The sequence below is a fragment of the Eucalyptus grandis genome, chromosome 6, assembly GCF_016545825.1.
Source record: "Eucalyptus grandis isolate ANBG69807.140 chromosome 6, ASM1654582v1, whole genome shotgun sequence".
Taxonomy (NCBI): Eukaryota; Viridiplantae; Streptophyta; class Magnoliopsida; order Myrtales; family Myrtaceae; genus Eucalyptus; species Eucalyptus grandis.
The window spans coordinates 28335619-28406880 of NC_052617.1; the positions used below are offsets into that span (position 1 = coordinate 28335619).

Below are 71262 nucleotides of genomic sequence, written 5' to 3' on the forward strand. Positions count from 1 at the left end.
GACGTTCCGGACATGAAGGAGAAATCTTGAAGGAGGAGACTTTGCACATGGAGAGTCCGAACGTCCCATCGCATAAGAAGTCTTCAAAATCAAATTGTGGAGTTCACGCCCACACTCCATCCCACTCTTATCTCCTTTTTCTCTTGAGGAAATTCACGAATAAGTCCTCGGTTGCAACGATTCTGCTGCTATTGCTTCAACGACGAATTACCATCGGAGATTTTCCACCGTCAGGGCATCTCCGCAGCAACCTTGCAGGTTCAAATCGGGTCGTTGTCGCAACTAAGACGCTGTCATCCGTGCCGGATCCATCACCACGATTTGATCTAGAGCCAAGATCCATCTTTGCACCGTGGATTGTTGACGATCATCGTTGTTGCTCCTCCGTGACTGAGTCGCTATCCCATGGCGTCCCCGTTGTCCTGAGCCACGAAGTCCGACGTTGCCGTGTTGCCCGTGGAGCCCTGACGTAAGCATCTCCTATGAGGTGCTAAGACCACCACAGCCGCTGCCTTTGAGCCGTGCCGTGCCAAGCCTCCATCATCGGTCCATTCTACCGATTGGATTTTTGGAAAAAATCCAAATTTAGGTAGAAATTTGTTTTATTTTATTTGATAGGTTTATTTTTAAGCAGATTTAATTTATTTAGGAAAATTTACTTCATCTTATTTTAGTTTTGATGTTTTATTTCTTTGTTTGAATTAGTTCCCAATGCTTGATTGAAATTCCCGATCTATAGTATCCAATTTGCAACTGTACGGATTTTTATTCAATCTATAAGGCTTTAGATGGAATAATTATTCCGGAGTAAAATTGATATCTTGATATTTAAGGCTTAAGATCAATTTATTGATTTTATTAGCGAGATAATCAAGTTTGAATTTCAAATTGAGTGATGGATAACGTATTGAATGATCATGGATGGTTTGATGTTTTTCTCTTAATTGTTTTATTTATCCCGAAAACACAAAAAAAATTGCATTTGCATCATGTAGATTAGGATTAATTGCATGATAGGTTTCTTTTTTTTAAAATGCATGTTTAGAAGGCATTTAGAATATAGATAGCATTTCAGTTTAGTTATATTTTTATTTTTAGTGATTTTCATAAAAAAAATACAAAAAATCATACCTATGTCATATAGGATTAGGTTCATGAAATGCCCATCATCTATTAATTATTGCTAGATTCATTTAGTTAGAAATTACTCGTCATTAGAATTAGGTCATTTGGTTAATTTAAATTGCATATTTAAGTGTTTCATTTCTTTAATTTCAAATCTCTGGTTTGTAGGAGTAAGTTACTTTACTTGGGTTTCTAATTGACCCACCAAAAATAGATTAGTGGCGATTCCTAACTGAAATATCATTTGCATGTTAAAAACTTAAACCTAAGTCGCGAATTGGTATGACTTATGAAAGCCCGAGTTAAGTCTAGCTTAACAATCCATTAACCAAACTCTATGTGATTTACACCTGAAAAATTGGTCGCGACATTAAGCAAGAACTGATGTAGCATTTATATAGTGGTCTACATCAGCATTTTCATTTCCATATTAAATAGAAAGACTTCCTTGAATAAAAAAGGTATACAATCTAGGAATCACATCATTAGAAAAAATTGGGTATAAGGACCAAATTGAACAAAAATATAGCTATGGATAAATCTATATCCTTTACTAATATAATTTTATCATTGTTACTAATACAAGCATGAAATTGAAAAAAGTATGTCCTCTTTCTAAAATTTATTAATATTTTATAATTTAAAGGTGCATTTCTTGAGTTTTTTTTTTTTTCGTGTCAGTCCTACTCTATTTCTACATTATACTCACTCTCAAACTTTTACCCTGCCTCTTGGTGTGGGAGTCGAAACCCATTCCTAAAACTTACGCGTCCCCATCCCATTGCCTGAGAAGGTTGAACTCCTCACCTCCCTCTTCCATATTGGAAGAAACTTACACGTTCCCATCCCATTACCTGAGAATGTTGAACCCCTCACCTCTCTATTTCATATTGGAAGAGTGGTCACTCAGCGAATCCCAATTGTTCATTTCTTGAGGTTAAATGCACAGGTGATGACATGACAGGCACAGCCCTCTCTCTAGGGTACTCCTCCGAGCAGGAAGCGTCACTGTCGTCACGCTAGACAATATCAGTCCAGCCGCACGCCCGCCACGTGGCAAAGACCCAGAAGGGACCCACCAAAATTCACATATTCGCCCCTTCTCGCGAATATCTCCTTCGGACACTCTCCCTCGGTTGCTTAGGCGTGTTCAGATCGAACGACAGGTCAAACAACCAACCGATATTCACATGAAATCGGCCATGAAACCCAACCCCTTCAAGCTTCGTATCCATTAGAAATCAGCTCCGCGGAACTTCCGACGCACGCCATGTCCGGCTCGCTTGAGCGAGGTAAGTCCCACCTTCTTCCGGCGACTTCACATTCACCTGAGTTGTCCGAGCTCGTTCGGTCTGTTCACGAACTGTTTGTTTGGGCAACTTTTTAGAATGTGTTCGGACGTTTATGTCAGAAAATAGGGTATTCTTAAGGTGGAATTTTTTTTTTTTTTTGTTAAATGCCGTGTGCACATTGTAAAATGGGTAATTTCTTGCATATATTTGAGCTTCTGGACTGCACCAATTCTGGTTTTGTTTGTATGCAATCGTTCTTCGTAAATGAAGTCTCCGGTGGCTTCTGCTTTCTATGGTTTTTGCTAAAGCTCCAGACCTCTAAATTGGTTTCAGAGACAGTTATGCTTGGAAAATTAATGAGGGCAAATGTCACTTTTAGTCTGAGGTTGAACTTGAAGTTGCAGTTGCTGGTCGTGACCAGTATAATGCAGGGAGGATTTGTGACTCGTTCCATAGAATAGGCAAAATTTAAAGGGATACCGTGCGTCAAAAGTTGACTGGGGACATGTTTACTTAAATTGTAATTTGTTGCACATAGATAGTGAAAGAACTGAAACTGGGCAAAGTGCAAGTTGAATTCATGTATCACTGGTGAAGAAATTGTTTCAATATTCATAACTATTGGACAGAGGAGTGCGAGTAATGGGTGTTTTGATTTAACTTCAAATATATTTTAAGGTTATGAGGAGATCTCCGATGCCCATGAGGAAAAGAAAGAACTAAAATGGGAACTCGAAAGTTCTGGAGAGGAGCGGCAAACAAGTATGGGGAGTCTGAAAAAGAAAGCGATCAATGCATCTGACAAGTTCAGACGGTCTCTCTCTGTCCGGGATGTTGAGGAGCAAAAGATCGTAGATGAATTTCGGCAGGCACTGATTTCAGATGGGTTTCTACCTCCAAGACATGATGATTATCATATGCTTTTGAGGTGGTCTTCTCCATCTACTTTCTCATTCCCCTCTCTCTGAGTCTACATTCAACCAACGCATGATAATTGTGGGCTGCATATCATCTCTTTCTCTTCTTCTTTATGTTGCAATTGGAATATTGGGAAGTGTTTGACCCAACCTAAGAATGGGCTGCCGACAAAATATTTTGTCTTGTTTTTACATGTACTTGTCTTCAGTAGTCCCCTCAAGCAATTATGTGGAAGAAGCTGAAGTTTAGATATTAGCTGCTGTGGATTTGTCTTCTGAAGTGGAATGTCTGGCTAAATGGTGTTCATTATGTAGTGCTAAATCATGTGAAATTCCTTAATATGCTTAAGAGAGCCCTCTGTTTTCTTCCAAGTTTTGTTGCGAATGGCTGGCAATGATTCAGCTTGAGTTCCCTCAGCAGTGGGTTCTCAATTGTTATTTGTTCTGTTTCGATGTCATCCTTCGAAATCTTTTGGTTCTAATAAATAAGTCTTTTCAGGTTGAGCTTCTTCTTAACTTTCTGGGCATCAATACTCATTTCATCTTTTTCTTTAGATTTCTGAAAGCAAGGAAATTTGCCATTGAGAAAGCAAGACATATGTGGACTGAAATGATTCAGTGGAGGAAGGACTTTGGCACTGAAACAATTATGGAGGTACTTAAATATTTCTCTTGCGTATTCAGAGTTTGAATCCTGGGCTAAGCAGTGATACTGCTTATGTCTAGAGACTCTTTGGAACTGGCTGCTTTGTGACTGTTTTCAGGAGTTGATTGATTAAAAATCTGTTTCTTACTTGCATGTAATGCATATCACTTTGTTGCTGATTCTGCATCGAATTGCTTGCTTGCCACTGTTGTAGTCTTGTATGATGCTGGACCCTCTTCTTTTTTCTTTCTTCAGGATTTTCAGTTCAGAGAGAAAAATGAAGTTCTTCAGTACTACCCTCAGACATATCATGGGGTAGATAAAGATGGAAGGCCTATTTATATCGAGAGACTCGGGAAAGTTGATCCTGACAAGCTTATGGAAGTGACTACTATTGATCGCTATGTTAGATTCCATGTTCAGGAGTTTGAGAAAACTGTTGCCTTTAAGTTCCCAGCTTGCTCTGTTGCTGCAAAGAAGCGCATAGATTCTAGTACAACCATTTTGGATGTTCAGGGCGTGGTATGTTGGTTGATACTTTATCAGAAGTTCCTTTGATCTCTATCTAGAGCTATTGTGGCCTTAAAATAATCATCTTTGGTTATTGTACATATCATCAGGGTCTTAAGAACTTTACAAAGCAAGCACGTGAACTTATCATGCGGCTACAGAAGATTGACAGTGATTACTACCCTGAAGTATGTAAATCAATCTGTTCTCCTGATACTCTTGTCGTCTAACTGTTGCTGGCTTGATCAGTTATGGTTTTAATTTTTGGCTTAATGGAGTTATCAGATCCAAAGTATTGTAACAAGTAAAAGACATCTATGCAGAGGCTTTCCAGAATGTTCATCATTAACGCTGCTCCTGGTTTCAAGTTTCTCTGGGACACAGTGAAGTATTTTCTTGATCCCACGATGGTTTCAAAGATTCATGTAAAGTTCGATGTCCAGTTGAGCATTTAACGGCAAATTCAGCTCTGCCTTATGTAAATTAACTGAATTTCTCTGTAGGTTCTTGGTAACAAATATCAAAGTAAATTACTTGAAGTAATTGATGCAAGGTGAGACATTGCATTCATTGTGATTGTAATAATCATTCCCAGCTGGCTGTGTACTTCCAAAGCATTAAAACATTCTAGGTTTGCAGTGAGTTGCCAGAATTTCTTGGTGGTAGCTGTACTTGTGCTGACCAGGGTGACTGCATGAGATCGGAGAAGGGTCCATGGAAAGACCCCAACATACTGGAGGTGAGACACGGTAGTCCTTATTCTTAACTTCGACGGAAAAGAGAAGGCATATCTTAATATTACTATCTAAAGATTTTTATCATTGCATGCGTGAGCTATTGAAGATAGTGCTTGATGGCCAAGCACTAATCAACAGACATACGATGATGGGCAGGAACATCAACGAGGAAGTTGCTTCTTGTGATACCCTCGTCGGTCCCCTGGTATGCTCTTGCTAAAGTGAGGTATTATCTAGGCAATTGGACGCTGACAATCATTCACAAATTTTCATTCATGCTCTCTAAGAGTTCTATATAAGTTTACCAATGACAAAGTTTTCTCAATGTTAAACAAAGGTTTTATCCTGTCTTAAGTTTACAATTTTGTTTATTGTTTTCAATGTTGAGTTAGATCTACGATGGCACGTCAACTGCGGCAGCATCAGGATCTGAGGTGGATGATATTGCTTCTCCCTGAGGAGAAAGGAGCGATATTGTCCCAGATGTGACTCCTTTCTCTAAAGAAGTAAGTTAATTTGACATGGCTACAAGTGGTATTCATGGGATTACTTTTGCTAGGCAAAGATGACGAGTGACGGAATTTTTGTAGGTAACTTATCTGGATATGATTGACATAGTACTATGATTGACGATTCTGTAGACTGGGGTTCGGGGAATACAGACAGCCTTTCCGGAGGTCAGCAATTTCGATAAATTCACTGAATGATTATCTATGTTCTTATTTCCTTGGTTGTTGGGGCATTCAAGAAAGTTGAGCTTGGACCTTGTTGCCTTTAATAACATACTCATCCAAGCAAATGAAAATTCTTCTAATACCTACAATACAGGATCAAGTAGTCTATAGACAAGGTGGATACGAAGTGGAATAAACTATGACCCTTATCATTCATTGTCAATTATGTCACGTATCACTATTCATTCACTGTTGTTACACATGGAGGGATCACTTCATATAGATCATATTATAAGAGCATATGTGATACGACGACATGATGGTAGTTGGACGCCGAGCCTCTTGCCCCCTTGTTGTAAAGAGATTGGTTGACTAGGGTCCAATTTTGCGGGCATGTAATAATGTCTCGAGATCATATGCCTTTGGCACCAGCCAGATGGCGCAATTAATTTGAGGTAAGCTGGGATCATGTAATATGTGTCTCAGGGATGTTTCCTGTGCCTGACACCACCTATACTCTTGTCCATGCTGCGCTAGTGGCTGCCTCATGCTCGTCCTGGATTTTGTTCAGTCTCATACCATTTGATTGAGAAGGTCAACGGCTCTATGTTCAATTCCACTCGTCGTAATCCTGAGTCTGTCATGGATCCCGTGGAGGAATCCCATCTGCCTTCAACTTTTGGGATGGGGGTTTTGTTTTGTTGTGTGTGCGTGTGTTTTTTTTTTATACTAATATGCTATTCATACCAAACAAAGAACATAATAGGATGTGAAAATATTAGCTTTATTACTGTGATTTATTAAACCGATATGATATAACAAAATCCCTAGATTCCAAATAGTATCCCATCCAATCTTATCTTATCTACAGATCCAAGTGACCAAACATAGCCCTAGAGTGATAGGTTAGGAATCTAGTTGCCGTGAGCTTTGTTTAGCATGATATCTCTGGACATCTCGCTCTTCACTTGGGTAAGTTCTAGTCATCTGATTTCTCAAGCACAGTGCAAGGCAATTTTAGTTTCGAAAACGGAAGAAAGATTTTCCCAAAATCATCGTGCGATGAATCTATCTATGAACAACACCTATTAAGATACTGTCCTTATTACATTTATGTGTGAATATGTGATTTTTGAAAAGCATAAAATGTAAGTTATTATGACCAGAGTGGAAGCGTGAACAGACAAAACAATTTGAGTAGGAAATAAATTATTAAAATAAAACTTGCATACCAATAGATTGATGTGCAATTTGTTAAGAAGACGTTGGATGCATTTGTTCAAAAGTTTGGACATATCCATTTGGGAACACATTGCCGAGAGAAGTTTAAAGATTTTGAGTAAACTTATTTGTTGTGTGCTATTGTTAAAGAACTAAATGTATGCAGATGCTTTGACTTAAGCAAATAGCAAAAAGCGCAGTTTAGTACATCTATCTGAAAAATCTTAGAAATTGTAGAGTTGTTTTTACTTGGATTTTCGAAAGTTGTTACTCCTTCGAGTTTGAGCGCTAAATTTGTGCTCAATTGTCAAATCGATAAGATAGTTCTATTATAATCAGCAATAATGACATTAAAATCACTTAATCATACCCACTCATAACTGTCTCCCATACCTAGATTAAACCCAAACTTGCGAGAGTCAACCACCACTCACAAGAAATGAATTTTCTTACTCTCTCAATTTTTTTGGTGATGGTTCTTGATACTCTTTCTATCTCTCAAAAGTTTTTAGACGTATTAGGCACCTTCACCTTGCAAATGAGACTGAACTCCACAGAAAAATATTTATAAACAAAAAATTATGAACCCTTCTCCAACGTTTTTTTCACCTAATTTTGCACCTCTAATAAAATCATTAAGTTTGATTTATGGTTGACTGAGAGTTGACCAAAGGTTAACCGGCAAGATACAATGCTCAAAACACATTTTAAACATAAAAAATCAAAACGAGTTTGATACTCATATTACCACTTGAATTCGACAGTCAATTTTTTTACTATTTAGGATTGATCGCGCGCTATTTGCGGTATCACGAAGTTTGCGATATCCCCGTTTTCATTGAATTTCCCGAAACTACAGATCGCAAACCCCCCAATGCAACAAAAATCAGGTGGAACAGAAGTCAGACAAGGAGCAATCACTGGTCAAACCTTTCGATATTCAAAAGAAATGTCTTCATAGCCCAAAATTGTACTCTCTTTTTTTTCCTTTGATCGAACAAAACTGTACTTAGAGGAATCAAAATCAAATGAAACTCTCCAACGCCCTAGGTATAGTAAATAATAATTGATGAAAATGATAAGTTACCAAAATGACTCTTGATTCACAATTCCAAATTTTGTATGATTTGAAATCTCAGACAAAAAGTTTCCAAAAAAATCCTAAACCTAATGCAATTTTTCCAATTTAGTTTGAAATCTTTTTTTTTTTTATGCCAATTCAATCCTAAATGTATCAATTCAGTCCATCTAGTCAAATTTGGTAAGCCTGCGTCAACGAACATTTTTTTAATAATGTATTTTTTTTTTTTTTTTAAATTTCCCCTCTCTTTCTCTCTTTTTGCTATGACGACTAGCTAGAGGGGAGGGTTGGTTGCCGGCCAGTGACGAGCTCATCGCTAGGTGAGGGCGAGCTCACCTAGCCACTGGCAAGGCAAGCCCCATCAGATCTGGCCAGGCGAGGGGAGGGCTGGTTGCTGGCCAGTGGCGAGCTCACCCAACCACTGGCAAGGCAAGCCCCATCATTTGTCCAGGCCTCGCCTTGTTAGTGGATGACAAGGTCGACCTCACCCATGTTCGACAGCACAAGCCCTCACTAGTGCATCAACGAACTCACCTCGTCATTGCTAGGTGAGGACGAGCTCGTCTAGCAAGAGATTTATGCTTAGAACTAGGAAAATTAGGTCATTTGTAGTAGATATGCTATCCTACAACAGGCAAATTTCGTGTTCAAGCCATTTAGGATTGTCTTTTAGTTGCAAACTACCCAGGGATTTAGTTTAGAGTATAAAGACACTCATGATTGCTGGGATGATAACATTTTTAACTAACCGAGTTGCATTTCTTAGAGGATCAGGTTGGAGAAGATGAAGCATTTAGATAGGCATGAGAGATTCTTCACAAGTATATATTTTACTTCAAGGGACTCTACCCCAAAACATTACATCTTGATTCGGCAAGGGCTTGCCTTGCCAATGGTTGGGCGACGCTTGCCTTGCCAAATCTAGGCAAGATTGGCCTCGCCAAATCTGACGGGGTCTCGCCTCATGAGTGGTTGGGTGAGCTTGCCCTCCCCTGGCAATGGCAAGGTGAGCTCACCACTAACTTGACAATCGGCCCTGCCCTTTGGTTGTTGCTGGAGAAGGGGAAGAAGGAGAGAGGGGAAAAAGAAACATAGAGAAAAAAAATGAAAAACAAAAGAGAAATTCAAAAAAAAAATATATATATATATATTATTAAAAAATTGTCCGTTGGCACTGGCTAGTGTCCATATTAGCATCGGCTGGCCAAATTTGATTGAATGGATTGAATTGACAAAAAAGAATAAAAGAATAAAAGTTTAGGATTAAATTGAAAATATTACAATAAGTTTAGTAATTTTTTGGTAATTTTTCCAAATCTCAAATTTTGTGATTTTGTGATTTTACATAATAATATAATGCTTACCTCGGGACGGCAACGTGCACTTGAGAGCCGATCATGTCTTACAAAAGTTTGAAACAGATTTGATAAATGATTTCTTCTTCATCTGCTATCCGATTCACTTGATTTTTGACGCATTAGAAACCTTCCGATTATTAATTTCGAGGTATACGCTCAAACTCAAAGGAGTCTCAAGCATGAATACCTCGCGTAATGTTCGAGTTTTCTCTCGCGTAATGATCGAGTTTTTCGCCATGTCTTCATTTCCCTTTTTCTTCCCTTGAACTCTGCCTTCCATTTGAAAGACGAGTGTTCATCGTCATCTTCTTCCTCACTGCTTCTCATCCTCTTTCCTTCTTTTGCATGTGCAATTCCGATCATTTCCTTCGGCCATCTGAGTCCTCTGGGTCCGATGTATACTCCAATACCCTCGATATCAAGATTTCCTACTTTGCATGTTGACGATCGGAAACATGCAACCCCGCAAATTACGTTTCGCTCATTGCTCACCCAAATTATACATAGTAGTGTGCTTTGGTTATTCTCACCATGGATGAACGGGACGACACCTCCGAATTGCTTCTCTTTGCGCCGCCGGGTCGTTTATGCTCGAACAGGAGTTGGAGGTTTGGGATGATCTCCCTGCATCGGCCAAACTGCAGGATTGTCGCCTAATATTGGTGGGTAACATTTTCACTAACCCTTCTGTGAATTTATCAGCATTTCATGTCGCGATGAAGAAAGCCTGGAGAGTGGATCATGTTGAGATCACTTCAGCAGATACAGGGTTGTACATAATCAAATTTCGCACCGAAAGTGAAAAAGACGCACTGGATGGTAGTCCTTGGTTGTTTTCGGGACGCTTGGTTAATCTACGACCATGGCAACCTAACACTCCTTTACAACATTATGACTTTGGACAAAGGTCTGTTTTGGGTGCATGTTATTGGCTTACCTCTAGAATGGACTTCTCCTCCTATCTTGCGCAGCAGCCGTATCCCGAGATAGGTACGGTTCAGATGTGAAAACCGATATTTCGCAAGGATTAGAATTGCATTACATTTAAAAGAACCCTTGAAAACAGGGAAACTCATTTGTATTGACGGCAAGACCCTTTGGCTCGATTTCCGTTATGAGAGATTGTCCCATTACTGCTACTCTTGTGGCAGGCTGGGTCATTATGCTACATTATGCCCGGAATATCCTTATGACGAAGCACAATTCGATGGTCGGGACATGATGACCTTTGGACCTTGGCTCAGAGCTGAACTGAAACAATTTAGCCCCTATTGGGATGCTTTTTACCACCCTAAAGTCCCAGTTGAGCAAATGGAAGAAACAGTACCTGACACTCCTCCTCCAATTCAGCCTGTCCTCCCTGCTCTCCCTCCAATTCCTATTACAACTTCCACTACTACCACAACGGATTTAGTACCTGCAGCAGTTAAGATGAAAAACCCTCAGATCCCTCCAATGGATAAGCATCACCAGCAGAGAACTAAGATTCCTCGGCCCATGCCTCTTGGAGGTTCTAGCAAAAACCGAAAAGATACTCTCCCTATGATGTTAAACTCACCTCATCGGCAGCTTTTGATGAGTCTCTCCTTCGGATGCCCCCTGTTTTGGAGGCAGCTCTCCCGATCTTCGGGCTTTGGCGGCTGGCCCTAAATGACCATCGGGTTACCAATGAAACTCGGAGTTGGAATTGTCGTGATTGGGCTCTCCCCTGACAATTCAAGCATTAAAGGCTATGGTAGCCTATGATAAGCCCGATATCGTGTTTCTAATGGAAACAAAGAATGATCAACTTTTTGTGAATCGATTACAGCACAAGTTTAGCTTTACTCACTCTTTTGTGAAGGAACCTGAGGGCCTCAAGGGTGGTCTACCTTGTTTTGGAATGACAGTTTTGATGTTACTCTTGTACATACGGATTCTCACTTTCCGGATTTCATTGCTCGTGATCAAAGGACATCGGCCTCCACTCATATTACTTGCTTGCACGCCCCTCCAACTTATCAACTCCGTCAAGACTTCTGGGATACCATACGAATCCTCTATGCTGCAACTCATTTACCTTGGCTATGTCTCGGTGATTTCAATGATTTCCTTTCTCCATGGGAGAAGATGGGCCAGAGACCTGCATCCACTTCTCGTATGACATCCTTTCGTAATATGATTAATGATTGTGAGTTAATAGAACTACAAAGTAAAATTTGTGAATTTACCTGGTCCAATAACCAAGCAGGGGATGCGCTGGTAAAGGAAAAGCTCGATCGGATGTTCTGCTCACTGGAATGGCTGACATCTCACCCTACTGCAGAAGTTTTTGCACTACCTCCTGTTGGCTCCGATCACCGTCCCCTGTTGTTGACATCTCGTTCAAGATTCGTAAAGCGAGTAAAAAAATTTTTCAATACGAAGCATTCGGAATCAAGATAAAGAGTGTCATCACATGGTAAAACAGGCATGGGAAAATAGTTGTCCCTCCTTGTTATCCAAATTTCAGGCGGTTGCCACCAGGTTAGCAAGTTGGAGCAGGGGCCGATTTAACAATGGTCATCACCGCATCTCACACTTACAATCTCAACTGCAGACCATTATCAATAGAACATCATATCAGGAAGGAGACAAGGAACAGGCTAATGCTCTTAGATGTGAAATTCAAAAAGTATGGCTTCAAGAGGAACAATTCTGGGCTATGCGGTCTCGTATACAATGGTTAAAATGGGGAGATCATAATTCCAAGTTATTTCATGCATACACTATGCAAAGAAGGCAACGCAATCGAATTACAATGCTCTTAGATACTAACCATCAGTGGATCCGAGAACCAGATCAGTTAAAAGATCTTGCGCAGGGCTTCTTCTCTCAGCTTTATAGATCTCAGGCCTACAGGAATTTCCGTCCTTTCTTAGAACAAAGTGCCCTCCAAAGAGTAACACTCGATATGAATGCATACTTGCAATGTAGAGTAACAGAGGAGGAGATTTACCTAGCCACTTGCCAGTTAGGAGCTTCGAAGTCTCCGGGCCCTGATGTTCTCCCTGGCATTTTCTACCGGCATCACTGGAATGTTATTAAAGATACAGTTATTCAAACAGTTCATGAATTTTTCGATACCGGTATTATGCCAACAAGACTAAACAGAACGATCATAGCCCTAATTCCTAAAGTTCAGCATCCAGAGAGTATTGAGCAGTTCCGTCCTATAAGTCTTTGTAACTTTGCTTACAAGATCATTTCAAAAATTCTAGCCAACAGACTCAAACCATGGCTATCAAATTTGATTTCCCCAGAGCAAGCAGCATTTATTAGCAACAGATAGATACAGGACAACATTATGGTGGTTCAAGAAGTCATGCATCAATTCAAAGTGCGAGCATGTAAGAAACGTTTCAACCTTATTTTAAAAACAGATATGCAGAAAGCCTATGATAGGGTTGAATGGGACTTTTTGGAAGCATACTTGAAGCATTTGGGTTTCCATGACATTTGGGTTACTCGTGTAATGGCTTGTGTTACAACAAAGTCTCCTTTAGTATTCGGTTTAATGGTGAACAACTTCCTTATTTTCAACCTACTAGAGGACTCGCGCCAAGGTGATCCCCTCTCTCCATATCTTTTCATTTTACTTGCCAATGCCTTATCGCCTACTCTTACTCAAGTGTGGACATAGGTCACATTAAGGGGATTCAATTTAATCGCGACTGTCCAAGGTTATCTCACCTATTTTTCGCTGATGATTCAGTATTTTTCCTTCGAGCCACTATTTCTGAATGCCAAAATCTTGCCAATCTACTCCATCAATATTGTTATGCCATAGGCCAGCTCATAAATAGAAATAAATCCGGTGTGTTCTTTAGCAAATCGTCCTCTTTCTTTACAACATACTCTAGCACAAAGCAACTAAGGGTTCCTATCCTCAGTAAATATGGAACATACCTGGGCATTCCATCCGATTGGGGTCGTTCCAAGAGGGAGATGTTTTCTTGGATCCTGGCAAGAGTCAATAACAAGTTAGCAAGTTGGCAGGATAAATTTCTCTGAAGAGTGGCAAGGAAATTTTATTGAAATCAGTAATACAGGCCTTACCGCAGTATGCCATGTCTCTCTTCAAGCTTCCGCTGTCTCTCTGCAGATTGATCGAAAAGAAAATCTCAGCATTCTGGTGGAGTAAACAAACTAGTCATTCAGGCATTCACTGGAAAAACTGGTCAGAATTAAAGCTTTCTAAAGATTCAGGGGGGATGGGGTTCAGAGATTTAACCAATTTCAATACAAAGAATACTTGGCAAGCAAGCATGGCGTCTCTTTCAGCATCCTCAAGCTATCTGGAGTCAGCTCTTTAAAGGTTTATACTTTCGATTTTCATCTTTTCAGACTACTACCCCAGGACATCGTCCTTCTTGGGGATGGCAGAGTTTATTAAAAGGCCGTGACGCAATTGCTCCTAAACTACGTTGGTTAGTAGGGGATGGATCGCAGATACACATTAGAGATGATAATTGGTTACCACAAGGTAGAATAGGAGGCTTACCAAGGGAGGGAGAACCACAACTAGTTGCTGATCTCATTGATTCCCAGCTTTCTGTATGGAAGTCCTCCTATGTTACTGAATTCTTCGATGTCCCAATTAGTTCAGCAATCCTCAATACCCCAATCAATCCGTCTCTCCATCAAGATCGGTTGGTTTGGACAGAGACTCCTTCTGGTACCTACACAGTAAAGAGTTGTCATCATTATCTATCTTTCCAATCTCAGAAACCGAGTTCTAAGCCCTCTCCCTCTTATACTAACCCACCACTGTTATGGAGGAAAATTTGGAAGATGCATACAGCGCCTAAGATTAAAGTTTTTCTCGGTCGCCTTGCCAAAACGCCCTTGCTACAAAACTCAATCTCTATCGACATATCATCCCTCATCCCAACCTGTTCTTTATGCATAATTCGAGCCGTAATCACTCGAGCATCTGTTTTTTTTCTGCCCTTGGACTACTGCTATTTGGAATCATGAAGACATTCGAGTAAGTATTTCACCAACCTCCGTTACTCGATTCGATGCCTGGGTAGTTGACAGAATCTCTCTCCCACAAGCGTCTCCAAATCTTGAAGTGATCGCCCATATCCTGTGGGAGATCTGGCGACACCGCAATCACGCTGTGTTTCGTCAGCTACCGATGGATCCTCTCCTCGTGGTCTCTGATGCTCTATCTCAAAGCACTATCTTCAAGGTTCTCCAACCCCTGCCAACGAAGATTCAAAACGCACAGGCAAGTTTAGAACAGAGATGGAACCCACCTGCCGCGGGTCTTATTAAGTGCAATATTGATGGGGCTTTTCGCCCGGATTCAAACAAAGGTTCAATAGCTTGCATTTACAGAGACAGCAAAGGTCGTTTGACGGATGTACTCACCAGATCCGTGTAATCCGTCCGACGGCATTCCAAGCCGAGATCTATGCCCTTATCTCTGCTCTTCAATGGCTACTCCAGAAAGGAATCCACCTTCAGAAATTTGAGATCGAATCTGATTGCTTGCAGTTGGTGGAGATCATCCGAACGAAACATCCGCCGCCGTGGAAGGAACGGCACCTATTAGCGATTCTCCGCGATCTCTTTCAGCAATGCCCTAACCTTTCGCTTCGACACATCCGGCGAGAAGCTAACCTAGCAAAATGACCGGGCCGCTAAAGCCCACAGGACCAAGGCCCACCCACAACCGGCTCCTCTTCCCTCCCCCGTTTTCCTTTCTATTATCTCTACGGACGCTTCGGCGACAGCTTGTATGACTCTTTAATATAATATCAGTTATCTTTCGACCAAAAAAAAAAAAAAGGAGTCTCAAGCTTCCTCGCCATGCTAGAGTCAGGCCACCTAATTTGGGGATAAAAAGATTGATGATCGGACTTATGGGTATATGTGGCTGTCGAAGAAAAGGTCTTGACAAGGGAAACAAACTTTGGACCACTCTAATCATCTATCAATGTTCACTTGACCGTTTGTCAATCGGTTGACTTTTTTAACATTTGTTAGATGTGTTACAATTGTAATGCACTATAAAGGATCTTAAATTGCAAATAGTACATAGTCTTACACTGATCTTACTGTAAGCATTTCATATTACTTAAAACAAACACGGAATCTCAAAAATCATAATTTATATTTATAGCATAGTTATATACTATACTTTATATTGAATTACAACTAAATGCACTATTTTACAACGGCCTACTTTCATGAGCAGCATGATTCCTCAAGCACTGCAGGTTGGGAAAATTATCCAAAAACTCCTAAATTTATTGTACCATAGCCAATTTAATCCTAAATCTTTTTAACAATTTGCTAATGCAGTCATTCCAGTCACTATTAGTGGGAATTCACTAACTTAGATAATTTGTGCAATTTTTTTGTATTATTTCTTTTCCTTTTTCCTTCCTTTGCTTTTTCTTCTTTTTTTTCTCTTTTCTAATTTCCCCCTTCTAGTCAATGGCCTCAGCAATGGTTGGCGGAGTTCACCTACCACGGGCAAGGGCGCCATGGCCTTGCCTAGATTTGCCGAAAGGCCATGATGCTCTTTTTTGGCCTAGATTCGAAAAGGGCATCGCGATCCTTGTCAGGTTTGGGTGAATTGGCAGGGATTGTGACTCCCTTGCTATGGACAATGAGGGATTGGGCGAGGGCCACAACACTCTCGCCGACACATCAAGGGCTCATGGGCCCTTGCCTAATGGTTGATAAGGGCATGCATACCTCACTTGTGCCCTGTAGCCTTTGTTGGCCATTGTCAATGCTGTGGACTAGTGAGTCAAAAGGGAAAAAAGAATTAAAAAAAAAGAAAAATGAAATAATTAAAAAAGAAAAGAAGGAAAAATTATCCATGTCAGCATTAACTATGTCATATAAAATGATCGGTGTTCACATTAGCGATTACCGAAAAAACTATATTGACAAATAGTTAAAAGGTTTAGAAATTAATTGGTCAAACTTAAAAGATGGAGTTGCTCAAAAAAAAAAAAAAACTTAAAAGATGGAGTCTTAAATACCACTCCTTCACATGTTACATGGGGGCTATGCATGTTCCAAACAGTCATAATTGCAATCATTAAGAGTCAAGCTCAGCCTAAATTATTAAAATATATCTCGAGTTTGAGCTCATAAATGAAATCCGATCTAAGATTAATTGTTATTTGTGGAAATCTAAATAGCCCGAAATTGGATCCCTGTGGACGTCCAATTTTTGCTTAGGAAATCAAGATTTTCTGTTCGGTGATAAGAGTCCACGTTGTCAAAGGATTACTGTTTCGTCATGTATCAAGATTTTCTGTTCGGAAACCAAGGTTTTGTGTTCGGTGATATAAAATTAGTGTGGGCAAGAGATACACGAAGTCAACTTCATTGACCAATCCAATTTGGGTTTCTTTCAAGTATTGTATAATTGTATGTTCACGGATATCCTTTCTTGATGAAGTCGGCCAAAGAAAAGACAAAATAGGAAAGTTCAAATCTTGGACTTGGTCGATCGAAACTCCACTGGGATTTTAATTCTTTCTCCAATGTGTGGTGGCTTGTTTTGCATATGTATTGAGAGCACGTCGGGGTTGAAGTCAGTGAAGAAAAGTCTTAAAGTGCCGGAAAGAGTGCTTGAGAAGCGTGGGCTATCTCCGTGTGTTGTCGTTCGTGCAATTACATTCGAGAGATAAGTGTTCAAGCCACTTGTTTGAATGGCTTGAGTTTGATTGTTATCATTGTGATATAATGAAATTCGTTACTATTTTCTCCGTAAAAATAAGTCATTATGACCGAACCACGTAAAACTAGTGTCTAATTTAATTTATTGTTCATTTTATTTTATTGTTTAGTAGCTTGCTTTTTATAACATAATTAATGATTTTTTTTCCATTAAAAATGAAGTTTTCGGTGCTATCTGAGCATTGACTAATCTCCCTGGACTACAAGAGAAAATACAAATGGGATAGGTGGTGAGTATGGTTCAATTTTATTCAAACGAATTAAATCAGATAATTGATCACGAAATCGAAATGGATTCTATTTGTTTCTTAACTAATCAAATCGAATTTGCTTTCACTCTCTTTTCTTATGAAGTGACTTTTAATCTATCTTAAAACGTCAAATCTAATCATTAAGAGAACAATGTTACAATCACATCAAACGGGAGCATCAAACTTCGCTGTTTGGATTGAAAGCAAAAATTAGTTAATCAATTTTAAATATATTTTACTGATGTTAGGTCAATTATAAATTTTCTAATATTGACAATTAAGTATTAAATCTTAGTGCTTCCAATGTAATCTTTTCAATCCATTTTCGCTGTAAGTTGTTGATATGACAATGTGTTACGTAAGATGATTAGAGATGACACACCGCCATATCAGCGATATCTAAAGGAAATTGACCAGAAAAACTATATTGAGATTATGTGCACAGTTTTAAGATTCATATGGCAAAATTAAAAAATTTATGATTAAATTAACATACCTAGAAACAGGTTTAGCATTGATTGAATACTATCTCCTGAAATGAAAAATTAGCCAAAATTCAAGAGGCTAGGAGGCCAAAACGGAAGAACACTTTTGCTCGGTCCCTTACGGGTATATGATTTAATTGCCCGCGAGTGTAATTGAGTAAATCCAATGGTCATTTCAATTTCGAATTTTTATCTAAAAATGCTTTGAAAAAAAAAAAAAAAACCCAGACGTCCACATATTATTACCATACAAAACTATAAATGAATGAAATTGTAATTTGTGATAATCAAGATTTAAACGATTAGTCACGAACATCTTTCAAATGTAGAGTATTCCCTAAATCAAACTCGGCTTTCCATTTTCCAAAATCCATATTATATAAAAATGTTATATCTGTATCTTCCATGATATTTCTTCTTGGAATAATGACACCAATAATTCTTATATTTTTAATTTCATTCAATATGATTCATGTACTTCTTTTTTCTCAATTTGGTTGTCCCTAAACTATACAATCTTTTGTTTAAGTTAGCTTGTTCCATTAGATATATAAACGCGCATGCTGATGTGACAATTTACATGTCTTTTAAATGTTTTTATCGAATCAAGCGAAACAAGAAAAAATATAAAAATGCAAAAAAAGAAGAGGAAAACATATGTCCATCACGGGTGCAACTTGCGTAGGTTGTGGGCCGTCCTGCTGTCGGTGGTCCTTGTGTAGCAAGGGCTTGATGTCGCGTTGCTCGGGTGGGGTTTCACAACCTCTGCAACTACTAATTGGGGTCCAACAACCCCCATGAGATTTATCTCCTTGAGGTCACACGACCCACCAAGTGCTCCTCCGTGGTGGCCATCGTTGGTGGCTCGGAGGAGCCTCTGCCGCTATCGCCACCGTGCTCTCTCTCTCTCTCATAAACATTTTGAGATTTTCCTTAAAACTATAAATTATTTTCGATAAGTAGCACTAAAAAGACCACGTCGCCTTTGTTTTATTGGGCGAGAATTAGTATGGTATTGGTATGGTGGTTTATGGTAGCATTTTCATTTCCATATTACATAGAAAGACCAACTTGAATAAAAAAAATGGATACAATTTAGGAATCACATCATCAAGAAAAATTGGTATAAGGACAAAATTGACTAAATTATAAGGGTATTATAACTAGGGATATATTTTATTCATTGTTACTTTCTCCAGAAGTACGTGTGCTTTTTCTAGTATATATTAACATTATATAATTTAAAAGTGCATTTCTTGAGGTTAAATGCACGGATGGGATGGTGACATGACAAGCACAGCCCGCTTCTCTAGGATCACTCCTCCGAGAAGGAAGCGTCACTGCCGCCACGCTAGATAACACCAATCCAGCCCCATGCCCGCCACGTGGCAAAGACCCAGAACGGACCCGCCGAAATTCACATATTCGCTCCTCCTCAAGAATCTCTCTCGGGCACTCTCCTTCGGTTGCTTTGGCGTGTGCAGATCGAACAACAGGCCTCCGCCACACAACCAACCGAAATTCACACAAAATCCGCCATGAAACCCAATCCCTTCAAGCTTCGTATCCATTAGGAATCAGCTCCGCGGGAACCTCCGACGCACGCCATGTCCGGCTCGCTCGAGCGTGGTAAGTCCCACCTTCTTACGGCGACCTCACGTTCCCCCGAGTTGTCCGAGCTCGTTCGGTCCGTTCATGAACTGTTTGTTTGGGCAAATTTTAGTATGTGTTCGGACGTTTATGTCAGAAAATAGGGTATTCTTAAGGTGGAATTTTTTTGTTAACTGCTGAGTGCACCGTTTTTGAATTTGTGTGTACCTTGTCGGACTGGCTTTATCTCGTCTTGTTCGTAGGCAATTCATCCTGTATTTAGATAATTCTGTTTGAATTGTAAAATGAGTAATTTCTTGCATAAATTTGAGCTTCTGGACTGCACCTTTTCTGGTTTCGGGCATGTGTGGTCTTTGTGAAACGTCAGACCATAGACAGGTATTGTATGCAATTGCGCTTTCGTAAATGATCTGCTTTCTATGGTTTTTGCTAAAGCTCCGGACCTCTGAATAGGTTTCAGAGACAGTTATGCTTGGAAAATTAATGAAGGCAAATGTCACTATTAGTCTAAGGTCGAACTTGTAGTTGCCGCTGCTGGTTGTGAACAATATAACCCAGGGAGGATTTGTGATTCATTCCATAGAAGAGGCAAAATTTAAAGGGATACTGTGCATCAAAAGTTAACTGGAGACATGTTTGCTTAAATTCTAATTTGTTGCAAATAGATAGTGAAATAACTGAAACAGGGCAAAGTGCAAGTTGAATTCATGTATGTGAAGAAATTGTTCCAATATTCATTACTATTGGAAAGAGGGGTGCAAGTAATGGGAGTTTTAATTTGACTTCAAACATATTTTAAGGTTATGAGGGGATATCCGATGCCCTTGAGGAAAAGAGAGAACTAAAATGGGAACTTGAAAGTTTTGAAGAGGACCGGCGAACAAGGATGGGAAGTCTGAAAAAGAAAGCAATCAATGTGTCTCACAAGTTCAGACGGTCTCTCTCTGTCAAGAGAAAGGGCCATAGGAAAAGCGACAGCCAAGTTATATACTCCTTAGTCGAGGATGTCCGGGATGTTGAGGAGCAAAAGATTGTTGATGAATTTCGGCAGGCACTGATTTCAGATGGGTTTCTACCTCCAAGACACGACAATTATCATATGCTTTTGAGGTGATCTTCTCTGTCTACTTTCTTTTTCCCCTCTCTCTAAGTCAGCATTCAATCAATGCATGATAACTTATCATGCAAATGTGAGGGGCTGCATATCATCTCTTTCTCTTCTTCTTCATGTTGCAATTGGAATAGTGGGAAGTGTTTGACCCAACCTAAGAATGGGCTGCCGACCAAAAAATTTACCACCTTTATACGTATATTTGTCTTAAGTAGTCCCAGACCCAGACATAGTCTTCAGGAAATTATGTGGTAGAAGCTGAAGTTTAGACATTACCTGCTGTGGATTTGTCTTCTGAAGTGGATGTCTGGCTAAATGGTGTTCCATTGTGTAGCTCTATCATCTGAAATTCCTTAATATGCTAAAGAGAGCCCTCTGATTTCTTCCAAGTTTTGTTGTGAATGGCTGGCATTTAAATTAACTTAGTGCATCTGGTGCATTTTGTCAAAACTTAAAATCATTCAGCTTGAGCTCCTTCAGCTGTGGCTCTTCAATTTTTATTTTTTTCTGTTTTAATGAAATCCTTCGAAATCTTTTGGTTCTACTAAACAAGCCTTTTCAGGTTGATCTTGTGCTTAACTTCTGTACATCAAGACTCATGTCATATTTTTCTTTAGATTTCTGAAAGCAAGGAAATTTGACATTCAGAAAGCAAGACATATGTGGGCTGAAATGATTCAATGGAGGAAGGACTTTGGCACTGACACGATTTTGGAGGTACTTCAATATTTCTCTCGCATATTGAGAGTTTGAATCCTGGGCTAAGGAGTGATACTGCTTATGTCTAGAAACTCTTTGGAACTGGCCTGCTTGTGTGCACTTCTCAGGAGTTGATTGCTTAAAAATATGTTTTTTTCTTTCATGTAATGCATATTACTTTGTAGCTGATTCTGCATTGAATTGCTTGCTTGCCACTGTTGTAGTCTTCTACGATGCTGGACCCCCTTTTTTTTTCTTTTTTTCAGGATTTTCAGTTCAGAGAGAGAAATGAAGTTCTTCAGTACTACCCTCAGGCATATCATGGGGTAGATAAAGATGGAAGACCTATTTATATCGAGAGACTCGGGAAAGTCAATCCTGACAAGCTTATGCAAGTGACTACTATTGATCGCTATGTTAGATACCATGTTCAAGAGTTTGAGAAAACTGTTGCCTTTAAGTTCCCAGCTTGCTCTGTTGCTGCAAAGAAGCACATAGATTCTAGTACAACCATTTTGGATGTTAAGGGTGTGGTATGTTGATTGATACTTTACTGGCAGTTCATCTCTATCTAGAGCTATTGTGGCCTTAAAATAATCATCTTTGGTCATTACACATATCATCAGGGTCTTAAGAACTTTACAAAACAAGCACGTGAACTCATCATGCAGCTACAGAAGATTGACAGTGATTACTACCCTGAAGTACGTAAATCAATCTGTTCTCCTGATACTCTTGTTCTCTGACTGTGGCTGGCTTGATCAGTTATGGTTTTGATTCTTGGCTTAATGTAGTTTTCAGATACAAAGTATTGTAACAAGTAAATGACATCTATACAGACGCTCTCCAGAATGTTCATCATTAATGCTGCTCCTGGTTTCAAGCTTCTCTGGAACACAGTGAAGTCTTTTCTTGATCCCACAACGATTTCAAAGATTCATGTAAAGTGCAATGTCCAGTTGAGCTTTTAATGGCAAATTCAGCTCTGCCTTATATAAATTAACTAAATTTCTGTGTAGGTTCTTGGTAACAAATATCGAAGTAAATTACTTGAAGTAATTGATGCAAGGTGAGACATTGCATTCATTGTGATTGTAAGGATCATTCCCGGCTGGCTGTGTACTTCCAAAGCATTAAGACATTCTAGGTTTGCAGTGAGTTGCCAGAATTTCTTGGTGGTAGCTGCACTTGTGCTGACCAGGGTGGCTGCATGAGATCGGAGAAGGGTCCATGGAAAGACCCCAACATACTAAAGGTGAGACACGGTAGTCCTTATTCTTAACTTCGACGGAAAAGAGAAAGCATATTTTAATATTACTATCTAATGATTGTTATCATTGCACGCGTGAGCTGTTTTAGATAGTGCTTGATGGCCAAGCACTACCGGACAGACATACAACGATGGGCAGGAACATCAATGAGGATGTTGCTTCTTGTGATACCATGGTCTGTCCCCTGGTATGTTCTTGCTAAAGTGAGGTCTTATCTAGACAATTGGACACAGTCAATCATTTCACAAATTTACTTTCATTCTCTCCAAGAGTTTTATATAAGTTTACCAATGATAAAGTTTTCTCATTGTTAAAGTGAGGTTTTATCTGCTTTAAGTTTATCATTTTGTTTATCATTTGTGTTCACTGTTGAGTTAGATCAATGATGGTACGGCAGCTGCAACAGCATCAGGAGCTGAGGTGGATGATATTGCTTCTCCGAGAGCAGAAAGGAGCTCTATTGTCCCAGATGTGACTGCTTTCTCTGAAGAAGTAAGTTAATTTGACATCGGAATGATAGTCTATGCAATGGCTACAAGTGGTATTCATGGAATTCCTTTTTCTAGGCAAAGATGACAAGCAACAGAACTTCTGTGGGTAACTTATCTGGATACGATGAAAGTAGTCCTATGATTGATGAGGCTGTAGACCAGGATTCAGGGAATACAGACAGCCTTTCTGGAGGTCGGCAATTTCAACAAATTCACTGAATGATCATCTATGCTCTTATTTCCTTGGTTGTTGGGGCATGCGAGAAAGTTGAGCTTGGACCTTGTCTCCTTTAATAACATACTCATCCAAGCAAATGAAATTAGTTCTAATGCCTACAATACAGGATTGAGTAGTCCATAGACAAGTTTGATATGAAGTAGAATAAACTATTATTATTCAATGTCAATTATGTCACATCACTATTCATTCAGTGTTGTTACACATGGAGGGATCACTTCATATAGATCATATTATAAGAGCACATGTGAGACAACGACATGATGGTAGTTGGACGCTGAACATCTTGCACCCTTAAAGAGATTGGTTGACTATGGTCCAATTCTGTGAGCACATAACAATGTCTCAAGAGCACATGTTTCTGGCACCAGCCAGATGGTACAATTAATTTGAGGTAGCTTGGATCATGTAATATGTGTTTCAGGGGCGTTTCCTGTGCCTGGCATTGATGAACGTGGAGGAGGAACCTATACTTGTGTCCATCCTGTGCTAGTGGCCTGCTTTATGCTTGTCCTGGCTTTTGTCCGTTCAGTTGCATACCATTTGATCGAGAAGGTCAGCGGCTCTATGTTCAATCCCACTCGTCATAATCCTCAATCTGTCATGGATCCTGTTGAGGAGTCCCATCTGCCTTCAACTGGTGCTAAGCATAAAGAGGGGGATCTTCCCTCATCTATTTGGAAAAGGCTGGATGAACTTGAAAAGAAGGTAGAAATGCAAAATGAAAGGCCTGCTGCAATTCCACGTGAGAAGGAAGAGTTGCTGAATACTGCTATTTGCCGCGTAGATGCATTAGAGGCAGAGCTAATCGCCACTAAAAAGGTGAAGACCAAAATTCATTCAGGATTTTTAAGTTGATTGGGCTTTTCGTTGCGTACTAATTCTGGCATTTGTCATTTTATTGTAATGATGTCCTTTCATTTGAACAGGCGCTATTTGAATCTTTGATGAGGCAAGAAGAAATTATTGCATACATCGATGCGGCCAAATATAAGGTCAGAGATGCATCTACGAATTTAGCATGCGTCTGTTTCTTTCCCTGACCTATTAGGGCATTCCTGGGTTGGGGTTGGGTTGTGGGCATAAATTTGTCTCCATTTTGATGCACAGGATTATTGTTGCCTGCAATCTGAAGATGGCAATTGTTTATTTCGTTCTTGTCTGTGCAGCAGAAGAAGTGCTGGTAAAGATATGGAATCTGCTGGTGGAAAGAATGCTGAGTGGTTTTGTTGCGCTATTTAACTGGCGTATGTGGGAGCACGTTCGTGAGCTGCTTGATTCCGTGGTAGTGAGACTCCTCGGTGATATCCATTTACGGCCCCACCAGGAGGGAGAGTCCTTTCATTAGTACTCAGTTCAATCTGCAACCTCCTTTCTTGCAACAACCACTGATGTTTGGAGAGCTACGGGCGGGTTAATCGAGGGAAAAAGCAAAAGAAATTGACCTGGATGGAGTGATCTACACAAGATCGTCGCCAATTTGGAATTGTTTGTTTTCATCCTAATCGAAGACTTTTGTTATTTCAATTTCTTTTTAACTCAGCCTTGCCTGCTTCGCTACGAACGAGCTCGGCCTTGGGTCGCAGACGGAGTGTTCTTTTCTCATGTTTGTTTTTTTTTTCTTTAATTTGTATATAGTATGATAACCAAGTTACGTAGGTATCTTATGATCAAAGGATACAAATTTATAATATCTTTTGAGGAAAGTTTAAAGTATAATCAGGAAATCTCAACACGCCTTTTATAAGTATCACTAGTACAGGAAAATTCTTTAGGTGATGTAAATTTAAATAAGTTCAATGCACCAAAGACCTTAAAGTTGGTGAGTTTCACACGGAATTTACGTGATTTAAAGATCGAGACACACTAGGCTACATGTCAGCGGTCGATCAAAGAATTTATCGTAATATGAAGTGAGATTGTTACTCTTGCAAGAGTTCGAGGCAAATCATTCACTCAAGACGAAAACATGACTCAGGCCCAGCCAAAAGAAGAAAAAAAGCTACCATTGGAAGGGGGATAAAAGGGATTCTTGACGTAATTTCCATTGCAAGTCACGGTTAAAACCCTAAAGAAATGAACCAAACACTCTCAAATGTGTTCTGGAAGAATAATCAGCGTTGGATAGATACACGGTAGTCTCCATGTTATATCATGTCCAATGTGGAAGCAAGACCCAGGTGACACGCAAGCAATAAACACAACGCTTGCCATGCTTTCCCCGACAAAACATTTGCTCCTATACTAATTGCCCCCCGAACGATGATGAAAATGGCACCTACTTACAGTATGGAACAGTAGTTGTAGAAGCCATCTTCTGCAACAACATACCAAATATCACATCTTTGACAAGTCTTGGGTGTCTGAGGAATCACCACATCCTTCTTTTCATCTTTCTTGTCTTCTTTTGGAGGGCCGATGCTCACAAAGTGTGCAGACTTCCTGAACTTCCTCACTTTCTTTATGATCTTTGCAGGATCAGCTTCACCAATCACTGTCACAGTGTTCTTGGACGGGTCAAGGACAATAGAAGTAATGCCTTCAATGGTGGCCACCAACTTCATAACCTTGAGCCTGCACTTTGAACACAGCAGCTCCACTGACACTATTGTTTTCTGCAACAGAGAAAGTGCGGTCAGAAGTTGCTCAGACTCTGAGCTCACAGAAACAGAGCATCTAAGAGCTGGAAAAAGTACTGCTGTGTCAGAGGGAGCAGAGAATCGCATAGGAAAATGAGCCATTCAGGAATCACACGCATAACAACTGAAAGCATTACTTATGGCAGCAAGATCACAAGATTAGAGAGAAAAGGAAGAACCTTTGACATGGTTATTGACAAATGGAGCAAGATACTAAAGCTAGAGAATCTGCTATATATATAACTAATATATCAGCGTAATTTACTAAGGAAACACGAATTTAATCTACTGGGTTGTAGCTGGAATCTCTCTCTCTCTCTCTCTCTCTCTCTCTCGTTGCTAATGGGGCCCATTGGTTGAAAACTAAATGGAGTGGCAGGGTGGGTTGGTAACTGGAAGTAAATGTGTGTCAGAACAGTATTAATTGCCAAGCAAGAACATCCTCTGAAAAATTCTTTGGCTAACTTGCGCCACATGGCCTGAACATCCTATAGGAAATAATAAGATAGCTATAAGCACATGGAGTTTGTTCATCAGACCTGGTCTTTCAAAAAATGAAGTTAAGAGGATGTTGCGCTCTTATGCTTATATTGGCTTGCAGATGGTTCTGCAACCATCTGCAGCAAATCCTAGACAAGTAGAGAATGAGATCCTTAGAGAGTGCTAATTAGACAATCATAGAAGGGATCAACTTCTCAGTACAACTCTGATAGTGGAAGAATGTCAGCTCAGGAGGTGCGTGTCTTGACCCACATCAGAAAGCTTTTTCTTATAAAAGGTACCAAAAGACACAGACGGTGGAGCCCCACGGATGTCAAAAGCACAGGATATACACCTTGCATTTCGTTCCATTGGGTTCTTTAGGACTCTTCACATCCCCAAATAAACAACTACAACTACTTGGACATCTTAACCACCCAGTTTGTCGGTTTGCTTAATGAGTTTATTAAGAAGTCAGGCAGTTCATTCATTTCCAACTACACAACATCCTCAGAACCTAGAAAACAGATTGCTATATTTCATCCAATATAGAAATTAATTTTAAAATGTTACATCACATATATTGTGCCAGAAACACAAAAAACTTGCTAGAGTACTGAGGGATGGATAGGGCAACCCTTCATCCAGTATATTTAGCATGCAGCTGAAGAACAAGAAGAAAATAAAAATACAAAAAATCAAGATCCAGCTGGATGAATTAATAAGCCATGTGGCATGTGATGGTATGACCCTTTGAATAGTTAATCCATCACTTTCTATTTCGCTCTGCAGCCATGCCCAATAACTCTGTCCCGTCGATATCAACTTTCTTTCTTTTTATTTATTTCCTATTGGCTACTCAGTTGTTCACATAACTAGTACACATCTGTATGAGGAAAGAATATCGAATTCATGCTTGCAGATAGATGCATATATGTATCTGGATGATACAAGAACTAATACACATCTGTACCAGGACTGGCCTTCAGATAAAGAATATCTGGTTAAGCATATAGCAGCAGCTGCTTCTGGAAGCGTAGGGACTCTCATAGCTCTGGTTCCTTTAAAGATGATAAAGATATTTCAATCCTTGTAGTGCAAAACTATTACACAACACAATCATAAATTACCTGTGAGCGTTGTAATTTAAAAGTCCTTGAAACCAGGAATCTGGAGCGAGAATTAGTTCATCTGGCAGCTTTAGCCATTTATAAATAAATGTAACAGCGAAGTAGAAGTAATAATCAAAGTATGATACTGCTTTCTCGTAGCTGCTAACATTTGCTAAAACGAGCTACCATCAATTTAGAGTGTTGGTATTTTCCATCTTGAAGGGACTGAAGATTAAGTTCACACCAGAATCTCTGCCCACAGGTCAAGTCTCTATCCAAACCTTTAGAGAGCTTTCACAGAAAACTCTCAAATGCTACTCCATCATTGTGTACTACATTTTGACAGTATGATTGTTCACTGTTCCTTGTCCATTTTGCAGGGCCTCAGTGTAGGCACTCACAATCTTCTGATCCAGTTTATAGTAGTACTCCATCTTCTCCAAAGGCTTCAAATCCAGGTCAATGAAATGCACCTATGTGATTGCATCTTAAATAAGTCATTACTTCTGGAAGAAACTTATGTGTAGCAAGGAAACTCAAAATTCACGCTGCAACTACAGCAATACTACCAGATGGTTTTTCCCCTTTTTGGGTGGTAGCTAGATGGATAATTATGAAGCAGCATCCACCAGAATACAGGAACTATTTGGCACCAAAATCATAATAGCAGATACTCTATCGTCTCTATGAAGGACCTTATTGCATGGAATACACTAGCAACATGATAAAACACTGGATAGCAAGAGAACATTTACATACTTTTAAGAAACATCTCACTATATTATTTAATTTTTTTTTTAAAACGAATTGATCAATGTGATTTCAATATAGTTCACTTCTAGGTGTGTTAAAGATAGACTATATCTCTCTTACAATGAGCAGAATACTCGACAAAAGACCAAAGCAAGAGATCATTGCTTTTAACTACAAAAGATATGTTTTACCTTATAATCAAACACTTGGTTAGTTGACTCTAGGTAAACCCTGTCATATGAAGAATCTGAACCACCATCTTCTCTTCGTCTGAAACAAAAAATTAAACTGCAATCTTTTGCAGTTGCAGCTATCAAAAATTTTTTCACGATCTCCAAGCTCTCATTGAGAGGAAGTGCATGCAAAAGGGTAGATATCGGTGACACTTTGTCTTCACCCAACTCTCTACATACTGAACAAGGTTGAGATATAAAATTATAGTATGCATGAATTGCTCCTTCTATATCATAATTATCGAGCTTCTGAACATCAAGAAGACGGTCCAATACTCCTGATTTATAAACTGTCTCAGTGAGAAGCTCAAGAAAACTTGTAGTCTGTAAACCATCATCTTCTTTGATGACATATTTAAGTACATCTTCAAGTGCTTCAGCAGTTGTGGAAGTAGAATTATCTACAGCACCACCGAACCCACCCAAAATGAGAGAATTATTCAAGAAAACACGGAAATTGTTCTGTGGGTTGTTGCACAAAGCTTTCAAAGCTACAAGTATTCTTTCCTTGGATCCAGAGAACAGATCCAATGGATCATATTCACTTAGATTTGGTATCTGGAGAAAAAATGCAAAATGCACTGGTCAGACTTAAATTACAAACCATGGCATGCACAATCAAAATAAAGCCTGCATGCTTGCTAATACCAAAAGAAAGGGAATGATAGCTTTAATCTATTAAGAGTGACTTCAAACTAAACTACTGAAGTAAACTGATGAAGAGAAATGGGACCTCTTTTTACAATTAGTGTGTTGCAGTTAAACAAGATAGAAAGGGACAAGTGCTTTGTCTCTGATGGAACATAGACTGGGAATGGATGACTCTTCCTACCAGGGAAAAAAAATGACTTAGATGACTCCTCTAGCCACTTTTTGGATGATTTTGGAATGAAAACCAGGAGCCCTTAAAGGTATGGAGTCTTTTTGGCAAAATGAGAAAAAAATTTCCACCTTTGCATTTTGGCATAATAGCGAAACACAACTTCATATATGAGATCCAATAGGGTGACAGATCCAGTTAGTTTTATTTCCTTTCTTGTATACAAGTGGCTACCTCTTTTAAGCCGTTTTGCAAGGTGGCAGTACTATTTGGCACCTGTATAAGGAAAGTAATATGTGTGATTAACCTTAAACTATTACCTGTTTTTCACGGAACTTCAGGACTTGGTGCATTTTAAAACGAGTAGTGCTCCTCTTGATTGCATTCTGCCTGGCAATGTATTTGGAGAATGGTAGAAATCCACATTTGGGCTAAACTCCAAAACAGGGAAAAATAGCATGAAAAGAAAAAATGAACAACTTGCACAAATAGACGATAAAAAAGATGTAACAAATGAATTATTGCAGAAAGAAGAAGTAGCTTAGACGAAGCACCTTTATCTCTACGGATATGCAGGCATTGCCTTTCAAGATACCTGAAACAAAATAGATATAATAGGCAAATACTCTATCTTGGAGATCAAAAATAATTTTATTTACAATCTTCACTAGAGCTTTTGTAACTGCAAGACCCGATTAATGAACAAGGCTATTAGCTTCTTAGGATAAGTCTGACATCTTAACATTGAGTTCACACAATGTCCCCTAGCCTAATGATGCAAATCAATGAAGCAGGAAAATGGCGAACTTTTGAATAATCTCTCTGTGAAGGATCCTAGTAATAGGGGAGGACATGTACATGGTCTTCGCAATCTCATCACGTGTCTTTCCTTTTACACCTAAAGCTTACAAAGGCCAGTCGAGGGGTCCAACAGAATGACATTTATTGGTGAAGATGTTTTATCTAGCTGATGGAATATATTCACTTAATAGAACGTCTTACTTCTAAATGTCTAACTGTGTAAATATTGAATAGGAGGAAGTTAGTCAACAACAAGTCCAGAAATGAGGGTAAGGAGTGGACAGAAGTACTCACCATGAGGAAAAAGGGAATGGTCAGAAATTAGAAGTGCATATTTGTTAAGTGTATCAACCTTGGCAGCATCAATGCGCCAGTCAGGACGATGACTCTTAATATTTATTTCAATTTCCTCAAGAAATTCCGTAGAGACAAGGACTCGAATCTGCAGTGTGAAAGAAATGATGGCAGAGAGAGAAAGAGATATATTATGATGTGTATCAACTTTCATATTTTGATCGGCAATATGAACAGAAAACCAAAGCATAAGGAACATGTCCTAGAGCAGCCAGAGATATGATTGTCATATGAAATTTTGTACTTTGACAATGCAATTGTAAACGTTCATCATCCAACCAGTAAACAAGTAGGAGCTTTGATGTATAGGAAAGCCTACAACACTGTACTGATTGAATGGTCCAAAGTAGCTTTCTAGGATCAAATTCACCAATGCAGGATTTTAAAAGGGGTTAAGCATGAATCTCAACATATTACCAAGCAAATACTCTGGCAGGCTCAAAGATAACAAGGCAACTTACAAAGCCACTGATTTAATGGCCTTAGACAAAGAGTCAATATTCAGTTATTTAAAAAATTAATCAATCTAAACTATTCAAAGGCTTAGGAGTAATATATTAATCATTCTCGAAAGATCAACATCGATGCAACAGTATAAATCCCGAGCATCAACTCCAGAAAAGAACAAAACAAGGAAAAGCACTGCACATACCCCAGCATCTACATGTTTTGAACCCAACAACGGGGTAATCACATGCTGTACATATTTTTGGGCCGCAATTTCTTTTGTTGGGGACTGTACGAGTTCCTCAAAATCCTTCCACAAGAGACGTTCATGATTGGAAAAGCTCAAAATACCATTGGAACTTTGCGTTCCATTTTCGGGAGCCTTTCGAATCCGCAAAACTTTTCCGACCTGGACAAACAGTAGAGCAGCAATCACACCATCGAATTAAGCATACGTCTTCATCATCCGAAAGAAAAGGATGCTCAAAAGAATTTAAGATCAAATTCCCGTGACCTCATCATTAGCTGAAAAGGCGAAGGTATATCCATTTATGCAAAGATTCAGCACAACACTTCACTCATTCCTCATGAGAAAAAGAAGACCCAAAGATTCTTTTTTTTTTTTCCTTTTTTCTTTGTTTGGATAATAAGCAAAAGCAAAGAAAGAATGTAATTCAATAACAGGATAACATCGACGTTAGTGGTCACAGGGGTATAGGAAAAAGGGGGTTTATTCCAATTAGCGCTATTCTTGAGGATTAAAATTTGTAGTAGTGGTCAGAAAAAGAAGATTCCCGGAACAACTTTCTCAGACTTGACTTTTTCAGGTATCATCTTTCTCCAAAAAAAAAAACTCCTAAGACAACACGCTCGGACTCTTCAAGCATTGTCTCCCCCTCGGTTCTGAAACTCGAAAGGAGTTGCAGCCGCAGCAGCAGCAATTATAACCACTCATTCGGACAAAAAAGTCTCACTCCATCTCTCCAGAATCGAATTCCGATTCGCAAAAGGCGCGCGATGTTATAATCGCGCCCCAAATTCGAAGCGCAAGCAAAGCTACTCACGAAAGTGGGAGCGGATCCAGTGTAAGTGAGGACGATGTTCGCAGCTCCTTCGCCTCTGTAAACCCAATCGGCCGCGTCCTTTTCCTCCAGAATCAGGTCCATTTCACTACGCCCTGCAGTCGGCCACTCCAAAATTCACGTCGCGCAACCCGAAGAGAGAGAGAGAGAGAGAAAATCCAGACATGCAGATTCAGAGTAAAAAAAAAGGAAACAAAATAAATAAATTAAATAAAAAGCCCGAGTGGGTGCGCTGCGATTGGGCTCGTGAACTTGAGAACGCATGCAGCAGGATCGCGCGACTAACCTGTTGACGGAAACCGAGGGGAGAAATCGAGAGGCGAGAGAGAGAGAGAGAGAGAGAGAGAGACTTCAAAAGGTGCGAAGTGGGAGATGCTGAGCGTGAGTCGTGGGGAGAAAATCAGTCAATAATGTGTACACTCTTCACTTGAGAGAGAGAGAGAGAGAGAGAGAGACCGGTATGTGCTCGAGTTGATCGATTTTGTCTGGCAATTTTATAGAATCCTTAATATTCCAAACAATATTTAACATTAAAGTTAACCTTTTTTTGTGGGGAAATTTTCAAAAAGCTCCCCAAAGTAGACCGTTTTTTTTTTTAAAAAAATAAAAAAGCCCTCGTATAGCATTTGTCTCACAAAAGCCCATGCACTTAACCGCTTCGAGTTTGTTTGGTTCGGCTTTTAGGGAATGCATTTGCAAAAATGCAAATATTTTTGGGTGAGGGGAGTTTTCCGAAATACAAATATCGTTTGGTAAAATTTGCATTGAGAAACAACTTTGGCCAAAATACCGTTAGGTAAAATTTGCATTTGTAATTAATTCTTATTAAATTAAAAAAGAAAAATATGTTTATATTTTTTTTTGAAGTTCGCCACCGAATTGCCGAATCGGCGACCGAACCGCCTAAATAAAAATATAAAAATATAAACATAAAATATGTTTATATAAAAATTGATATGTTTATATCTATATAAAATATATAAAAATATATATAAACATAAAATTTTAAAAATAGACATGTTTATATTTTTTTTTTTATATGTTTATATTTTTATTTTTATTCGGGATCGGCTTCTCAATCGAGCTTCTCAACAATATCAGGAGTTGCATTCCGAAGATGCAACTTTCTAAATGATCTCAAGAACTGCATTAGGCTAAAGGCTCTTAGAGCCACTTGGAGATATAATTGCATTTTGCCAAATTCGCGCACAAAAACGAACCAAATATCTTTGCATTTGGCCAAGAGACTTTAAAGCCCAAATGAACATTCCAAATGCTGAACCAAACAGGGCCGAAGGTCTCAATTCAATCTCCACTTCACCGGCGGCTCATATCTTTGTTAAGAGCCAACACATGCATCTCACGCATCATTCTTTCTTTTTCATTTCTTCTTCTCTCTCTTTTTTCTCCTCTTTCAGCACGTTAAGCTCCGTTTGTTTCACGAAAAATCAATAATTTGAAAAAAAAAAAATATTCTTGATTTTAATCATTTATATCTCTCGAGAAAAAAGACTTCGAAAAATATTTTAAGTATTAACAAGAACATTTAGGCATGAAATGTCATTAATAATGAAAATATTTTTCATTACTTGTTTTTGTAAGTGATAATAATGATTAAAATTAGAAAAATATTTTCCAAATTATTAATAAACTCAAGTTTTTCTCTCTCTCAAAAGGTGCGGGGATCAAAGCAAGGCATGGGTGAGGAACTTGGAAGTGTCGACGGTGTTAATGCAACCATCACTAATGTCCTTGTTGAGGAGATTGTGCATAGACATCTAGACAATCTATTTAGCATTGATGTGGGAGTATTGGGCTCTATTGATTAACTCGCATGCTCAACTCAAACCTCGTCAATTAATGCAACTCAATAAGGCCTATTTTGACTATTGTCTAATTTGATGGTTTTATATTTGAAGATATCGATTCTGCATGCGAGTTATTGATACACAAAAATGGTTGCCGATTGTCCGCCCTTGCAACTAGATCAATTTGGTATCAAAGCTATCCTTCATCTGTCACACATTATCCATTATCACTCAAAATGCATTTTGCCATGCCACACATGCATTAAGTTGGCACTAGAGCTTAATAATGAACTTGTTTTGAGTGAATTCTTCTATGAACCATCTCCATTCTTATTTTATACTTACATTAAAAAAGAGAGGGAAAAAAAGAAAAGAAATGGCTAGTCATAGTCAACATCACTCAAAACATTACTCTCCGCCCTTGCAACCGCATCAGGCATTGCTTTTGCCAGCAAAGACGATTTGATGCAATTAGGATTCATCAAACTAGGGACCGCATCCCGCCCATCATCGCCTCTGGCCTCATTAAGTTGGGCAGCCGAGTCCTACCTAAGTTCCTCCTCCCTTGCCTGTTGGACTCTACCTTGCTCGTTGCCGTTGTCAGCAGGTGCACTGTGTAAGGGCTCCGGCTCCTGACACAATTGAGCTGTAGCTTTAGCGGTCAATGAGCATCGCATGTTTGAAGCTCCGTTGGACTTGGTCGAGCAGCGAGGAGAAGCATGCCCCCTACCCGCTGGCTCATCTAGATTTGGTTAAAGAAATTGAACAGTGAGTTCTCTTGGTCGAGCTCCCCGCCATGAAGCCCACTTCCAACCCATAACTCGGCCAAGTCGACTCATCCAGACTTGCCGCACCGCAACTTCCAGCCGACGTCACCACTGTAATAGTCAATCCGTGTGCGCTTGACCCACAATTGCTAGCCGACTTTGTTTGAGGACTTCATGAAATGGGCCACATTGAGTGAGTCTACTCATCTATTCTTTCGAAGGAATGACTGCTGGAGGTGGAATCGCACCAATAGTAGCAGTTGCCTCTACACCATTGGTTGGTGCTGCAAGAGGAGTGGGTACTAGAACTCTTCACAGTGCTGGTTGTTGCGATCTACCTTCTCTGTCTGGAGGGGAAATGACATACGTTTAGGGTATTATTTAGAAGATGGAACTATAGCTTCCGATTAGGTGTAGGCTCTTTCAAGCTCATACTTAGTGCAAATTGGGATATTCAATTTTAATTTCGATTAACCCTATGAGAATTCTAAATAAGGAGTTGCAACTAACTTGTTTGAGTCGTCGATTGGAAACCTAGTGAGGTATGAGAGGATATCTCTCACTTCATACGTAATTAGAGATCTAGTGTTGGGGATTTGATTACTCTAGTTATCTAAGTATTGTCATTTCAATACCTAAAGTTGATCATTTAATCACTAAAATGTCCACACAACGCTTTTACCAATAATGAGTTCTAAAGTTCTCACATGCTAAGTGTTCCATGCAATGTTTTTGGGTTTGGTATGATCCTAGGTTTACGCTACTATGCTAAAAGGGAAAAAAAAAAAATCAATGTATTGAAAGTGTGCACTTATATATACATATACACAACAATCTAACATTTGTCTTTAAGAACAAGCAACACCCTATTGTAAGGCCCTATAAGTTTGTTCAATTTTGAGTTCAATTCTTTTTTATTAAAGATTCACACAGATCATGCTAACCCTAAGATGTTTATCAAAAATCCTAAACTATGTGAATTCTAAATCTAGGAAAATTTAAAGCTAATTCTAGACTAGAATTAACATTAAAATCTAGAAAAACCTGCCCAAAATTTAATTTCTAAACCTTTTCCTAATTTTAAAAATTTAATTTTTTTTTGGGTTTTAAAACTAATTTTTAATATATTTTTTAAAATTAAAAAATTTTTGATTAAAAAAATTAGTTTGAATATAGGGACCCTAGTCAGATCTTCGGATTGGGCTCGAGTCCTAAGGCTCCAAGCCCTCGGTAGGATTGGCCTTAATGCATGGGCCCAGTCTGGAAAAAACAAGCCCCTCCCCCCTAAAAGGAAGTAAATAAAATAAACCTAAGCCTAAGAATTAAACTAAACCGGTCCGCAATTCTACTCAAGCCTAGACAACAACCGGCCCTCAAACGGCCAAACCCATGAACTGAACTTGACCCGAATTTGACTCGACCAACCCAACTCTTGTAGCAGTCGCGCACGACAAAGTGACGTAACTGCCCACTCGGTTGACCTTCTAACTAGCCGCGCTCGGCTTGGCCTCCGCCTGGTTAGCCGTCCAGCCATCCACACTTGGTTGGTTCGCCCCACACTTGGTTGAGATTCAACTCAGCCACACCTCAACCTGACCAGGCGTGAACTTCGGCGGCCCTGGGCATGTAGAGACGGCTAAGGATAGATCCATATCCGATGCCAAACTATAATCCAAACTGCCCCCTCCGCTGGCCGAGCACGACGCTGTAACGATGCTAGCCTACACGGTAGTGAATGGGAGGTGGAGTTGTCCTCGGCTAGGGCGACATTTTGTTGGAGAAGATCGCGATTATTATGATTTTATTCTTGACTTCAATTCTAATAGATTCAGTTAAGGATATTTGGAGATAAAGTAGGAAAACGTAATCAAATTGTAATCTTGTTCATTCTTTCCTTTATTCTTTCTTTTGTACTATAAATATGTACATGTACAAGTGCTATACAAGTGAATGAATTACAATCTTCCTCCAAAATATTTCTACATCTTTCACTTCCTTTCATGATATTAGAGCCTCCGATTCTAACCTTGCTTCCATAGACCACTCCGGATTGCCCTTGGTAGTTTTCTTCAAATTGTTGTTGTAGATTTCACCCTGCAAAACAAGTTGACACACCCAGTTGGAATTCAACTTTTTCGATATCTCACTTGCACACAATGGAAGATACATCAAACAACAACAATCTACCGGAGAACCAAACTCTAGAATAGATTGAATTACCTTAAGAACAACAAGGCCACGAGTAGCATCAACAACAGCATCCCTTCGCTCCAATTTCAACTCAGTGGGCATCAGTACAATGAATCCCTGTCCAAGCTCCATGGGGTGTAGGACCTAATCAACAATGGGCTCCGTATGCGCCACTAGGATAAGAGACTAGTTATGGATCTCATCCCAATGGGATGGGCTGGTCACCTTTGGGCCAAAGACCTGAAATAGGCTTAGTGGGTCAGGAGATGAATCGCTACTTGGGATTGCAATTTGGGGTCTGGTTGTACTTGATCACGGTTGCCAACTTTCGCCTGGAACTAGAGGTGGTAAAATGGGTCTGAGGCTCATTTATGACCCATTTAAATGGGTCATATATGGGTTACTTGTTTTTTTTTTTTAAACAAAAAGTAGTTAAATGGGTTTAACAATTAAAGACTTTAATAGATGGGTCTTAAGTGGGTCTTAAATGGGTTAGATTTAGAACCCATTTTCATTCAAAACCTCACAATCTCTCTCTTCTCTCTTTAACTTTACAAAAATATTTAAGAGGAAGAAGAAGAAGAAGAAGAAGAAGAAGAAACTTACCCTAGGATGGACGGTGGAGATTACAAGGTTGGATTAGGTGGCCCATATTTGGCAATTTGGGCAACTCAATCTAATGGCTCACATGGTGCCACGTCATCAAGGGGACATGGGCAAAATTCCAAAATTAGAGGTAAATATTGTGATTATTGTAAACGGCCGCATCATATCATAGATACCTGTTGATAAAGAGAAAAGAGAACATGATTCTGGCCCCTCGAGCTCCTCCTCAGCCACCTCGAGCTCGTTCCATAGAGTTGAGAGTCAGTTGAAGCAAGTGGTAACCAAGAGGTTCCCTTGCTTTAGCTTTGACAAGGCTTGCGTAAGTGGAAAAAGTTTAGCATGATCCAATTTTCCATACATCTCGTGTATATCGTCCCACATCTTCTTTGGGTCTTCAGTCGTTGGTAAGCCAACGGCAACATCGGGGCTATGTAATTTCAGATTTAAGTGTGAACAAGTTGGTTGCATTTGTGCCAAACTCGTCACATTCGGTTGTCGACCAGAAGAGGAATGGTGCCGTCAACAAATCCATTCCTATCTTTGGTAACGAGGGCTCGCCAAAAGTCTCGAGCACACATATTGTTGTTGTCAGCACTGATGAATTGCCGAGATGTAAGGCGGAGCTTCAATATGTCAGCCGGCAAGGTGTATAATGGATCTCTTGGTCCTAGGTAGAGTTGTTAAACGGGTGGGTCGGGTTAGGTTTGGGTCGAGTCATAAATGGTCCGACCCAAATTGACCCATTAACCCATTTATGACCCAATTATACCTAATGTAAATTTTTCGACCCATACCTAACCTAACTTATACTTGACTCATACCCGACTCATTTAACTAAACTTAAGAAAGTTTATTTCTTATATATATATTAAAAAATGGTATTGTTAAAATAGTTTTATACACCACAAATTTAATGGACAATTTTTATAATTTTTAAAATAATTATTTTAAAAATCGAATTTTAATTATTTTTATTTTTAAATATATATTTTTTTAATTTTTAATTTTTAATTTTTTAAATTTTAATTTTTTAATTTTTAATTTTTGTTGTTCTTCTTCTTTGGCCAGCCGCCGGCCCCGACGACGGCTGGTGGCCATCGCACCATGACAACTTGACCGCCACCTAGTCCACTACCTCACTAAATTTCTTCTTCATGAAATGCCACGAGCGAGATTAATGTAATCTCAAAGATTGACCATGACCATGAGATGTTAAAAAAGAATTAATCCAAGAACGGCCACGTCTCCTCTCCCACCAATGTTTGCTTTCTTCATCACGCTGCAAAGCCAGCCCTCCCATGCAAATTCCCCTTCATCCCCATGCATATGTGCAACTTGTCAAAGGGAGGAGTGGAGAACCCCACCATCAACCACGTCAACCCCCATCCGCCTCCTCCTCAGCTTGCCACCAACGAAGACTTTGACAGCAAAATGCAGCCACGTTTCTGTGAATTTGCTCAAAGTGGCAATGAAGATTCCACTAAGGGTCACGTCCACTCCACACGTCTCTTCTTTGGGTTGCCACCAAGCTGAAGAATTTGACCAAGATAGTCAAGTAGGCAGAGGAGCCGAAGCATAGAAGAAGACTCTCTCTCATTTTCCTTCACCTCACAATTTCCTTCATTCATCGGCGTCTTCAGCGAGGAATCATCTTCATCAAGACTCTCACAGCCTCGTTTTTGCCTAGCTACTCAACATGTTTGCACCACCTCGCTGCACCACCATCTCACTTTATTCTTGCTGCCGACCAAAAAACCTCACAGCTTTGCCATCGTTCTGCTCGCGTCGTCTCGCTGCTCCACCACCGGCCTGCACCACCGAGGATTCAAGGCAAGTGGAAGTCCTATTCTTCTATATTATGTGATGCTGCCGCTACTTGGGTTTCCATTATAGGAATCAACAAATTCGGGCTCGAATGCATCGAGTTGCCGTTGTATCATAGTTTTCTTCTTGTTGGTTTAAGCTGAATTCAATCTTGACTCGTATAGTCATGTATCGCAACAACCGTCGGCACGGTCAACATTGGTTTCGAGTTGTAAGGTTGTGAACCGCGTCAACTGTTGGAGAAGTCAGCATCGCTCTTCATTGGGTCGTGATGTTGTGGGTCGATCCGGTCTAGGTGCGGATCGTTTTCGAACTTGAGGAGATTTGCATTGATGTGGTATGGGATTAGTCAAGGCCATGGTCGATTTAGTGAGACACGTGGCCACGCAAGGTTCAAGTCATATTAGACGTGTACCGTTGTGCTAGGACAACTTTACATGTTTTGTCTAGTGTTTCGTGTGTTAGAATTGTTGAGAAAACTCCTATTAGATTTTGAAATTGATAAAACTTTTATATTTCTATTCTTATTCTTATCATGAGGAATACTAGACTTCTGTGGAATTCTATCAAAGTCTATTTTACATCAGAAGTCTGCCCCACTCTGACGAAGACCTAGACTGAACTTAAGTGAAGAACGAAGAAATAATCAAATTCAGGATTATTGTTCTTCCAACAAGGATTTGGTATGAACAAGATATATATGGCTTTTTGGTTGAAAATCTCACTTATCTTTTTGGATATTATTGATGAAATCAATCACAGATCGATAAAATCAATTTAGAAGACAAGTATTTTATTTTTTTGGGAAATAATTTACTTATGAAAACCAATATTCTGATTGTATAGGCGACCGGGACTATTGGACTTTCATCTCAATCTTCAAATGGCTTGGGATCTCTTTGATTGATTCTGTCCAATGGGTTAATTGGAGAAATTCCTTTATATAGTGACAATTGTCATAAAGGCATGAAGGAGTATTTAATGAGGTTTTTCGAGTCATTTGCAAGAGAGCGTGAAAACTAGAATTCCAAAGTCTGAAACTTCTCAAATCACTTGTTCTTCATCGATAGTGCTCATACGTGTATTGGAAAGATAGAGAAACACTAAGGAGTGACTTAGGGCATGTTTGGTAACGATTCTGTTCCTAGGAATAGATTCTGATCAGAAATGATTCTTTTTTATTCTGTTCCCAAGAACAATTTCTAAGCATTTTAAGCCGTTTAATAACTGTCCAAAATTTCTAATTCTAGAATAGAATTGCGTTTGGTACCGTGCTCATTGATTCTATTCCAAATCAATTTCTTTTAATTTTTAAATATATATTTTTTACTTTTTTTTTTTTTTTACTTTTTCCTTTTCTTTTTTTCCTTTTTTTTCTCTTATTCTTCTTCTTCTTGTGGTCGGTGAGCTTATGAAGCATTGTCGGCCCTTGGCGAGGCTGGCCCACATCGGCCGAGCCTCGTCGGCAGCCGGGCAAGGCTTGGGCATTATGAGGCTTGCCTAGCCCCGGCGAGCTCGCTAGACTGGTTGCCGGCGGCGGTGGCGACGGATGGTGGTAGTGGACGGCGGTGGTGGCGGATGGCGGCGACAGACGGTGGTGGTAGACAATGGTGGCGGACGACGGATGGCAATTGCGGGATGGTGGTAGATGAAGAAGAACAGAGAAGAAGAAGAAGAGAAAATGGAAGAAGACTTGATTCACAAATTTGTTCTCGGAACAAGAATCAACTTTTATTTATTTATTTTTATTTCTACTCCAAATCTATTTCGGGAACAAAATTTTTACCAAATGTGATTATGTTTCCAAACTATTCTCGGGAACAAAAAATCAGAATTAGTCACTGTTGGGATGATTACCAAACATCACTTTAGTGAGAGAAAAAGAAACTCTTTACTAAGTAGTAAGTTTTATATTGTTGTAATTTTCTTTCGATTCAAAGTGAATCCAGCCAGAAGGTTGTCAGCGTGGGAGAGTGGATGTAGGCTTAATTTAAGCCGAACCACTATAAATCTTGTGTTCATTTTCTCTTCTCTAAACTCCTTTAATTTATTTATTGTGTTATTTTTCTAAGTTTCACTATATTTTCAAAACATCTTATTTGAGTCTGAATTTTTATTAGAAATCTATTGTCTAACTGACTTAGTTTAAAAAAAAAATATTTTTACTGCATCTTTAGATAAATATGTTTTACACCTATTCACCTCAATTCAGGTGTTTATATTAGCTCTTTCAATTGGTATCAGAGCTTGTGTGATTACTTTATTGAAGTGTTTTTACTTCTAAACTAAAGATCTTTTATGGCTAGTATTTTGGCTCCAGGATTGGTTGAATGACAGAGTAATACCAGACCTCCTTATTTCGATGGAAATGAGTATAATGTGTGGAAGAACAAAATGAAGGCATTTCTTAGATCTAGAGATTCCCTAGAGTGGGATGTTGTTGAAAAAGGAACAAATTCAAAGGCAACATTAGTTTCGGACAAAGAGAAAGAAGTGATAGAAAAAGATGCTGATGAATTCACACAAGCTGAAATTACCAAAAGACATGCTCTTGATGTAAAATCAATTTATTCCTTATACTGTGGCTTGTCTCCCACTAAGTATAACGGAATCTCCTCCTATGAAACAACAAAAGAAGTTTGCGATAGACTTCATGTCACTTATGAGGGGATTGATTGTGTGAAGGGGACAAAGATAAGTATTTTACTTGGACAATATGAGTCTTTGGAATGAAGCCTAGAGAATCTATTTGTGATATGTTCAGTTGCTTTACATAAATTGTGAATGGTTTGGCTTATCAAGGTCAACCAATTTCTAGACCAATGAAAGTCAACAAACTACTACGTAGACTTTCAAAGGACTGGAATCATATGAAGACTTCAATTAGAGAAACTTAAAAGACCATGCCTCTATTAGTTGATGAACTAATAGGCATGCTTCAATCGTACGAAGTGGAGCAGATCGATGATGAGGAAGATCCAAAAGGTAAAAAATTAATTGTTTTAAAATCTAATGTTGATTTTGATGATACAGATTTAGATGATGATATGGACGATGAGGAGCTAGCCCTTATGATAAAGAAATTCAGAAAACTAAACAGAAAAGGAAGAAGGTTAAATTGGAAGAAGCAAAGCATGCAAAATTCCCAGAAGAGACCAATAGAAGACGTTGAAACTAGCAATGACGTAATATGTTTCGAGTGTAAGAAAAAGGGGCATATCAGACCAAACTGTCCCTTGTTGAAAAAGAAGACGGGGAAGTTTGAGAAGTATAAGAAAGCTCTTAAAGAAAAAACCTAGAGTGACACTGAATGTGAAGAAAGCAAAGGGGAATTTGCAAACATATGTCTGATGGCTCGCTCAGAGTCAGACTCAGAATTAGAAACATATATTGATTCAGATTATGATAAAGAATTCGAGGTTAGTTACTTAGAAATTCTTGTTAAAGTCTATGTATATAGATGAACTTTGTCTCAGTCTTAAATCCTCTCTTAAAAGGATTTTCAAACTAAAAAAAGAAAATTCTAAGCTCAGGCAACAAGAAGTCTCTTGGAAAGAAAAGTTTGAAAATCTGAAAAGAAGTTTTGATAATTTGAAAGAAAATTCTAATTCTCTTTCAAAGGAAAATGTCTGTTTAAAACGGGAGATTTTAGATATTTTAAAAAGGTTTTCCAAAGGATTAGAAAAATTGGAGAAAATTCTTACAGCTCAAATACCCTATTTTAATAAATCCGGTTTGGGTATGAATAATGAAACAATTCATTTAATTGATTTTCCTAAAGTAAAAGAGAGACTTAGACGAAGACCTCCAAATGTATTTTACAAAAATCATTTTCAAAAAGTGTTTGTAAAACTTGTTGGCTGAAGTGCTCTCAGATGTTTTGAGTGTAACAGCTCACAACATTTTGAGAATGAATGTCCCAAAGTTTGGAAACCAGTTAAGAAGGATGGGTAAAGACTATTTTTAACACTAACTCTTTTGGACTTAAGAAAATCTGGGTACCAAAGAAAGTTTGAGTTGTTCTTTTGATTGTAGGTATTTAAATAGTGGCTTTCTAGGCATATGATAGGAGACTCAAACTACTTCGTAAAGCTTGAAAGACTTAAAGGAGGAAATGTTTCTTTTGGTGGAAACAGTAAAGGAAAATTATAGGATATGGATTAGTGAAGATTGAAAGTCTGACTATCAACAATGTTTCCCTAGTAAAAGGTTTAAACTACAATCTTCTGAGTATAAGTTAGCTTTGTGATATAAGTTTCAGAATAAACTTTCAAGAAGGTATTTATTCTGGAATAATTCAAGATTTTTCTCAATCTTTTACTGGGCGAAGGCATGTCAACATATATCTTCTGGATGTAAATCCAGAAAATTCTCAGTGCTTTATTTCAATACAAAATAAAGCAAGTCTCTAGCATCGAAAGCTTGGTCATGTAAATATGAAACAAATTGCCAAAATTTCTTTTAAGAAGCTGGTTCAAGGGCTTCCTAATTTGGCTTATTAAAATGTGAATTGTGCACTCCCTATATTTTGGTAAAATAGGTCAGAAGTTCCTTTATACTAGTAGATGAGGTTTCTACTAGTCGTGTTTTGCAGATTCTTCATATGGATCTTTTTGGACCAACAAGAACTCAGATTCAAATTTCTCGAGTATTTTTTTTTTTTTGGTAAGTAAGTCTGAAACTTTCTTTTATTTTTCAAAGTTTGCCAAGAAAGTTCAGAACGAGAAAGGTTATGCTATCTTAAGCATAAGAACAAATTATGGAGGTGAGTTTGAAAAATAAGATTTTGCAAACTTCTATGATGAATCTAGTTTTCAACATGTTTTCTCTTCTCCATATACTCCAGAACAAAATGAAATAGTGGAAAGGAAAAACATATATTTATAGGAAATGGCCAGAACTCTATTGATAGAAAGCAAAATATATTCTCAATTTTGGGCAGAAGTAGTCTCTACTGCCTGTTATATAATCAATAGGGTGTTATTAAGGCCTATCATAGATAAGACTCCCTATGAAGTATATAAAGGGAAGAAGCTTAACATCTCTTACTTTCATGTTTTTGGCTGTAAGTGCTTTATCTTGAAGAATGCAAATGATTGATCTTGAAAGTTTGAAGAAAAATTCGATGAAGGAATTTTTCTTGGCTATTCAATGTCAAGTAAAGCTTATAGGGTCTTTAACAAGAAGACTCAAATTGTAAAAGAATTAATGAACGTCAGATTTTAGGAAAATATGCAGAATCAACAAGATCAGGTTCAACTTGAAGAGTCTGAACCAGCTCCAGACTCAATAAAGTCTAATTCCTCTAGAGAACTTCAATCTTCTGGAGAACAACAATGAGTGGAACTAAAAGAATCAAAGGAAACATATGATCAATAGAATGACAAATCAAATGGCAACTGGAAGCAAAAATTAAGTCATCCCAAAGAACTCATCATTGGCAAATTAGATGAAGGAATCTGCACTAGATCCAAAGGAAAAGAAGATTCCAGTGCAATAGCACTTATTTCAGAAATAGAACCAAAAGGAGTAGAAGCAATATCCGAAGAAAGCTAGATATAAGCTATGCAGGAAGAACTCAGATAATTCAGTATTAATGATGTGTGGGAGCTGATTCCTAAACCCAAAGGCAAATTTGTGATTGGAACAAAGTGCGTATATAGAAACAAGATGGATGAAAAAGGTAAAATAATCAAAAACAAAACAAGGCTTGTGGCAAAATGATACACACAGGAAGGAGGGATAGATTACGATGAGATTTATGTACCAATAGCAAGGTTAGAAGCAATTAGATTATTAATTGCTTTTGCCCGTTTTAAAAAATTCAGGTTATTCCAGATGGACGTCAAAAGCTCTTTCCTTAATGGATTCATACAAGAAGAAGTTTATGTAAAATAATCACTAGGATTTGAAGATCCCATAAAACTAGACTCTGTCTACAGACTAAAGAAGGCATTGTATGGTCTGAAGTAGGCATGTTGAGCTTGGTATGGAAGGTTAAGTAAGTTTTTAACAGATAATGGCTTTGAGAAAGGAAAAGTTGACACATCCATGTTTATAAAAAAGAGAAGAAAAAGATTTTTGCTTGTACAGATTTATGTAGATGATATAATCTTTGGATCTTCTAATGAAAATCTCTGCAAATCGTACATGACCAGCACTCGCACTTGCACAAACGTCAGACCAAGGATGGTAACGCAGTCGATCTCCGTACACTCTACCTTTATATCAGATGGGAGGCCATAGAAGGTGCCCCGCGTGACGGTAGGTAGCGGCATCTTTCTAATCTGAAATGTTGGTCCCCGAAGAGGTAAGTACAACCACTCAGCAGGTAAAAGATCCACAATGCATCACATAATATAGTCATAACAATCATAGCACAATACATGTCATTCATGCATCTAAGCATAGCTTACCTTAAAGCCATGCATATGTCATCATATCATATGTACACACATCCTCATGTACTCATCATTATCATGTCATACATGTACCATCATGCCATAGGTTCACATACAACCATGCACTCATCATCATCATGTCACACATATATCATCATGCCATAGGTGCACATACAACCATGCACTCATCATCATGATGTCACACATCCATACATATGTCATCATATCATATGTGTATGATTCAATTTCCACTTTTTATCTTTCAATTTGATCACCACATCTTTCTTTCCCGGGATCAGTAATTGCATCCCACATTCTATTACTCGCACCCCAACCTGGCATTACGAGAAACCTCCGACACATACAATCGGGCATCCGGCACCCCCACATTCCGGCATCTCGCATCCCAATTGGCATCATGAGGCATTCCCCGGGCACAAACCTCCGAGGCTTCCGGCACCCAACCATTCCGGGCATGTATCTCAATACAATCCGGGCATCCGGCACCCCCCATCCCGGGCATCCTGACACTCCTAGGGCTTTATCGGCCGCCTCCAACAGTTTACTCATTCATCATAATTCATGTTCACCAATTTATGTCTCACAATCAGCATGGCACATGATGTAATGGCAACACAGGCTAATTCATCATTTGATTCTATATGCAATGCCAATTATCATCACATGCTCAGCAATATTCAATCACCTCAATCAATATAATTAATAGGGCTCATCCAAAGCAAAATAATCACAATTTCCAGCATTTGAAATTCGTATAATTCAGCTTGCATAGTTTTAGAAAATATTTCCATTAAATGCCCAAATGGTCTTCAAAATTTATAAAAATCGAACATGTAATAGTCAAGACATAAAGGAAAATGTTTCGTAACGGACACTGCATCAAAAGACCCTCATACAATTTGATATAGATCACGAATCACAGCATTTCTATTCTATCAACACAGCTTGCACAGATTTTGAAATATTTTTGGTTAAATAGGTATATGAACTTAAAAAATTATGGTCTCTTCGGAGACATCCGATAAAATTGGAACAATACAGAGAAGATTAGCATGGCCCCTGCGCAAGGATGACACGCACAAATCGAGAAATGGTCCAAATTTTTTACTTACCAAAAAAAAAAAAACTTCAAAAATTATGAAATTTTAATATGTCATAGGGAAGACATAAATAAATATACTTCATGAAGAACACTTTGTCAAAAGGGTTTCACATAAAATGATATGACCCATGCATTGAGACTGACTAAACCGAACATGACAGATTACTCGGTTTTTGGAATAATTCCGATTAAATACCCTAATGACCTTCAAAAATTATAAAATTTGAGTATGTGGTAGTAAATACCCTAAGGAATATTTTTGATGAAGACACCAATGTCAGATTTGTCCTAGAAAATTTGTTATGAACGGTCGAAGCTCCTGTTCCTAGTACCGAACATTCCAGGTTTAGCCGTTTCCGAAAAATCAAGATTTCACCTACTTATATTCCTTCTTTTCCTCTGAATTTTTTATATGTTTTTCCTCAAGAGGTCTACCACAACTTTCATTCAGGAATCAAGATGAAATTTTCAAAGGAAACTTTATAGTCCACGAAGTCACTGAGGTTCAGCACAACATTTCCAGATCTAACGTCTCCAAAAGAAAAATCATTTCACTAGGCTATACTTGTTTGTTTTACCTCAAATTTGAGTATGTTAGTATTCAAGATGTTATATATAACTTTTATGAAGAAGTCAAAGTGAAATTCTCAGTAAAAAGTGACATGCAACACACAAAATCACCAAGAGGTCAACAAAACAGCTTCAGATCTAACATTTTCGTAGAGGGAGGGTTTCACCCCAAAAATAAACTATTTTGTCTCAAATTTTATTATGTCATACTTCAAGATGTTATCTACAACTTTCATGAAGAAGTTAAAGCCAAACTCCGACTCAAGCATCGCATGCAAGCCATCACAACATTCTGGGTTTGGTTGTTTACTCGAGAATAGATTTCAACTTCAAAACAACACATTCAAGACTTCCGTTTTTCACACCCTAGATGTCCGAAATTCATCACCATTCAAACACAAATGCTAGATACAACATGCAAGAGTAGAATAAGGATCCCAAGTTGCCTCTATACCGAGCAAACACGAGCACACGGCGAACGACGGACACATGGACGGCTACGGGCGACGGACAAGCGGCTTCCTCCTTCGCGCGGCCTCTTTCTCCTCTCTCTCGGTTTCCCTCACCCTCTCGGTAGCTCTCTCTCTCTCTCTCTCTCTCTCTCTCTCTCTCTCACTTTGGACAACACCCCCTCCCTCGCTTAAGCCGGCCATCATCCCCCTAATGTTCTTCCCTTCCATCATTAGCCATCATTAGCCATCATTGATCATGCATGGAGGACACTTGGCGGCAGAAGAGGGACAAATGGCCTTCTTCATGCAAGATGGGCCTCCATCTTTCGGCTGGGCTTGGGCCAAGGCCAGCCATGGGCCAATGATTCCTCCTCCTCCTTTGGGCTTCGCGACTAGGCCCAAATGGCCGAAAATGGGGTGAGGTCATGGGCTGTTTTGGGCTATCAATTGTCTAGCCCATCCTCATCCTATTAATTTACCTAATCCTTAATTATATAAACACCTAATTGAAATTTATAACTCATAAAACTTTGTGACCTATCTTAATAAATTCCAATCCATAATCCTTCATGGCCAAAAATAGAATTTTTTATCAAATAATTATTCACCATAGGCTTGGCCAAAGTCTTAATATAAGACATTAATTTGAGCACCCCTAATGACTAGCAAGGAATTGTAGAATGCCACATTATTACCATCTCAACTTTCGCTGGGTCCACTGCAATTCCTCCTCCTGATACTACTACATGCCCTAAAAATATTATCTGGTCCAGCCATAATTCACACTTGCTAAATTTGGCATACAGCTCATGCTCTCTCAGAGTTTGCAAAACTATCCTCAAGTGTTGTTCATGCTCTTTAGGCCCTCTTGAATATATCAGGATGTCATCAATAAAAGCAATCACAAACTGGTCTAAATAAGGCTTAAATACCCTATTCATCAGATCCATAAATGCAGCTGGTACATTGGTTAATCCAAATGGCATAACAAGGAACTCGTAGTGTCCATAACGAGTCCTAAATGTAGTCTTAGGAATGTCTTCTTTCTTAATTCTTAGCTGATGGTATCCCGACCTTAAGTCAATCTTAGAGAAGACCGAACTTCCTTAGAGTTGGTCAAATAAATAATCAATTCTAGGCAAAGGATATTTATTTTTAACGGTCACTTGATTCAGTTGCCTATAGTCAATGCATAAGCGCATCGACCCATCTTTCCTTTTCACAAATAAGACTGGTGTACCCCAAGGTGAAGCACTTGGCCTAATGAATCCTTTATTGAGCAACTCCTGTAGTTGCACTTTCAATTCCTTCAACTCTACTAAGGCCATTCTATACGAGGCTTTCGATATAGGTCCTGTTCCAGGCATTAATTCAATTTCAAATTCAATTTCTCGTTCTGGCAGTAATCCAGGCAACTCCTCAGAAAATACATCTTGAAATTCATTAACTACCTGAATTTCATCAAGCTTAGGTTCTTCCTTAGTATAATCTTTAACCATGGCTAGGTACCCTTGACATCCTTTGTCAAGTAACGCATGAGCTTCTATTGCTAAAATAAGTGCTATAGATAGGTTGGTTTGACCTCACAAAAATTCACAATTAGACTAATCAGGTAAAATAAATTGAATCACTTTTCTATAGCAATCCATTTTGGCCCAATACTTATGAAGCCAATCCATTCCTATGATAATGTCAAAATCATACATAGCCATTATGACCGAGTCTATTTCCATATCCTTTCCTCCCATTGTTATCTTACAGTTTCCACACACCAGCGTAAACAATACCACATTCTTTAAAGGTGTAGAAACACAAAGAGACGTCTCAAGAGACTTAGTTTCTATTTTACTCAACTGTCTATACCTTTCAGACACAAATGAATGCGTAGCACCCGTATCAAACAATGTATATGCCTTTTTATCATTTATAAGGATTGTACCTGAGATAACATTCTTGGAAGCTTCCGCTTCCTCTTGGGTGATCGCATATACTCTTCCTTGTGTTGGTGGCCTTTGAGGATTCCTTGGAAGGTTTGGTCTAACAGCACTCTGCTGTGTCTGTCGCACCGAGCCAACACTCACTTGTGACCTTTCTTGTGGGCAGTTTCTCTTAAGATGACCTGTTTGTCCACAACCATAACATCTCATTCGTCCATTGTAGGGTCCTAGGCCATGTCACCCATCACACTTTCGACATTCTTCATTTCGATAAGGTGCTATTCCTAGATTTAGGCCATCCCCGCCTCTTCCAAAATTCCCGAAATTGCCCTTCTTGTTAGACTCCCGGGTCTGACTTTGACCTGTATAGGGTCTCTTACCTCGTCTCACATCACTAAAAGACGATTGTCTCTTATTTTCCAACTGTTCCCTTACTAACTCTTGCTCCACCAACTGTGCCCTTTCATAGATCTCATTATAATCTCTTATGTTCAAAGGCAGCAGTTGTTTCCTGATATCAGTCCTCAACCCTTTCAGAAACCTCTTAGCTTTCTCTTCTTGATCATCAATTAGTCTAGGAGCATATCTAGATAGTTCAGAAAATATTGTCTCATATTGATCCATTGTCAGCTCCTTTTGTTCTAACTGAACGAATTCTGTAATGTTATTATCCTTAGCACAATCAGAAAAATGCTTCCTATTGAAAGCTCTCACAAACTCCTCCCAGTTAACATCAGTGCCTGGTGGGAAGATTGTATCCCTCGAAGATTTCCACCAAAACTTTGCATTTCCCTCCAGCTGATACTCTGCCAAAGTTATTTTCTCAACATCATTGCAGTCCAACAATCGGAAAATTCGTTCCATCCTATCAATCCAATGCTCTGCCTCCTCATGACTTCCCATTCCACTGAACTTAGGTGGTTTCAACTTCAAAAATTGCTCCACTAGTCCTTGAGTACGTCGTTCTGCTTCGGGTTGTTGTTGCGCTTGTCTTTCCATCAGATTTCCTATATTAGCCAATGCTTGCAGGATATCTTCCATTCGGGGTTCAGCCCTTACTGTAGAGGCTTCGGCCATTGACGGATGATGATTTCCATATCGTACCATGATTTTCCTGCAATTTCCAAGCATTTGCCCCAGGAAATATCGGTGACTCAATGTCTTCATTAAAAACAATGGCAACTAAGGAAAAATAAGTAACATAACCATGTTACTAGTACCTAAAAGCAACTCATAATAACTACTAGGGATCTACGAGTGAATACTCATCACCCGTTATTTAAAGTTACCTAACTATTCCAGTTAATATCCTATGGTGTGCATTGTCATCATGTTCCTCAATTTCCAAATGAGGCTCCTTATCACTCCAATCTATAATCCTTGCTCTGATACCATTTAACTACGTTGCGCCACCCCGAAACACCTAATGTCACCGCAGGTACCTATCGCTCCACCTAATGAATAGTAGTTGCATCTCTTTCCAGAAGCACCGTAGTTCATAGGCAATTTTTTTTTTTTTTTGAAAACGATCTCAGCGCAACTTATTAGCGGAAGCATAAACAAGTCTCACCATTCATCTCTCCAATAATCATAATGCAATGCACACCAACTACACACCATATGAAAAAGATGAAGCCAAGCCACTTTTATTTACATATTTTCATGATGGATTTCTCGGGTCAGTACAACCAAAAAGAAAAGCCAAGATTTTTAACTAAACTTGGCCACAACTCAAAAGAGATCTCGACCCCCTATATCAATCATGTGTCATCCTCCATCTACAAGTGTCGGCTATCCTCAAAAAGTGTTAGCTCCCCACTCTTCACGCGAGCCATCACACCCATCTTGGTGCATCAGGCGATGGCGGCAGTAACATTCCCCGCATCACTTCGTCACGGTGGACGTGGACCAATAAGAACTCTTGGATGACCGGGCCCCTAGCCAGGCCCACATCATACATCACCAGCACACAAACCCGTATAAACGTCAGACTAGGGATGGTGACACAATCAATCTCTGAACACTTGACCTCCACGTCAGATGGAATGCCGTAAAAGGTACCACGCGTGACCGAAGGGAGAGGCATCTTTCTAATCTAAAATGTTAGTCCCCAAAGGGGTGAGTACAACCACTCAGCAGGTAAAAGATCCATTAAACTACTCAATGCATCACACAGAAAAATCAAGGCATCACAAACAATGCACATATCATTCATGCATCCAAGCATAACTTACCTTACGGACATGCATATGTCGTCATACCATATGTGCATACACCATCATGCACTCATCATCAAGCATTCATGCATATCCATGCCTCATGTGCATATGTTCCATGCACTCATTCATATCATATCATACAGCCATGCATACATGTCACCATACCATGCATGATTCAATTTTAACTTTTTATCTTTCAATTGGGTCACCACATTTATCTTTCCCAGGACCAGTGATTGCATCCCACATTTTATCGCTTGCACCCCACCTGGCATTGCGAGGAACCTCTGGCACACACCACCGGGCATTTGGCACCCCCACATCCCGGGCATCTCGCATCCCAACTGGCATCACGAGGTATCCCCTCGGCACACACCTCCGAGGCTTCCGGCACCCCCACATCCCGGGCATCTGGCACTCCCCTTTCCGGGCATCCCGACACTCCTGGGGCATTGTCAGCTTACCCCTCCGACGGTATTCTCATTTATTCACAATTAATGTCTCAATATCAACATGGCACATGATGTGATGGCAATAAAGTCAATTTCAGCTTTTCATTATATATCTAATGCCAAATATCATCACATGTGCAGCAAGATTCAATCACTTACAACAATACAATTTATGGGGCTCATGCAAAACAGAATAGTCCATGCATTACAGCCTTTGAAATTTGCACAATACAGCTTGCACGGTTTTAGAAAACATTTTCATTAAATACCCAAATGACCTTTAAAAATTATGAAATTCGAACATGTGATAGTCAAGACATGAAGGAAGATATTTCATGAAGGAAAATACACCAAAAGGTTTTCGTACCATTCGGTATAGACCAAGCATCACAGCACCATTATTCTAACAATTCAACTTGCACAGTTTTTGAAACATTTTTAGTTAAATAGGAAAATGAACTTCAAAAATTATGAAATTTGAATATGTTGCAGGGAAGACATAAAGAGATATATTTCATGAAGAAAAATTTGCCGAAAGAACCTCATACAAAACGATATAGCCCACGCATTGAAGCTGACTAAGTCCGAACACATCAGATTACACGGTTTTAGAAACATTTCCGATTAAATACCCTAATGGCATTCAAAAATTATGAAATTCGACTATGTGGTAATCAAGACCCTAAGATATATTTTCATGAAGGAATAAAAGTCAGATTCGTCCTAGGTAATTAAATATAGGTGGTTGAAACTTCTGTTCCTAGTACCGAAATTTCCAGATCTAACTACCTCCGAAAAACCACGATTTCACCTACCTATTCTTGTTGGTTTACTATAAATTTTTGATATGTTAAATCTCAGGATGTCCTTTACATCTTTTGTTAAGAAATCAAAGTGGAATTTTAACAAAAATTTAGCCTTACAGTCCATGTATTCATCAAAGGTAGTAGTTACCGAAATCTCTAGATTCAGTCTTTCCAAAGAATAAAGATTTCACCCACTTATACTTGTTAGTTTTGTCCCAAATTTGAGTATGTTATACTATGTTATATTTCAAGAAGTCCTTAACAACTTTCATTTAGAAGTCACGGCCAAAATCCAACTCAAACATCACATGCAAGCCACTAGAACATCCAAGGTCGAACTGTTTTATCAAGAACAGTTTACTAGCCTCAAACACCCCTCTTAAAACTTCAACTTTTCACACCGTAAACATCCGAAATTTATCACCATTCAATCACACATACTAGGCACAACATGCAAAAGTAGATCAAGGATCCCACTTGCCTCTAAACCGAGCAAGCAATGAACACAACGGCGACTGGACACGGCGGCGACGGACGATGGGCGCATGGCGGACGGTCGAACGGTTCTCCTCCTTCATCTCTTCCTTTCTCCCTTTCTTCCTTTCTTCCTTCTCTTTCTCTCCTCTCTCTCTTTCTTGGACGAACACACACACACACACACACACACACACACACACACACACACACACACACACACACACTCTCTCTCTCTCTCTCTCTCTCTCTCTCTCTCTCTATCTCTCTCGCTTAAACCGGCATCATCTTCCCCCTAATTTCTTCCCCCCATCATTAGCCATCATTGGCATTTGCATGGAGGACACTTGGCCATCTCCTTGGGACAAATGGGGGGAGACATGCAACCGGATCCCCCCCTCCTTTGCACGTCGACAGCCCTTCATGGGCTTGGGCCAGCCATGGGCCGGCAGTAGCTCTCCTCCTTGGGCTTCGTGGGCCGGCTGAGGATGGGTGAGGCAATGGGCTGGTTTGGGCCTTTAATTGTCCATCCCATCCTCATCCTATTAATTCACCTAATCCTTAATTATATATACACCTAATCGAGATTTATTTTTCACCAAAACTTTGTGACCCAATTTAATAAATTTCAATCCATAACCCACATGGCCAAAAATAGAATTTTCCTATTAAATAATTACCCACAAAAAGCTTGGCCAAAGTTTTAATGCAAGCCATGAATTAGAGCACCCCTAAAGATTGGCAAGAAATTCTAGGATGCCACAATACAATAGAAAGAAACAACCATGCAAGTCAAAACAACCAAAAGCACAACGCCAGATCAATATCACATGATCAAACAAAACAATTTTTAAGAACAATCAAACTTGGGCCTCAGGGTCGGCCTTTGCAGTTCATGCATAGGTCCCTCTAGATGCCTACCAAATTAATTTTTTCATAACTTATAGTCACTATTGGCTGTTTGTGTTCTTGCACGGCCAATAATGCTTGTAAGTCCCTAATATAGCATTCTACATGATCCTTGAGATTTTCCTTCATTATCATACATCGCCCCTAACATACATTTAGAATTTACATGCATTGCATGAATTAAACATGCATGCGAGCCATTTATGCCTTATTTCCCAATTAATCAACCAAGATGAGTGAACCGTTAATGGGTCACTTAGTACCAAGGCACGCGCCAATCACGAACACAAGCATTTCTAACAAATGGCGTGATTATATTCATGAGAGGGTACATGCGATATTTCAAAATTGGTTTTGAAATCATCGAGAAAGTTGTTTTGAGACAAGGTAATGTCTCGATTATGGAACATATTTAATTACCAAGGCTAGCCTGAGACTTGCATAAATGCACTCACAAGCATTGCAGACCTTTCGAATACAGTCCAAACCATGACTTCCATATTGTCAAATCAAGTATTGAAAAAAATTTAAAGACATTTTAGACTGGGGAAGATCTAGGCTATGGAAAGCATTCAATTGCCAAAGCTAACTTATGGCTCGCATAAATGCACTCACAAGTATTGCAGGCATTTTGAATATGGTCCAAACCGTGATTTTCCAAAGTCAAATCAGTTATTGAGAAGAGCATTAGAAGATTCAGTCTTGGAAACATCACATATACCAAAGTGGTTTCAAGGTGCCATTTGGAAAATCCATTCATTGAAAATCATTTGACAATGACTCTCAAAAGATTTGAAATCAACTTTCATGAAGATGATATGCCCTAATATCATGCACAAACTAACCTAAAAGATTTAACTAAAACAATCACAACAAGAAGTTCATATTTGGAAATTTCAGTCAAGCATAATATGTCAGCAAAATTGGATAATACCAATTGATGACTTGGCTATGCGAAAATTACCTAATATGTACAATATGATATGGAACAATTTCCGTGAAGAAAGTTTTTTTTAAAAGAGCTAAGCATGATTTTATAAAAATTAGAAAACAAGCAATAATGCATCAAGAAATTGTCAAAACAACATAAGACTCGGTCATTACTATCGAGATTTAACCTACCAAATGAAGTCTAAAAATCACAAAGTTTTGTTATAACATAGCCAACATGGTAACAAAACTTCATTGAGGGATTAACTCTAGAATCTATCGAAAATTGGTACAAAAATGGCAAAGATCTGCCAAAAAAAGGGTAAAAACATGGGTCCAAATTTAACACTAAGTCTAAATGTTAGGCTAGCTAAGAAAAAAATGGATAATAGACCTAATGACAAGCAACTTACATGAAATCAACGGAATTTGAAAGCTTTAGGTGTGCTTCACAACTTCCTACAAGAGCTTAGGTCGAATTAAGGTCAACTTGGTGCTCTAAGATCAGGGTTTCAAAAAATGTGCATATCAACCAATTACAGAAAAAGAAGAAGAAGAAACATAGACATGAATCATTAAACCTCAAAATTATTCATGTAATGCACAAATGGTATGAAAAATCACACATGACTTAGAATCGGATGTGACAAGCAATTTGGATAATTATCTTAACCCTAAGTTGGAATGTGAAAATGTCATACGATTCAATGTCAATACAAGAGGATTTAAGATCTATGATGGTGTGCTTGAAAGTTCCTAAGTGTAACAAGCATTATTATGACATGAATTTCACATAGGAAATGACATTCAATTGTGGTGAATAATATATGCACACAAATTTTGCTATGTGTAGTTCAAATATCAAGAAGGCACTAATGTGAAATTTAGTCTCTAAGAGACCTAAACAAGCATGTAAAAGTATGCACATGAAAAGGTTCCATACTTAAATTTGCCTAAGTTTACAAGGATCGGTGCAGGACAAACAAACACGCGTTCAGATTTAAGAGGTTTTGACCTAGAAAAACAAGTCCAAAAATTCTGAAAAAATAACAAGAAATTCTCAAGATAGGGAAGAAATTTTTTAATGAGAAACTTCATCTAATAATAATCACAGAAAGCAGGGACAAAATAACAAAAAACTGAGGCGTGCTAAGGACTACACCGAAGGAGCACCAAGAATCTATAGAAATCAAGCAGATTGTAATGTGCTTTTCAAGGGGCAAATGTTGGCCGTTCAGGGAATGCGACCAATCGATTTGAAGCTCTTAGAGTCTATTTTCTATGTCTAGAAGAGGTTGAATCGAAATAAGACCATCTAAGACCTCTTTCAAGCCAAAACAGCAGGCATACCACAGAAGCACAAAATTGCAGTTTTAAGGCTAATCATATTCAAATGAACTCAAGTTTGTATTCAATGAACAATTAATCATAGCAGATCATTCAACACCATAATCAGTCTTAGATCTAAGCATATTTCATAGATCTAGGCTTCCGATCGGTTAAGCCAATCTCACCTCATCAGATTCAAGATCGAGGAAGTTTACCTTTGCGTTTTTCTTCAAAACTAGAAGTGATTGGATGAAATCAATGCCGCCGGATCACAATTAGAGCTAGATCTAGCCTTTAATGGACGAACCGGACCGCCTTGGGCCGCCTCTAGGCCGGCCGAACTGCCTGCAAAAAAAAGAAAAAAGAACCGATCCAAGTTTGGATCAGTTTTGAGATTAGCGGTGGAGATTGGGATCACCGAATGAGTTCCAGTGACTGATCCTTCAAGTCCTAAGCACTTGCTGGCCAAGAACAGGTCCGAGAGTGGATCGGATGAAGGTCGGTGGTGGTTGAATCACTGTTAGTTGCCGATTCACCTCTGGAGATCAACACCGGTCTGTTTGGACCGGTCTTCATTCGTCCGAGGAAAGAAAGGGGTTGTCGGAGCCATTTGGCAACTAATTTGGTTATCCCCGACCACGGTGAGGTCAAGGATGTCCTTGATGGTTGATCTGTGATGATCGACTGTGCTTGGGGTCATCGGTAATCTCCAGCTTAGGTGATCAAGAAAACCGGCCCAAGTCGGACCGCTTTGATTGCCAATTAAGCTGAGCTTGATTGGAAGGATTCTGATCACTGCTCAATTGGTTTTCGATCACCTAGGACTCGGTTAAGGAGACAGGAGGGCCATTGAAGGCTGGACGGTGGCTAAATGGAAACTGGAATGAGTCCGGCGAAGTTAGATTGACGAAAGCCGATTTGGCTAGAGAGAGAGAAGAGAGAGAAAAATGAGGGACAGAGAAAGAGAGAGGAGGGGTTTTCAATTTAGAGAGAGAAAATAGATATGCAAATGAGGCTCCCCTTTTGCATTTTGGAGGGAAAATGGTGTTCATGCTATCCCAAAATCAGTCGATATCGATCATTGATTCGATTTGGTAGTTGAAATCTTAATCTAATGGGCAAAAAATGATTTTAAAAGTTCAATTATCATCTAGAGGTGTTATATAATCAATTGGATAGACTTGATTTGCAAAAACCGGAGCTAAGAACGAGAACTACATTAAAAGACCTAATTAGAGATCAAATTGAAATTTTACAAGATCTGAGGGTCAATCTACAAAATATTGGAAAATTGAAGGTGCAAAAGTAAAATTGGCACAATGAGGATCTTGGAACCGGTCATCGAAGGTCTAAAACCAGCCGGCAAGGGGCTGAATAGGCTTGCCCTATCAGTTGCCAATTGGACCGGTCAGAGCAATTCACGCTGGACCGGTTCTTGACCGATTCTTGACCGGTCTTGATCAGTTTTGGCTAGTTTATGCACTTACTACCCTTGTAGGTTCAAAATTTATCCAATTTGATTTGAAGAGAAAACTTACCCGATTTGAGAAGAAATGGCCAAATTTCAATTCAATTAAGCTAATTAAACTTCATAAATGTGATCTATAAATCCTCTATTGACTTAATTGAGCAATTATTATGAAAAATAATAGACCAAAACTATGGGTACTTAAAATTGAGCCTAAAGGGTTAAAATAAACAATTTTGTAATTCATTAGTTAAAATCACAAATCGATTGAAATTGAGTCCAATTAATGTTGCAATTGCCCCATCCAACTAATTACCCATGTGTAAGATCATCTATTACATTATCACTCTACCTCTAAAGAAATCTCGGCAGTCAAATATGACATCAAAATATTTGAAGTCCATCTCATTGGGCATCAGTTTCTCATAGAAATGGATATGTCTTCATTCCCAAATGCTGAAGTTCAAGCACAAATAAGTGTCATCTTCAACTTTTCGGATAAACCACTGGGATTCGCTCCAGTGGCCACCCTTCCAACATGGAAGGGGGAGGTGAGGGGTTCAACTCCCCACTTTCTCAGGAGGGGATGGGATGGGGACGCGTAAGTTTCAGGAGTAGGTTTCGACTCCCACGCCCTACAAGAAGTAAGGCAAAAGTCTGAGAGTGAGTGTAGAATAGGAATAGAGTAGGACTGACAAAAAAATAAAAAAACTTTTCAGATGGGCAGAACAGTTTTTAAAGCATCCCTTTGAAACCAAACATTTAGCATAAAAGTAAAATATACATGTCGACCTCCTCTCAAGACCAAAGGCATTCACAATATCTATCAATATATATGTTATACGAAGTCCAATGGGTGGATTCAAAACAACCAAGATTAAACCGGATTGGCCCAGCAAAGCCTATCCACCAGGATTAGCCACGTACATCCAGACCAATCCCTTTTCGAAAATCTTCCGTATCAGACGTGGATATATCGAATGAGATTTTCAGCACGCATGGTGGATAAGGCTTAGGCCAAACGGATTTTCAATCTAGATGAGGAGTTTCCGAAATAATTCAAACGGTTTAAGTGGTATATTCAATTTTTATACCGTAGCCATTGAATTTTGAACAGCCAAAATGGTTTTAATTATTGGCAAAATCATTTAGGGAGACCAAAGGTTTAAGCAATAAGATTACGTGGTTAATTGGTTTAAATCTTTGAGAGTATGGAAATGTATGTTCAAGGAATAGCTCAAAGCCTGTAGACCTAATCGAGAACACCATACAACCATATTCTTTCACAGACCATGGTTGTTTGTTCATCTGAGTGGAGATATGAGTAAACCTCCAGCTGACGTATGGCTAACCACATATAAACCCCAACCAATTCCGTATAATCTCTTCAAGACACTCCCCTACAAAATCTCTACACTCCCTCAGGAATATCGAGAGCTCCAAAGGATACTATGCCAATATAATCAAGTGATACCACCAGAGGTGTGGCCAGAGGGATTTGCCGACACTTCCTGGGAGTAGCCTACTAATTACAAATATCAAACACTAGTTGATGTAGCGTTTGGTCCATACCATGGCATAGATATGCAAGCTGATATGGATTGTGCCACCCCCAAAAATACTCCATCTTCATCACGAAATCCTCAATCACAAGATCCATGGGGAAAACAATTAATTACAAGATCCGTATGATCACAGTGAGTTATAACTTACACTCACTCTAGGTCTTGACAGGAGCAGTCCGTCACTCCAACTCAAGATTCTACCCCAGCCAGATGTTCCATTAAGCTCCACAGATTTTCTATCAAGTTCGGCTCATGTCCCATCCACTTCCCATTATTCTCCACATAAGAAAAGAAACCCTCAGTGATTGTTGAAGATGGATCTTTGGAAATTTTCAAAGTTGAAAGACTCACAAGATAGTACTAGATAGAGATAGTTCGCGACGTGCGGACCCCTGAAGTGCCATAACTTTGCACAAATGGACACTTAAGTGCCAAAATCGGAGTCAAATGGATCACTTGAGTACCAATCTGGCCAAAGTCTAGCCAAAAGGCTAACGTGGCATTTTTCCAACGAAGGAAGCCCAAAATGACGCTGTTTTGCATCGACATGGCCAAATAATGTAAAAACGGTGTTGTTTTGGGTAACGTGGTAAAAAAAAATATAAAATTAATTAAATTAAATTTCAAATTTAATTTAGTTAAAATATTAAAAAATAACAATTTTTAAATTAAAAAAATAAAAGGAGGCGGGGGGCTCGTTGGGGTTGCCGGCCCCCGGCCGGGGCCAAGACCTCGGCCAACCGGCGGCGAGAGCTCGCGAGCCCTTGCCCCAGATCGGGCGGGGTTGCAACCCTTGCCCAAATCCGGCGAGGGTCGGCGGCCCTCGCCCGACCGGGCCAAGGGTCACCACTCATTGGGGCGACTCGAGGCGGGCGGCGGCCCTTGGCTCGGCCGGGCGAGGGCCGCCGACCCTCGCCGGATCCGGGTGAGAGCCGCGACCCCTCGCCACTTGCCGAATCCGGGCGAGGGCTGCAACCCTCGTCTCGATCCGGGGGTGAGGGCTCGCGAGCCCTCACCGCTGGTCGGCCGAGGTCGCGGCAACCCTAGCCGACCCTCCTCCCTTCGTTGCCGGCCCTTTCGACGGTGAGGCGGCGGTGGTGGGCGAGGGCCGAGCCCTCAGCCATTGCCCCCCCTTTCTAATTTTTTTTTTAATTTTAAAATTATGATTTTTAATATTTTAACTAAATTTAATTTTAAATCAAATTTAATTTAATTTAATATTTTTTTACCATGTCAGCCCAAAATGACGTCGTTTTTGCATTATTTGGTCACGATGACGCCGTTTTTGCATTATTTGGCTACGTTAGCATGCAAAACAGCGTCGTTTTGGGCTCACTTCGCCGGAAAAAAGGCCACATTAGCCTTTTAGCTAGACTTTGGCTAGAGTGGCACTTAAGTGATTCGTTTTTCTTCAAATGTGGCATTTAAGTATATCTTTCGTAAATTATGGCACTTAAGTGTCCCTTTGTGCCAAGTTATGGCACTTGAAGCGTTCTTTTGCCGACAGTTCGTGTAACTCCGTTGAAGACAACTTTGAAGAGCCAGTTTGTAAATATGACTTTTGAAGACTGTCGGCAGAAGATAGGGTTTGAATAAGTGATGTTATTGTAGCATCACTATAGCATCACTGTAACTTTACTATAGCGTCATTGTAGCAATAATGATATTGTTGTAGTGTCACTATATCATTACTGTAGCAGTACTGTAGCAAATGGAAAAATCGTCAGTCATGAATGTAAAAGTTGAAGTGGTCAGCTACTAGTAGAAAATTCATGAGTCACATAGAAAATTCATAGAGTCACGAGCGTTCTAGAGCTTTCTTTGTCTTTTCCTTTCTAAGTGCCTAAAAAAAGGCATCCTTTGTGTAATATTGGGGGCAGAACAAACCCTCCCTAATAATAATATCTTGCTGTTTATTATGAATCCTTGAAACTCTTTCCCATGGTTTTTTCAGCCTAGTATAATTCTTTCAAAACAGCAGATGTTCTAGTTAATTTTAATAGTATTCTTTACACTTGCCATAATATGAAACATGTACATTAGAATTCTATTCTACTATCATAAAATTTTCTATGGTATGAATCAAAACTCAATGAAGGATTTAGTGGTTAACAGGTATTCCCTATTTTGGCGTTGATGACTTTACTAGAGAGTTGTCCATTTAGTTGTTGATTCTTCTAATTAAAATATTTTTGTCAATTGAGTTTGTCACTTTCTCGATAATAATTAAAAGTTTGTCATTCTTAGATGTCAATAGATATCAAATTGCACCAAAGGGATATTGCTTGCCAATTGTCGAAGAATGGAAGAGCGTAGCAGAATTTATTTGGAATTTTAGAAAGGGGAGGGGATAGTCAGCAAGAGAAAAGAGATCAAACTAAAGAGAGATTCGCCGTTCCATGGGGCCATGAGAGAAGAAACGCCAAATAGGTGATTTTTCATTGTTAAATCATCTAAGCTTGTGAGACAATTGCCTTAGGTTTTATTTATTAGAAAGTTCTAATAACAACTCCTAGTGGGAAAATGACGCTAAATAAGAAAATTCAATAATAGATGTATATCATAAATCTTAGACCATATGAAATAACTAATCTAAATAAGGAAACAATTAGTAAGTGGTTAAGATAATCTTGTCCTCAGCATGGACATTTCTTGTAAATACACATTTATAACTCACGCAAAAATAAAAGTATAATTAGACAATTTCCATCTAGGCAACAAAATGTTGAACACGAATTCCTAATCTTTGCTTATTATTTTCACTCCTATGATTATATTATTCTATTCTGGAAAAAGTGGACATAGTTTATTTAAATATAGAATATTAGAAAGTAGAATTTTAGCTTGCCATGCTTTAGCTCAACAGACATATTACGCATAACATCTAGTGCACGCCCATAAATATAAATTAGGTCTTTGGTATTAATTATGAATTTACCCATATATATTGCTATTAAAAATCCTATATGGGTGATGTCCACACTTGTTGTCTAGCATTCAGAATAGTAGTAGTACGAAGTTTCCTACAACATAGGGGATGGACAAAATTAGAATCCTATGTAGATTGATTGAGTTAACAAGTTATGCGAAGTGTCATTATACAATTTTCAATTCCTATTTGACATACTCATTTTCAATTAGGTCAGGACCTCAAGGAAGTTATCATTATTAAGCCATAGTATGACATCATGAATTTCAGGTTTTGTTTTCAATTGAATAAGTTGGGCTTTTCATCGACGCGCCTACAGTTCTTTTCTCTGAGTTGGCTACTTATGAGATAATTAGTTTATAGGTGAAGCCGTTCAGGAATCTAAACGCAATAGACTTGAGAATTTAACCATGAATCGATTGCTTAACCGTGCTAATCTATAATGATCATTACAACACTATCAAAATCAATTAGAGACTAGAGATATGTCGATTGGATAGAGGTTTGTGATTAGTGTGTGGGTGATTCCACCTAATTGCAAAATTCTCGTCGAACGGCACTAAACTGATTTTTTCTGTCATTTCTGTACACTATGTTCGTATTTGAAACCTCGAGATTTTCACGACAATCGAGAGTCACCAATGTGTCGAAGACATACAATGTGGTTCGAAAATAATCGACATGATTGTACTAAAAATTCCTAAAAGCTACCCGGTAGATTAGGTCACGCTAAAATTGCGCTAGATTGAAATTAACCACGAATTTGAACCCAATAAAGTTCTGTCATGTCACGATTCATTTTAGGACCGTCGACTCACATTTTGAAGATTTTTTTGCAAATCGGGATTTTTAGCAAAAATTCAAAGAATGGCTGTTTTGAACTGGAAAATTCAAGGGACCATTTTTTGTTGCATTTTTTAGATTCAAGTTGGACAATTTGACAAGGAAAAATTCTAAGAGGGACAATGGCATCTTGGTTGAATTTATAGGGACTGAATTAAGCTCAACTGGAGGAGGATTGGAAGAGAATTTGAACCAAATTGGATGGCCAATTGTCCAAATTCGTAGGCTTGCAGCACACTTTTGGACCATTTGGGAAGTGTGATGAGGAAGCTTGAAGTCTGCAAATGGCTGAGGATGATAGCCAAAGGGTGGTAGGGCCAAAACTCAAGTGTTTTAGATATTATGTGGGCCCCTCCAAGCTACAGCAGCCACCTTCTTCTCCTTCCTCAACCATCATTTCTCCATTTGTGAGCTATTGAGAGCTTGAGGGAAACTAGAGAAACCGAGCCAAGCCTAGCCCCTGCTCGTCGACCGCTTGCTTGCCACCATCGCGCCTCACCACACCGCTTGTGAGCTGCTTCATCCCTCGCACACGCCGTCCGCTCATCCCGCGCCATCTCGGCTCCTTGCGTCAGCCCAGGTAGTCAAACCGAGCTCACATGTGATATTGCTAGTATAAGTACCTAAGGGGGTGAATAGGTATATAAAAGATTTTTCTTCGATAATTGCACAATACTAGACAGTTGATGGATTTGAGACAAACGATAATCAATGTAAGGCGAGAGAAGAGAAAATCGAACACGCGGTTTATAGTGGTTCGGCTTATATCAAGCCTACGTTCACTCTTCTTCATTGATTGATGCCTATTGGCTGGATTCCACTATGAACAAAAGAGAAGTTACAGCACAGCTTTGCCTTGATTCCACAAAGTGTAGATGTTCTACCACACCTCCTCAAGATTTCTCACAAATATAGACTCTCTTTTGTATACAAGTATTCGCTCGAGTAATTGTCTAAACAAAAAGGAGCTTCGGACTTTGGAATTCTTCTATCGCGCACACCTTGAACAACTAAGACCGTCTTCCTTATATACTCCTTTATGCCATCATACCCGTTGGCACTTACCAAAGGAATTCCTCCAATCCACCCGTTGGACGGAATCAATTAGGAAGATTGTTCAAGCTATTAAAGGAACGTGTCGATAGCCCATCAATCATGTTCACCCATACAATCAGGATCTCGGTTTCCATAAGTAGAACCTTCCAATAATATTTAAGCAATCACTGGATCTTCAATTATCGAGTCAATCTTCGATCAATCAAAGGACTCCGTTATGTCTTTTCCAGCCACGAGATCTTCTCCAGTTGATAAGGTTAAATCCTTAACGAAAATCCAGTTCTGGATAACCTTTGTTCAACGGATTAGAGACTGTCAATGAGGATAGACTTTGAGTCTTGAGTCGGCTGTCCGGAGGTCTTAGACTTTAAATAGCGAGTTTGCAAGCCTTCAGACTAGATCGATGGAAACGTTTTGTCACTTCAAAACACTTCAAGAAGATTTCTCCAACAATCTCCCCCTTTTTGATGGTGACAAAACTTTCTTGCAGGTTTGGATAACTTTGACTGCAAAATATTTCTCAAACACATATGCATATCTTATAGAGATAAATGGCTAAATGAATAATCACTAGAATCTGCAACCACAGAAAATAGGTTAGTCTAGTATACGATAAAGCCATCCATAAGATATCAATACTAGTTAATAGAAGCAAGTCAAGTCCAAGTCTAGTTCGGTTCTCATCCCGGACACAAAACAAAATCAAACGAGTTCAAACAACAAAACAATCCAACAAAAAGTTTAACAATTGAAAGTTTGTTCAAATCTTGCATCTCTCTCCCTTTTTGTCGGCATAAAAAAAGGTTGAGATGTAGTCAAGATTGCTTGGGAACGCGACAAGCTGGAAATTTTCCATAGACGAACGATGCCTTCCGGCCTTTTAAAGTCTTCCTTCAGTTGTGCAATCTCCTCACTCTTGGCATTGGCCTCATTCTGAATAGAGAGGGCTTGCATCTTATCATTCAATGAACAGGAAGAAGCTTGACCTTCATTCTTCAAGCTTTGAACCTCGCATCCCAAGGCATAAATTTGACCTCGCATCTCCAAGAGAATATCCATGATTCGCGAAAATCTGTTGTATTATCGGTCCGAGTACTTGCTTGATCTCTATCTTATGGAGTAAATGCAAACGATGGTAGATCAACATAATCTCGCAGGTTTGGCGATGAGACTTCATGACCTTTCTCTGGAAATTGAGCGGCATAAACATCCTCTGGGTCTGCATGTGAGCGACTGACTCCTTCACTTGCATCAGGATATGAAGACTTCACTCCTTTCTCCTGATCTCCCCCTGTTTCCATGCCTACATGTGGAGAAGAGTGTTCCTCAGGTTCTCCTTCTTCTCTTCTTTCTTCTTCAGGTCTTTCGCCTTTGCTTCTTTTTTAGCTTCTCTTTCTTCTTCTTCCTTCTCCTCTGCTTCTTTCGTCATTTGTTCCGATTCTTTTTGTGGAACAGGACGACTTAAATTCTTCAAAGCCATTGCGAGATGGTGATGTCTTCCTCATCACCTTCATCCTCAACGAGGAGAGCTCTTCTTCTCTTGGATGGAGCAACCATGGGCTCCTTCCCTTTTCTTTTAGTGCAGAAGAGATTTGATGATGTTTGGTAGGAGTTTTCTCCTTGAATTTCTCCAACTCCTTGCTTAGTTCCTTCAGACGCATTTTGGTCACCATTTTCAGTCCTACCACCATATGATCGCACGGTCGAACACAAAAGATTTGCGGAGGCTGAATATTCAGATGTCTGAATAACTTCGTAACAAGGCTTGGATAAGGGAGTTGACCTCTGTCCTTCATCATTGCTCTATACATGTGAAACATAACAGTGTGAGGGAGAGAAAACCTTTTCCCAAAGAGGATGGCATACATCGGCTTGGCCTCCGAACTTGAAACATCGAGTCTTGGAAGTTGATTTCGGTCGAAGGCAATTAATCACAATCTTGTGAAGCAAGATGTTGAATGCACTCATCCTTAAGTAGGTGATCTTTTCATCTGTTCTCCTGTCCTTCACCAGTTCCAGTGTGGCCCGAGCAATGGAAACTTTGATTGGTTGATATCTTCCTCTTTCAACTCCTAACACATCTGCCAGCATATTCATATCCACAACATAGTCCCGGTCTTTAACGCTGAAAGAGAATCTATTCGCATCCAAAAAGCTAAGATTTGAATAGAAGTATGCAAGTTAATTCAGCATAGGCCCTCGTAGTGTCAGAGAAGAACTTTTCAAGTTGAAGATAACTGAACTTTTCCCTCAAGTTCACATTCACAGCATCCAGAAAATCAAAACCCACACTCCTAGGGTTTATTACCCCACGCTTCAGCAATTTCGGGTACAGATCCTTTTGTTCATTCGATCGAACAAATCTCCCATTTTTCCTTGATTTTCAACCGCAACACCCATTTTCGGTTGAAATTGACTGTACAATTTGTCATCATCATTCCCATCTACGGGTGATTCGGCCCCGAGTCACGAGGATCACTTGGGATATTCGCAAGGGTTTCCTCAGCCACCCCTTTTACGAGCAATTCCCAAACTTTCCATTTTTCGCGAAAGATATATTCGTTCCCATGTCCTTTGTCTTTAAGAAAATCATCAACATAGTTCAAAGGAGTACGAATTCCTTTTAAGGCACGATATAGCTGGTAAATATAAGCGGGCTTTTGAACTCTTACGGTGATATTGCTAGTATAAGTACCTAGAGGGGGGTGAATAGGTATATAAAAGATTTTTCTTCCGTAATTGCACAATACTAGACAGTTGATGGATTTGAGACAAACGATAATCAAAGTAAGACGGAGAGAAGAGAAAATTGAACACGCGGTTTATAGTGGTTCGGCTTATATCAAGCCTACGTCCACTCTTCTTCACTGACAGCCTATTGGCTGGATTCCACTATGAACAAAAAGAAGTTACAGCACAGCTTTGCCTTGATTCCACAGTGTAGATGTTCTACCACACCTCCTCAAGATTTCTCACAAAATAGACTCTCTTTTGTATACAAGTATTCGCTCGAGTAATTGTCTAAACAAAAGGAGCTTCGAGACTTTGGAATTCTTCTATCGCGCACTCCTTGAACAACTAAGACCGTCTTCCTTATATACTCCTTTATGCCATCATACCCGTTGGCACTTACAAAAGGAATTCCTCCAATCTACCCATTGGACGGAATCAATTAGGAAGATTGTTCGAGCTATTAAAGGAACATGTTGATAGCCCATCAATCCTGTTCGCCCATATAATCAGGATCTCGGTTTCCATAAGTAGAACCTTCAATAATATTTAGGCAATCACCGGATCTTCAATTATCGAGTCAATCTTCGATCAATCAAAGGACTCCGTTATGTTTTTCCAGCCACGAGATCTTCTCCAGTTGTTGACACCTAAATTTTTGGCATTAGGAGCATTTGCGTCACTAGCTTTAAAATTTGTCAAAGAAAAATTATTACAAAAAAAAAATTTAAATAAAAAATTGAAATTGAAAAATATATATAATTAAAAAAAAAGAGAAGAGAAAAGAAAAGTAAAAAAAAAAAAATCATTAAGATATTGTGTTTTCATCATTGCACGGCATATGGAACGGTCTTTATTTCTCCAAAATTGTCAAAACAAAAAAAAGAGAGAAAAGAAAAAAAGATCCATTAAAGGTATAAAAATCGAATGAGGCCGAGTATATGGGTTTTCTTCGCGCATGGGCTCGCCTACATATCTCTTTCCTTTTCTTTTTCTTTTTTCGCACTTGGGCTGGCCCATCTCCTTTTATTTCAACCCGGCCCATGCGCATACCATCTTCCTCCCTCACAACATCCATGCTTCTGCAAAAAGAGAAAAGAGGAGGGTACAAACAGAGGAGCGAGAGGATCGCAAGGCCGGAGGATCGCGAAGGCGGAGGACGGCATGATCCCGTGGTCGGAGATCAGCGGCCGCAACAGCTGGCGGTGGCGGGAGCCATGCGCGCTGTCGTTGGCCGAGCTTTTAAAAGGGAGAGGGCAAACCGTAGAAGAGAGGCTCTCGACTGGTTTTCTTGGTGGAGGGAGAACAAAAAGCACCGAAGAGCGAGCTCAAGCGAAGGAGAGGCCGGAGAGAGATCCAAAGGGAGTTCGAGCGAGAGCAGCCGAGAGAGCGAGAGGGCTGAAATTTAGCCCTGGCCGAGCGTTATCTAGTCGTCCTCGCGCAAACCGACGCAACGGAGCTCGCGGTTCCCCTTTTCCACGTCCTCCGACGTTGGTTTTAGCCGCAAAGGGACCAAAGAAGAACGTGAGCCCAAGAGAGTGATCTTTGTCGTTGGGTGGTTCGTCGATCGCCGCCGTTCACCGCAGTACCCACCGAACCAAACCAGGTAGGTTTTCTCCGACCATGTATGCTTCGTTTTTGTAGGGCGTCGAACCGGAGCTCGTGGATGACCTGTTCACATGAGCTTTGGTTCCTTCGGCGCCTGTAAATCTTTAGCCAAACCTCTGTGCGTTGCTGGTCATTTTCCGAGAACCCTGGTCCCATTTCGAGTCTCGGTTGGGTCAGAAATCCAAACATTTGGTAATGCTCGCGAACTGTTTGTATAAATGCCTAAGTGAAGCTAGCATGACTATTCTTGAACCCTCGTCCATTATACGCGCCCGTCGTTGATAGATGCATTTCGTTGCTGTTCTGCACGTTTTTCTTCGGTCCATTTCGAGTTTATATGGCCATATGTTGTTTTGGGCTTATTTTTTGTGCAAGTTATGTCCCGTATGCCTCCTTGTCCGTTTAGGGAGAGAGTGGGTGTCGGCTCGGTGGTGGCCCGAGTGCGGGCGGTGAAGATGTGGGTGACAAAAAAATAGTGAGGTTCATTTAAAATGGGACTGGTTTGATCGATGAGTTTCGGTGAAAGAGGGCGTAGGAGAGAAGGTGGCTTCGGCGTGCAGAGAGGTCGTTGGAAGAAGAAGACCAAAAAAAAATAGTAAAAAGAAACAAGAGCAAAAAGAAAAGTATCGAAAGAGTGAAAAAGTAAAAAAAAATTGAAAAAGAAATGGAGACGTTGGTCTCGTGAAGAAGAGAGTCAAGGGAGGAGGGAAAGAATAAAAAAAGAGAATAAAGAAAAGCCAGAAAAATGACAAAACAAAAATTAAAAAAGAAGAGAAGGAGAAGAAAACCCAAAAGGAGAAGGAAATACGGTAAGTGGGGGTGTTCGGTGAAAGTGTCAGAAGAGATGAGGGAAAGAAATGAAAAAGGAAAAAGAAAAATCAACAAAAAAAAAGGGCAAAATAAATAAAAAATAGAAAACTAAAACGGCAAAGTTGGCCTCGGGAAGGACAGTTGGGCAGAATGTGCAGGGGAAATGATGAAGTGGGGAAAAGATAATTTTTTTTTTAAAAAGAATCTTTAGAAAAAGCTGTAAAAGAAAATTTAAAAAGAAAATGTTTTTTTAACCCGAAAGTGTTGGATCCGGGTTTGGGTTGGGTCCACGGGCGGATTCGGTTTACCCGGTCCGGACCCATTTTTTATTGAAGTATAATATTACTAAATATATATATTAAAAATTATAAAAATTCAAAAATAAATTATAAAAATAAAAATCTCGAAAAAAAAAATGATAAAAATTCAAAAAAAAAAATTCAAAAAATTTTCGAAATTTCAAAAATTCAGAAAACATTAAAAATTCGACTTTCTTTAAAATTAATTAATTAAAAATTAAAAAAATTAAAAAAAAATAATAATTATTTATTTAAAAAAAAAAAAACAAAAACAAACAAACAAACAAAACCCAAAAATTTTCGAAAATCCAAGAATGATAGGGTTTGGTTAGGAATTGCTGTGTATTGCCGCTTTAGTGTGATTAAGCCTTTATTTTCTTATATGTTGTTTTTATCAGATGTTTAATTTGCACGTGTTTAATTTTAGGGCAAATAGGAGCTTGGTAGGTATAATTATTACTTTATTGATTGTGCACTTGCATGCTCACCTCCTATGTTAGTGGATAGGTATGAAATCAATCTAAAGCACTCGATGAAAATCATTTTGTTAAAATGAACAAGATTAGGTACCGAAAGGGCACTAATTGGTCAATTAGTGTAATCAAGTCCTCGATCCTAGACTCTGGTTGCGTAGGAAGTGAGGCACGCTCCCATGTCTCACTTGGTTTCTAGCCGACCCCAATAGGCTAGTGGCGACTCCATTTTGCACAAATTTTCTTAAGAATATCCCAATGTCACGCGGGGTATAGGCTTGGGAGAGCCCATGCCTAATCATGGGCCTTAGGCCATCATTTAGGCAATACCCCTAAACTGTTCCCTCCCCAGGGTAAGTCGCGGCTTGGCTTGGCGACTACTGGGGACTTGGTTTTAAACTTAAGAGGACTTAGGCCAAAATTAATCTTGTTCAAAATACTTTTGTTTGGTAGCAAAGATAGTATGTGCATCCATAACATATCGAATGTTGATTGTCTATGGGAGTCATAGGGG

General features: G+C 39.2%; 4 protein-coding genes and 1 non-coding gene across 14 annotated transcripts; 3 read left to right on the forward strand and 2 right to left on the reverse strand.

Annotated features, from left to right (window-relative positions):
* The first annotated feature begins 2227 nt into the window (after nucleotides 1-2227).
* On the forward strand, nucleotides 2228-6379 carry LOC104448997 (phosphatidylinositol/phosphatidylcholine transfer protein SFH6). Of its 3 annotated transcripts, none has more exons than XR_726468.3 (11): nucleotides 2229-2417; nucleotides 3096-3345; nucleotides 3890-3989; nucleotides 4236-4502; nucleotides 4601-4678; nucleotides 4814-4915; nucleotides 4994-5043; nucleotides 5130-5229; nucleotides 5384-5432; nucleotides 5620-5733; nucleotides 5818-6379. XR_726468.3 is itself a non-coding variant. In XM_010062977.3 (11 exons), exons 1-10 carry the CDS (start codon nucleotides 2396-2398, stop codon nucleotides 5683-5685), a joined length of 1134 nt encoding a protein of 377 aa, XP_010061279.2. In that variant the 5' UTR covers nucleotides 2232-2395; the 3' UTR covers nucleotides 5686-5733; nucleotides 5818-6379. The 3 variants fall into 3 exon arrangements, 2 of the variants coding, with proteins under 2 accessions (XP_010061282.2, XP_010061279.2); XM_010062977.3 differs by having other exon boundaries at nucleotides 2232-2417; nucleotides 5334-5432; XM_010062980.3 differs by lacking the exons at nucleotides 5384-5432; nucleotides 5620-5733; nucleotides 5818-6379 and adding an exon at nucleotides 5302-5346 and having other exon boundaries at nucleotides 2228-2417.
* Nucleotides 6380-19389: 13010 nt separating this feature from the next.
* LOC104448998 (phosphatidylinositol/phosphatidylcholine transfer protein SFH6) lies at nucleotides 19390-25165 on the forward strand. Of its 3 annotated transcripts, none has more exons than XM_018876289.2 (14): nucleotides 19390-19657; nucleotides 20440-20749; nucleotides 21368-21467; nucleotides 21674-21982; nucleotides 22076-22153; nucleotides 22289-22390; nucleotides 22469-22518; nucleotides 22605-22704; nucleotides 22809-22907; nucleotides 23099-23212; nucleotides 23287-23404; nucleotides 23874-24271; nucleotides 24379-24444; nucleotides 24622-25165. In XM_018876289.2, exons 1-14 carry the CDS (start codon nucleotides 19636-19638, stop codon nucleotides 24634-24636), a joined length of 1881 nt encoding a protein of 626 aa, XP_018731834.2. In that variant the 5' UTR covers nucleotides 19390-19635; the 3' UTR covers nucleotides 24637-25165. The 3 variants fall into 3 exon arrangements, with proteins under 3 accessions (XP_018731834.2, XP_018731833.2, XP_039171976.1); XM_018876288.2 differs by having other exon boundaries at nucleotides 19391-19657; nucleotides 24619-25165; XM_039316042.1 differs by having other exon boundaries at nucleotides 19394-19657; nucleotides 21716-21982; nucleotides 24619-25165.
* A 357-nt stretch (nucleotides 25166-25522) lies between these two features.
* Nucleotides 25523-26217, reverse strand: LOC104449001 (heavy metal-associated isoprenylated plant protein 2). The gene has a single exon (XM_039316044.1). The coding sequence runs from the start codon at nucleotides 26188-26190 to the stop codon at nucleotides 25732-25734; it is 459 nt and encodes a 152-aa protein (XP_039171978.1). The 5' UTR covers nucleotides 26191-26217; the 3' UTR covers nucleotides 25523-25731.
* Nucleotides 25548-32614, reverse strand: LOC104448999 (inositol-pentakisphosphate 2-kinase). 6 transcript variants are annotated; one of them, XR_005552298.1, is made up of 10 exons: nucleotides 32457-32614; nucleotides 32153-32265; nucleotides 31294-31497; nucleotides 30582-30729; nucleotides 30041-30081; nucleotides 29807-29917; nucleotides 28625-29224; nucleotides 27699-28153; nucleotides 27542-27622; nucleotides 25548-26064 (listed from the first exon to the last, which is right to left on the reverse strand). XR_005552298.1 is itself a non-coding variant. In XM_039316043.1 (8 exons), exons 2-8 carry the CDS (start codon nucleotides 32252-32254, stop codon nucleotides 28013-28015), a joined length of 1347 nt encoding a protein of 448 aa, XP_039171977.1. In that variant the 5' UTR covers nucleotides 32255-32265; nucleotides 32457-32614; the 3' UTR covers nucleotides 25550-28012. The 6 variants fall into 6 exon arrangements, 1 of the variants encoding a protein (XP_039171977.1); XR_005552297.1 differs by having other exon boundaries at nucleotides 25550-26064; nucleotides 27542-27629; XR_005552299.1 differs by lacking the exon at nucleotides 27542-27622.
* A 14175-nt stretch (nucleotides 32615-46789) lies between these two features.
* Nucleotides 46790-46892, forward strand: LOC120295178. The gene has a single exon (XR_005552536.1). It is a non-coding gene; the product is annotated as a U6 spliceosomal RNA (small nuclear RNA).
* Nucleotides 46893-71262: the final 24370 nt, after the last annotated feature.

Bases quoted from the DNA above. Each gene is read 5' to 3' on its own strand.
- LOC104448998 (XM_018876288.2), top strand. From the start codon at position 19,636: ATGTCCGGCTCGCTCGAGCGTG. The intron at 23,405-23,873 runs GTCGGCAATTTC...TATGTGTTTCAG, and splicing joins TACAGACAGCCTTTCTGGAG to GGGCGTTTCCTGTGCCTGGC. The intron at 24,272-24,378 runs GTGAAGACCAAA...TCATTTGAACAG, and splicing joins AGCTAATCGCCACTAAAAAG to GCGCTATTTGAATCTTTGAT.
- LOC104448999 (XM_039316043.1), bottom strand. From the start codon at position 32,254: ATGGACCTGATTCTGGAGGAAAAGGACGCGGCCGATTGGGTTTACAGA. The intron at 31,498-32,152 runs GTGAGTAGCTTT...CTGTTTGTCCAG, and splicing joins CTGGATCCGCTCCCACTTTC to GTCGGAAAAGTTTTGCGGAT. The intron at 29,225-29,806 runs GTAATAGTTTAA...TTTTTTCTCCAG, and splicing joins TGAAGTTCCGTGAAAAACAG to ATACCAAATCTAAGTGAATA.
- LOC104449001 (XM_039316044.1), bottom strand. From the start codon at position 26,190: ATGGCTCATTTTCCTATGCGATTCTCTGCTCCCTCTGACACAGCAGTA.
- LOC104448997 (XM_010062977.3), top strand. From the start codon at position 2,396: ATGTCCGGCTCGCTTGAGCGAG. The intron at 4,503-4,600 runs GTATGTTGGTTG...ACATATCATCAG, and splicing joins TTTTGGATGTTCAGGGCGTG to GGTCTTAAGAACTTTACAAA. The intron at 4,679-4,813 runs GTATGTAAATCA...ACATCTATGCAG, and splicing joins ACAGTGATTACTACCCTGAA to AGGCTTTCCAGAATGTTCAT.